The sequence below is a fragment of the Hippopotamus amphibius genome, chromosome 1 (genome assembly GCF_030028045.1).
Source record: "Hippopotamus amphibius kiboko isolate mHipAmp2 chromosome 1, mHipAmp2.hap2, whole genome shotgun sequence".
Taxonomy (NCBI): Eukaryota; Metazoa; Chordata; class Mammalia; order Artiodactyla; family Hippopotamidae; genus Hippopotamus; species Hippopotamus amphibius.
The window spans coordinates 21,056,949-21,127,007 of record NC_080186.1 but is presented as its reverse complement, the minus strand read 5'-3'; the positions used below and the strand labels follow the sequence as shown (position 1 = coordinate 21,127,007).

General features: G+C 51.0%; 1 protein-coding gene and 1 non-coding gene across 2 annotated transcripts; both read left to right on the top strand.

The window, feature by feature from the left end:
• Positions 1-15,703: 15,703 nt before the first annotated feature.
• Positions 15,704-15,807, top strand: LOC130842660 (U6 spliceosomal RNA). The gene has a single exon (XR_009050503.1). It is a non-coding gene; the product is annotated as a U6 spliceosomal RNA (small nuclear RNA).
• Positions 15,808-16,911: 1,104 nt separating this feature from the next.
• On the top strand, positions 16,912-66,765 carry SLC9A1 (solute carrier family 9 member A1). Its single transcript, XM_057701610.1, has 12 exons — positions 16,912-18,049; positions 53,850-54,310; positions 57,411-57,661; positions 58,563-58,780; positions 59,764-59,966; positions 61,543-61,632; positions 62,104-62,174; positions 62,293-62,466; positions 62,686-62,800; positions 62,920-63,021; positions 64,314-64,386; positions 64,927-66,765. The coding sequence occupies exons 1-12, from the start codon at positions 17,698-17,700 to the stop codon at positions 65,268-65,270; spliced, it is 2,454 nt and encodes an 817-aa protein (XP_057557593.1). The 5' UTR covers positions 16,912-17,697; the 3' UTR covers positions 65,271-66,765.
• Positions 66,766-70,059: the final 3,294 nt, after the last annotated feature.

Here is a 70,059-nt window from a genome sequence, read left to right as displayed (position 1 = left end):
AGAGAGAGAGCAGAGAGGGTATGGTAGAAATGACACCACCTAGAGCTTGTGGGATTTTTACATAAGGATCCACCCTGCACATCCCTGCCCAGGGGTCTCTCTTGGGTGGGTTGAAAGGTGGCTCTGGCCCTTACCAGGTGTGGCAGTGTTGAACTTCTGAAGACCACTGAACCAGGATAGGATGGGGGTGGGAGGGTGGGCAGTGGAGGTGATCATCTCTGTGCTAGTGGCTTACATTCCTGCCAGAGCTTGGCCTCTGCAGGCAAAGAATAACGAGCACATGAAAGGAAGCGACCTTGGGTAGCGGAGGGTAGAAAGGGCCCTGGGGAAGCTGAACAGTGTGACTCTGGCTGAGTCACTCTGTAATCAGTCACACCCTTTCTCAGTAGCCTTCAGTGGTTCCCCATGGCCACAGGATAAAGTCCCAAAGGTTTAACCCTGACCCATCTTATAGTATATCCTGGGCCTGCTACCGTACCCCACCTCTTTCCCATGCTCCCTGCAGTGCAACCTCATCTGAGGTTTCTGCTTTGAGTAAGCAAGACCTTTCTTTTCTTCCCTTTCTTTCCTTTCTTTCTTTCTTCCTGTCTTCCTTCCTTCCTTCCTTTCCTTCTTTCTTTCTTTTCTTTCTTTCTTTTCTTTCTTTCTTTTTCTTTCTTTCCTTCTTTCTTTCTTTCTTTCTTTCTTTCTTTCTTTCTTTCTTTCTTTCTTTCTTTCTTTTTCTTTCTTTCTTTCTTTCTTTCTTTCTTTCTTTTCCTTCCTTCCTTCCTTCCTTCTTTCCTTCCTTCCTTCCTTCCTTCCTTTTTATGCCTTTCTCCCCTAGGTTTCATTATGATATAGATACATACGTATTATATGTGATATATTTTAAAAATTAAACTTTTACTTTAGAATAATTTTAGATTTACAGAAAAGTTGCAAAGATGATCAAAAGGGTTCCCATATGGGACTTCTCTGGTGGCCCAGTGGTTAAGAATCCACCTGCCAATGCAGGGGAAACAGGTTCCATCCCTGGTCCGGGAAGATCCCACATGCCACGGAGCAACTAAGCCCGTGCTCTACAATTACTGAGCCTGTGCTCTAGAGCCCACAAGCCACAACTCCTGAGCCTGCGTGCCACAACTACTGAAGTCCGAGTGCCTAGAGCCTGTGCTCTTCAACAAGAGAAGGCACCACAATGAGAAGCCTGCGCACCGCAATGAAGAGCAGCCCCCACTTGCTGCAACTAGAGAAAAGCCTGTGCACAGCAATGAAGACCTAATGAAGCCAATTAATTAATTAATTAATTAATTTTTTAAAAAGGGTTTCCATTTACCCATCATCCAGTTTCTCCTAATACTGATGTTGCAGGAAGGGGGACTCCTTCCAGGGCCCAAGGGTGGGCTCTTGTCTAACACTCATGAAATGAATTGTCCAAGGAGACACACGTGCTGACAAAGCAAGAGACTTTATTGAGAAGGGGTGCCTGGGCAGAGAGCAGCAGGTAGGGGAACCCAAGAGAACTGCTCTGCTATGTGGCTCACAGTCTTGGGTCTTATGGTGATGGGGTTCGTTTATGTGTTGTTTCTGGCCACTCATCTTGTTTGGCCCATATCTGGTGACTCAAGGTCCTTCCTGGTGGCTCATGCATCTCTCAGCCAAGATGGATTCCACCTTGAGGGCTCCTGGGATGTTAGGGCAGGACATATTGTCCCCTCTCTCCTTTCGGACCCTCTCAAATTCTCCTGTTAGTTTTCAGGGGCAGCACCGTGTTCCTTATTGGGACCTCTTGTTGTGAGACAGCTCAGACAAGCAGGCCTGGCCAAGGCAAGTGGTTTCAGTCAATAGTTCCCTAACACTAGCATCTTATGTTACCAAGGTGCATTTGTCAAAACTAAGGAGTCAACATCAATACATGTATTATCATTAGCTAAATTCCAGACTTTAATCAGATTTCACCAATGTCCTTTTTCTATTCCAGGATCCCACCCAAGATACTATACCGCATTTAGTCCTCCTGTCTCCTTAGTCAGCTCTGCGTCTGTAACAACTTACCAGTCTTTCTTTGTTCCTATGACCTTGAAAGTCTTGAGGAACACTGATTAGGTATTTTGCAGAATGTCCCTTAATTTGGACTTACTTGATGTTTTCCTCATGACTAGGCTGAGGTTATGGGTTTTGGGGGAAAAATAGCCCAGAGATGAAGTGCCCTTCTCATCACACCCTGTCCTGGGTCCCCTGCTACCTACATGACTTATTACTGGTGATGTTAACTTCCATCACTTGGTGATATTTGCCAGGTTTCTCCACTGTAAAGTTACTCCATCCTCTCCCACTCCCTAATCACCCCACCCCCACCTTTCCACACTCTATTCTTTAGCAAATCACTAAATCCAGCTGACACTCAGGGGGTAGGGAGTGGGATTAAGTTCCACCTCCTGGAAGGGGAAGTATCTACATAAATTATTTGGAATTCTTCTTTAAAGAAGATTTGTCTTTTCTCCCCCATTTATTTATTTACTCAATTACTTATTTTTATCAGTAGGGACCCATGTAATATTTATTTTACACTTTGGGTTATATCCAATATTGTGTTATTTCTTTTGTTGCTCAAATTGTCCCAGCGTTGCCCATTGGGAGCTCTTTCTGGATGTCAGGTTGACTCTGGAGCCTTTGCCATGCCCCATCCTTTGGTTTTTGGACGCTTCCTTACTTTCTGGCACTGCAAGATGCTCTGAGCTCATCTTATCTTTTCTCTACCCCATCCCTAAAATCACCTACTTCTCCAAACATCCCTGGTTCCTTCTATTGGAGAATGGTTTTTAGAAGCCAAATTTGGACTCTGGATCATTGCTCATTGCTACTAGGGAGTAGACCTATGTTTTAAAATTGTGAAATATGTCATATACAGAAGAGTACACCAAAAAACAAACAAACAAACAGAAGAGTACATCAAACATATAAGTATGGTTTAAAGCATAACTATAAGCTGAACATAATCAAATCTGTTTTTAGCATTAACTGTGTCCATTCTTGTGTATCTTGCTCCTGAAACCTTCCCCTCATCTACAAGGCCAGGATGGGGTGCCCCTCACATGAGCAACCATAACATCTAGTACTTATTCCTATCCTAATTCTATATTAATATATGTTTATGGTAAACAAGTTGAAGATGTAGATGTTTAAAGAAGAAACCAAGCCAGCATTATTCTACCATCCAAGGGAAAATTTCTAACTACCAAGAGTGGTGCAAGGATATAATGGGTTCCCTCTAGATCTGTGCTTCATTCACTAGCCACATGGGGCTGCTAAGCACAGGAAATGTGGCTGGTCTCAATTGGGATGATTTAGTACGAAAAAGAACGTAAAATATCTCATTAACTGTTTTTTATATTGATTGCTTCTTGAAAGAATAATATTTTGGATGTGTTGAGTTAAATAAAACATTATTAAAATTAATTTCAACAGTACATATGACAAAACTTATACATTTAAAATTGGTTAATTTGGACTTCCCTGGTGGCCCAGTGGTTAAGAATCCACCTGCCAATGCAGGGGACAGTTTCCATCCCTGGTCCAGGAAGATCCCACATGCCTTGGAGCAACTAAGCCCATCTGCCACAACTACTGAGCCAGTGTTCTAGAGCCTGCAAGCCACAACTACTGAGCCCATGTGCTGCAACTACTGGAGGTTGTGCCTAGAGCCCATGCACCACAACAAAGAGTAGCCCCCTCTTGCCACAAGTAGAGAAAGCCCATGCTCAGCAACAAAGACCCCATGCAACCAAAAAAAAAAATTGGTTAATTTTATTGTATGTAAATTAATAATGGGGATTTAAAAATTCTGAGAAAACAAAAAAGTTTAATTTCATCTGTTTCTTTTTTTTTCCCCTTGGTAGTTACCAGAAGAATTTAAATTATATACGTGGCTCACTTTACATTTCCATCGGATGGGGTACTCTACAGAGTGAGCTCCTGGTGACTAGATGTTTTTGAGCACTGAGTGGATTTTGGTGGAGTACTGGTGGTAATGAAACCGTGCACCTCAGATTGGGACTTGAACCCACATGCCAGAACTCAAACCATCCAAAACCCAAGATCTTCCAATGGAGATCACACACCTGGTTTCAGGACTTAATGAAGCTCAGGTTCTTGATGTCTCATCACAGAAAGGATTCAGTGAGAGACAAAGTGATACGTAAGAAGTTTATTGAAAGATTTATTTAGAGAGAAACACACTCTGCAGACAGAGTGTGGGCCATCTCAGAAGGTGAGAAAGGCACCAGGGTATGCGGTTGTCAGTTTTTGTAAGGGTGGGTAATTTCATAGGCTAATGAGTGGGCAGAGTATTCCAGCTATTTCAGGAAGGGGCGGGGAGTTCCAGGAATTGGGCCACCGCCCACTTTCTGATCCTTACGGTCAGCTTTGGAACTGTCATGGTGCCTGGAAGTCAACTTGTCTGCCGTCTTGGACCCATTTGGTTCTAATAAGTTTATGTTATATCTTCAGGCTACGTCATTCTTTCAAAAGTTGTGCCCTGCTCCCTTCCCTCCTGTTTCAGTAATAGTGGAGGTTGGATTAGGTGGTTCTGAAGATTTTAGCCTTGCAAGTTTATGATTCTTTGTCTCTGCCTTTTCTCTCATTCTTTGTCTCTGTCTACACTCTGCTTATTCCCTAAACATGTCCTATGGCTTCTTTTTTCCCCCCTATGGCTTCTTGCCTCTGAGCCTATGTTTATCCAGTATGCTCCATCTGGAATGTCCTCTCCACTACCTCTTCTTTCAAAATCCTACTCAACCTGAAAAGCAGCTGACATGCTCCCTCATTCATGAAGCCTTTTCTGGCCCCCCACAGCAGGAAGTGAACTCCCTGAACACCTCCATTACTCCTCACCAACCCTCAGTGCATTTTGTACTTTAGCAATTTGCTGACTTCTCTTGCCTACTAGATGGGAAGTGCCTTGAGGGCAAGAGTGTGTGGCACAGATACTTCCAAGAACTGAATTCCAAATTCTCAAACCCTATTCACACTCTTTCCTAAGACATATCCTCTGGAGAAGATTCTCTGAAGTCCAAATCCATCTTTTCCTTTCCCACCCACCCTGCTCACACTTTACAAATGGCTCCCCTTCCTTGTTTTCACCCACAGCCTTGCCCCGGGGGTAAACACCTTCAGGGCACCAACCAAAGGTGAAGAACACTGATAACTGGATAATAAGGCATTTTGCAAGTAGGGCAGTTGTCAGTTCTTCGCTTTCAACAGAGTTGAAGGAGGTTCTGATTTTGTTGTCACTAAAAATAACTTTTGATGATAGGTCACTATATAATTTTTTTGGCTTGTAACTCCAAGAATTCAAATAATTAAGTGACATTATTGTAACAAAATTCCCTCTGTTTTCATCTACTTATTTATTTGAACATGGTTTCTCAGAGTTTCTATTTATAAAAGTTAAAAATAGACATAAAATTGATGCTGAACCCAGCTTCATTCCAGCAATAAGTAACATTTATCCATAAATATTTGAACTAATTGAAAAAAATCTATTTCAGTAAGAGATGCATTTCCAATGATATTTTACTCTTTGTGTTATTTTTAATAAATTTATTTATTTTTTATTGATTGGCTGCATTGGGTCTTCGTTGCTGTGCATGGGCTTTCTGTAGTTGTGGAGAGCGGGGGCTACTCTTCATTGTAGTGCACAGGCTTCTTATTGTAGTGGCTTCTCTTGTTGTGGAGCATAGGCTCTAGGCGCGTGGGCTTCAGTAGTTGCAGCACATGGACTCAGTATTTGTGGCTCACGAGCTCTAGAGTGCAGGCTCAGTGGTTGTGGTGCACTGACTTAGTTGCTCTGCGGCATGTGGGATCTTCCTGGACCAAGGCTCTAACCCATGTCCCCTACATTGGTAGGCAGACTCTTACCCACTGTGCCACCAGGGAAGCCTTTACTCTTTGTTTAATAATCATTTTCCAAAGATATACGTTATGTTGCTTGGATCAATTGTGTACTAGTATCACAATAAGTGATATTTCAATCCAGAAGAAATTTTAAAGCATAGAGCCTTAGAGTCAAAGGAAATTTTAAATTATTTAAATTTCAAAATTTCTTAAATTGCAATTATATATATAAATATCTGTTGGAATATGAATAAGGTATTCAATAACAGACTTTCCGGCATGAAATATATTACCCTAGGATAACATTCTGTGGGAGGAAACAAAATGTAACTATACATTCAAGAAAAAATAATAATGATGTAGCATTTCTGCCTGTTAAAGTAGAGCTTGTTCTGGTATTTTCCCTGTAAGACTCTGTGCTTCCACTGCAGGGGGTGCAGGTTTGATCCCTGGTTGGGGAACTAAGATCCCACATGCTGTGCAGTGTGCCAAAAAAAGAAAAAAAAAAAGTGGACAAGTTGTGAGAGCACTGTGGAGAGAGCAACCAACTAATTCTACCTGGGGGAATTGGGAGGGGCTTCCCACAGAAGGTTTTATTTAGTTTATGGCATTGAAGATAAGTAGGAGCTTGCTTGGCAGAGAAAAGGAGGAAGGGCATTTGAGGCAAAGGGGGCTACGTGAATCAAGTGAGGAGAACCAAGGATTGATTGTTAGGGGATTGCTGAGTCACGGCTGGGTGATCAAAAGGTAGTTCAGAAAGCACAAAAAATAAAGGAAACCATCTGTAAATATGATTAAATTAAAATTAAAAACTTATAAATGGCAAAAGACATTATGAACAACATCAAAATACTAAATGACTCCCTGGGAGAAAGTAATTGCAATTTGTGTATAAATAACACCTAGAAGTCAGTAAGAACTAAAGACAAGAGAACAAGTTGAAACATAGGCAAAGGATGGAGAGGCAATTCTCAGAAGAACTCCCAACTGCAGAGGGAAATGCAAATTACAATGATTAGATATCACTTCCGAAGAAGAGAGTATGCAAAGGGGGAAAGTAGTAACTTTACAGTGAAGAAACATGGAAATGCCACCTTAACCAAGTGATGAAAGGTAATAACATCACCAGTAATAAGTCATTTGGGTAGCATGGGACCTCCAATAGAGTGTGATGAGAAAGGTACTTCATCTCTTCTCCAAAACCCGTAACCTCTGTCTAGCCATGAGAAAAACATCAGATCAGATAAGTCCAAATTGAAGGACATTCTGCAAAATACAGGCTCCTCAAGACTATCAAGTTCATAGGAATAAGGAAAGACTGAGAAACTGTCACAGACCAGAAGAAGCTAAAGAGACATAAGGACTAAATGCAGTGTAGTATTGAAACGGAAGGGAAGGGGGCAGGGCACAACCTTTGAAAGAATGACATAGCCCGAGGACATACCATAAACTGATTAAAACCAAATGAGTCCAAGATGGCGGACAAGTCAACTTCCAGGCACCATGACAGTTCCAAGGGTGACATGAGGATCAAAAACTGGGCGGTGGCCCAGTTCTGGAATACTCCACCCACCAATTAGCCTGTGAAATTACCCACCCTTACAAAAAATTGATAACCCGCATATGGTGGTGCTTTTCTCACCTTCTGAGATGGCCCACACTCTGTCTGCAGAGTGTGTTTCTCTCTAAATAAATCTCTCAATAAACTTCTTACGTATCACTTTGTCTCTCACTGAATCCTTTCTGTGATGAGACATCAAGAACCTGAGCTTCATTAAGTCCTGAAACCAGGTGTGTGATCTCCATTGGAAGATCTTGGGTTTTGATTGGGTTTGAGTCCTGACCGTGTGGATTCAAGTCCCAATCTGAGGTACACAGTTTCAGTATCCTGGATGGGATCCTGGAACAGAAAGAGGACATTCGTGACATCTGAATAAAGTCTGGATTTTAATTAATAGTAATAAGCCAATGTTGGCTTCTAAGATTTGACAAGTCTGCCATAGTAACATAAAATGCTAACATTAGGGGAAATTGAGTGAGGGGATATATGGGAACTCTCTTGACTATCTTTGTAACCTTCCTGCAGATCTAAAGATATTCCAAAGTAAAGTTTATTTTTTAAAAAATTGATGAGATACTATTTTCTACCCATGAAACTAACAAAGAATAAAAAGTCTGACTGAAACAAGTATTGAGGAGAATATGGGAAAAACGGTTCTCTCATACCTGCAGGTAGAAGGGCCAATGGTACTTTAGGAAAATAATTTAGTCTAGGAAAGCAGAGAATGTTCAAACCCTGCAAACCAGAATTCTATTTGGACACCAAGAGATATTTATATTTGATACAAACTGTCCACAATTACATAAAATTGGAACAACTTGAACATCTATCAATAGGGGAACAGATACAAAAATTGAGATATATACATATGATGGAATATTTACTATATAGCAGCTAAAAGGAAAAAATGAGATCTGTGTATATCAATATGGTTAGATGTTAAAAATACAACATTGAATGAAAAAGTAAAGATGAAGAAGGATATATATGATATGATATCATTGATATACATTTAAAAGACACATAAAAATACTATATATCCTAATTCATTTATCTAACAGGTTTTTTGGTTTTTTTTTTTTTGTCCAGGCTGCATGGCTTGTGGAATCTTAGTTCCCTGACCAGGGATGGAACCTGGGGCCCTGGCAGTGATAGCACTGAGTCCTAACTACTGGACCACCAGGGAATTCCCTAACAGATCTTTCTTGACTGCCTTATTATGTGCCAAGTGCTATTCTCAGTTCTAGGGATACAGCAGTGAACAATAGCTAACAACTAGATAGGACTTACTAAGCATTCTATAATAACAGCAATTATAATAATAGCAAACACTTATGTAGCATTACTATATAGAGGTATACTTCTAAGCACTTCGCATGCATTAACTCATTTAATTCTCATAGTAACCTTATGAAGACACTGAGGGGCAGTGAAGTTAAGTAACTTGCTTAGGGTCACACAGCTGGACAGTAGTAGAGGCAGCATTCACATCCTGGCAGCCTGGCTCCAAGTCTGTCCTACCAACCATTATACTCTCTGCCTCAAATCCCCTGATGTCATGGAGCTTACATTCTAGTGAAGGCAAGACTGGCCTTAAAAAGGTATAGTAAGTCAGACAGTGAAAGAGCTGTGGAGAAAAATAAAGGAGGGAATTCCCTGGCAGTCCAGTGGTTAGGACTCCCTGCTTTCACTGCCTAGGGCCCAGGTTCAATCTGGTCAGGGAACTAAGATCTGCAAGCAGTGTGGCATGGCCAAAAAGAAAAAAGAAGGGAAGGAAAGAGGGAGCATGGCATGGGGTTATTACCTTTCAAAGAGGGGGCGTGGGGGGTTGTGGATGGCCTCACGGAATGATAACACCTGAGCAAAGACCCCCCCAAGGAAGTGAAGGAGGAAACCATGCCAGTATCTGGGAGTAACTGCATTCCAGCCTTGATGACCAGGTCAAAGGCTCTGGGAAGCAGTAAACCTGGAGTGTTTGAAAAATAAATAGCAAGGAAGCCAGGGTTGTTAAAGCAGAGGGAATAAGCGGAAATAAGGGGAAAAGAGATGAGGCTAGAGAGAGGTGGGGGCTCGATTGGGTGGGTCCTTATAAGTCATGTGGACCTTGGAGGGGTCTGAGCAGGGTGTGACAGTATCTGACTTAGGCTTTAGAAGGATCCCTCTTTGTTGAAGCAAGATTGCTCAGAGGCTATTGTAATATTCTGGGCAAGAAATGGGTGGTGGCTTGGACTGGAGTGGTAGCAGTGGAGGTGGTTAAGAAGTGATTGGATTCTGGATACACCTTAAAAGATCAAATTGACAGTATTTGGTGGAGGGAGGGGTAAAAAATTAACAGTACTTGCTGAGGATTGACATCAGAGGCACAGAGAGGAAGGAGTCAAGGATGACTCAGGTTTTTGGCCTGTGTAAGTCGGAAGACAGAGTGATTGTTTCCTGGATGGGGAAGATGGTGGGAGAAGCAGGTTTAGGGAGGGTGTGGGAAAGCCTGGAGTTTCTTTTTGGACATGCCGAGTTTGAGTTTCTGTTGGAAAAGCAGGTGGACAGGTTAAGTGTTCAGCTGGACGTGATAGTCTAGAGTTTTGAGCAGAGGAGATAAAAATCTATGCATTATCTGCATATAGATGTTATTTGAAACCACAAGAAAGGATGAGATCACCAGAGAAATGAATACAGATATAAAAAAGTGAAAATGTGAGAACTGAACCCCGGGGCCCCAACATTCAGAGTTTGCAGCTGAGGAGGAGGAAAGGGAGAAGGGGGAGAATTCAGCAACAGGAAACTGAGAAGGAACAGCCAGTAAAGCAGGAGGAAAACCAGGAGAAAAGCCAGGAGAGAGAGCCAGCTAATTGAAGAAAGTGTTTCAAGAAGGATCTCGTGATCAAATGTGTTGAAGGATGCTGATAGGCAAAGAAAGATGAGGACTGAGAAATGACCATTAGATCAAGGTGGTACAGAGTGGCAGAATGTACCATCCCAAAATATGCCACTTTGGCATAAGAATTATTTTGAGCTAAAGGCAACTGAGAAGAAGCAGACACAAGAAAGGCTCTCTACACTACCCTTATTTGCATAAAAGCAGGACTCACATTTATAAAGGTGTCCCTCCTCCTATCTCTGCTAGGAAGGACAGAAGTCAATACCAGCCTAGAGACAGCTCTGGAGGAATCTATACACAAACTTTACTAACGAGCCTTTATCTACCATCATTTCCCTTGATTTGCCTTCCCACAATTTGCTGCCCCTAGAATCAGGTCTTTTTCCTTTCTCTTGCCACTTCTTTAAAAGTTTATCATTCCTTTGCTAAGATGCTATATCAGCCCAAATTCTAACTAAATCTTTGCGTCACTCATCTCTGGGTATATGATGCACATGTTTATGAACTTCTGTTTGTCCTTCTCTTATTAATCTGTCTTTGGTCAGTATAATTTACACAGCCCCAGCAGAAGAAGCTAAGATGGGCAGATGGGCAAAGGAAGAGATTTTTCTTCTCTTGCAGAAGTCATTAGTGACATTGACAAGAGCGGTTTTAGGTATAGCATATGGGGGTGAAAACCTAACTGGATCAGATTTGAGAGTCTGGGAGGAGAGAAATGATGCAGGCAGTACAGACATCTCTCTCAAATTTTTGGCAGTAGCTAGAAGGGAGTGTGGGGTGAAGAGAGATGTGTGTTATAGTGTCAAAAGAATGCATTACACTCATAATAAAGGTCGCCCGTCATTGGTAGAGGTTGGTGCACATTACTTTTTTTTTTTTCTTTTTCCATGCAGCATGTGGTATCTTAGTTCCCCAACCAGGGATTGAACCCACACCCCCTGTGTTGGAAGGGCAAAGTCTTAACCACTGGACCACCAGGGAAGTCCTGCATTACATTCTTGATAGAGGTTGATGTCAGTGAAGGTTCAAAGAGACTTTAAAATTTGATAAAATAGTGCAGATATCTGTTAAAAAAAATTGAAGGCAAATAGAACAAACAGTAACAGCCGATAATTCAGAAAGGTGAAAATTTTGATGTGTGTTATGTTATCTCTATACTTTCAAATTTCTTTGTAAATAATTAGAGGGCAGAAAAAGTTTGTAGGGCTGAATGTGTGGAAGGCCCTTGAGTGCGTTGTCAGGAACGGGGTCTGCAGCTGTTTAAATGGGGAGACCACGGCTCAGAAAGTTTTCCCTGAAAGATGTGTGTAGTGCAGACTGGATGTGAGAACAATAAAAAGTTTACTTTGATAGTCAAGGCCAGAGTTTTCCAAAGTGTGGACAGGACCATCTGCATCAAAATCTCCCAAGGGCCCTCAATAAAATTCAAACCCTGGGCCTTTCCCCTCCAGCCTACTAAATCCTACAGTTTCCAGCAGGGACAAGCAATCTGTACCTGAGAAGGTGGAGTGGTAACAAGTTCAGGGGAAGGTGGCAGGCTGTGTTTAGCACCTGTGGCGATGGAGGTGTCCATAGGACTTCCAGTCTGCGAGTGGATATGAGTTTCAAGTTCACTGATGAGTGTTTACCAGATTCATCCGTTAAGTCTCTCAAGGCAGGAAGCACAGGGACTTTAGCACACAGTAGGTGCTAAATGTTTATTGAGTGAATTATGAATTTAGCTTAAAAGCCATTCACTGAATCACAAATTCTACCTCCTTATCAACTCTCTCTTAGTTGCCCAGGGTGTGCATATTTTTTCCTGGGGGTTATCAGCCCAAAGAAGTGGGGAAAGCTTGGATTTCAGAGTCAGACAGACTTGGATTCTCACCTGGCTCCCCTTCTTCCCAGCTCTGTGGCCACAACTGACACTCCCCTTGGAACCTCAGTTTTCTCATGTGCAAATAATGAACGCTGTCCATTCATTCATTCATTCAGCCTCTCTTGCCCTCCTGGAGCTCGCATCCTAAGTGGGGAATGGCAGTAAACAAATATAGTAAATAGGTTTATTATAGCATATGGGAGAAAGTGAAAATTGTTATGGAAAAAAGAAAAAAGGAGCAGAGGGCTGGGCCTGAGTGGTCGTGGTAGTAGTGGTCAGCCAGGGGAGGCATATTATTAGCTAGAGTTACCACATAGTAGGCCACGTTGAGAAGGGAGATTTGTGGAAGGGCTTGAGGGATGTGATGGAGTAGCCTGAGTGGATATCTGGAGAAGAGTGGTCCAGACAGAAGGAACAGCAAGTGCTAAGGCCCTGAGGCAGAAGTGTGGCTGGCAGTGTCTGAGAAATAGCAAGGAGGCAGTGTGGTGGGAGTGGAGTGAGTGAAAGGAAGATTGAAAGAAGACGGCCCTGCAGGGCTGTGATGTTACATAACAAAGGAAATAAGGAAATGAACTCAGTTATGGAGTGCCAACAATGTGAAAGGAACTGAGCCATTTAATCCTTGCACTAACCTTAAAGGCAGGTGTTCTGACCTCACCCACCTTTTATACACATGAATAAACGGAGTGAAATAAATGAAATATGACTTGCTCATGACTTGTGGCAAGTGGCCCAGAAGATCGTTTCCAAGTATCACATATTGTTTGTGACATATCTGTCACAGCTATAGCAATTCCATAAAATTCCCCTCACTTTTAACAAAAGGATTCAATGAGGGGCACAAAGGATCAGATATGGCCTAAGCAGGGGGAGATGCCAACCAGGCCCAGGCATCCTGAGATTGTTCTGGATCTGCAGGAGGAAGAGTCTGCAGAGACATGGTCCTCTGAGTCAAGAGCCATGTGGGCCTGCAAAGGTTAAAATATGAGGACTTGCAGGACTTCCCTGGTGGTCCAGTGGTTAAGACTCCGTGCTTCTACTGCAGGGAGCACAGGTGGATCCCTGGTCCACCCCTGATTGGGGAAGCTCTGCATGCTGCAAGGGGTAGCCAAAAAAAAAAAAAAGGACTTGCCAAAACAGGTTACAAATATTGCAGCATATTTTAACTGATTACCTTTAACAAGATCATGCTTTTTTTTTTCTTTAAGAAATTTTATTGAGATACAATTGACATACAATAAACTGCATATATTCAAAGTGTACAGTTTGATTTTTTTTCTTATTAGTAATGTATATATGGCAATCCCAATCTCCCAATTCATTGCCCCCCAAACCCCACCCCCTGCTTTCCCCACTTGGTGTCCATATGTTTGTGCTCTACATCTGTGTCTCTATTTCTGCCTTGCAAACTGGTTGATTTGTACCATTTTTCTATATTCCGCATATATGTGTTAATATACAATATTTGTTTTTCTCTTTCTGACTCACTTCACTCTGTACGACAGTCTCTAGGTCCATCCACATCTCTACAATTCCGTTCCTTTTTACAGCTGAGTAATATTCCATTGTATATATGTACCACAACTTCTTTATCCATTCATAACAAGATCATGCTTTTAACATGCAGAATACCCAGCAATAGAATTTATCTAAAATTATTAAATTCATAGCAGACCATAGGATGTGTGGTCTGATCATGGGACAGACCAGTTTCACAGATGTGAGAGACTTCTTTCTAACCTAGTTTCTGGATCTGAATGTGTAACTTCATGCAGCCCTAACACCAAAAGTCTCCATTTGAGGCCCTTAGTACACGTAAATAAAGATAAAGATGGTAAATATCTGTGGTACTTGCTGCCTGCTGCCCTGCGTTCTATATGTACATTGACTAAGACCCTTAGAACAGCCCCATGAAATTGGCATTATTGTTGCCCCCACGTGATGGAGGAATAAACTGTGAATCAGGAAGCTTGACTGATTTACCCAAGGTCTTGTAACTAGTGAGTGGTGATGTGGGAATTTGAACCTAGACAATCTGGCTAGATTCTTAATCTTAACTCTTATGCTATACTGCCTAGCTCAGGCTGGGCCTTGGCCATGGGCTGTCCCAGGTGGTGTTTCCCAAGGGCTCTTTCCTGGCACTGTCATGTTGGTATAACCTTCTCCAGGCTGTGGAGGATCTCAGGGCTGGTATTTCCTGGAGCTCATGGGATCTGCTACCTCCCAGGCGGGCACCCAAGGACTGACCAAGGACGGGAGTGAGGGAAAGTCAGAGAGCGAGGAGGACCAGAGTGCACTGGTGAAGTTGCCCTCAAGACTGGAAATGACTGGCAGTTCCCTGATGGTCTAGTGGTTAGGATTCAGCACTTTCACTGCCGTGAACCAGTCGGGGAACTGAGATCCTACAAGCCATGTGGCGTGGCCCCAAAACAAAAAAGACCAGAAAGGACTATAGGTCTCAGGGTCCTGGCCCCATGTCACCTGCATAAAGTACCTCCCCTAGCCCCACCTTTGCCCTCCTTTTTTTCTACACTAAACCTGTGGTGTTTTGAAAGAGCTCTTGGTCAAGATGTTAGAACACTGACTTAAATCCTGGATCTGCTACCTAATAGCTATATGACCTTGGCAAATGGCTTTATGTCTCTGAGTCTTTGTTTTTTTTCATCTGTAAAATGGAAATGAGAATAATAGCTACTATTTATTGAGCACCGGGACTTGGATCATTGATAAACCTGGGGCACTTGGTTGTAAACTATAAAGGACTGAACCATTGTGAGGCATATTGTTATTGCTCTGATCCTTGCCATAAATGCTTTTCCTCTCTTTGGTCATTTCTGTTATAGCTGATGTTCTCCTTTCATCTGCTCCCAGGCCCTTGGCTTTCTCTAAAGGCTCCTCTAGGCTCTTCTGTCATCTCCCAAGTGGCTGGACCTGTGCCAGGAGAATAAGTACAGAGAATTCGGTTTAATGTCAGCATCTTCAGTCACAATCACATCACTCTAGTATCACTTGAATATACCTTTTTGTGAAAGGAGAGCATATCTCATGAAAAGTGCACAGATCTTGAGTGGCTCAATGAGTTGTCACAGAACAACTACATCTGTGTAACCTTTGTAATCACCACCCAGTAAAGAAAGATAATATTATCAGCCCCTAGAAGCCCTTATGGTACCCGTTTTGTGCCCCGTCCCAATCACTGCCACCTCCTTCCTCCCCATGTCTATGTCTGTGTTGCCAAAGCCCAGCACAAAGCCTAGTCAAGAGGCCCATAAATAGTTGCTAAACTGAACTGAGCCCTTTGAAATCATTTTGTGATCTCAAGCTAGTCATTTTGATTTCCTCTGCCTTGATTCACTCTTCCGCAAAACAAGGGTGGCATTTCAGTAATTTCAATAATTCTCAACCCTAGGTGTACATTAGAATCACATGAAGAAGCTTTTGAAAAACTACATTGTGCTTGGGCACTATTCTGGAGCAAGTGGATGCAAACCTTTGAAGGTTGCAGGTAATGGTAGTTTTTAAAAGCTTTCCAATGCTCGCTTCGGCAGCACGTATGCTAAAATTGGAATGATACAGAGATTAGCATGGCCCCTGCGCAAGGGTGACACGCAAATTCATGAAGTGTTCCATGTTTAAAAATAAATAAATAAATAAATAAATAAATAAAAGCTTTCTAAGGATTCCAGTGTACAGCCATGATCTCTTGAATCTTACCAATTCCAACCAACACTATATGTTCAAATCTCAGTTCCACTACTGCTGTGGGTTGAAGTGTGTCCTCCACAAAGATATTGACATTCTAACCCCCAGTACCTGTGAATGTGGACTTACTTGGAAACAGGGTTATTGAAGATGATCAAGTTAAGATGAGGTCATTAAGGTGGGCCCCTAATCCAGTGTGACTGGAGACCCTATAGACAGGGGAAATCTGGACCCAGAGACAGAGACACAGGGAGATCACCACGTGAAGACTGGAGTTATCAAGGAGCACCAAAGATGGTTGGCAAACTACCAGAAGCTAGGAGAGACGCATGGAACAGATTCTCCCTCACGGCCCTCAGAAGGAACCAACTCTGCTGACACCTTGACTTCAGACCTCTAGCCTTCAGGATATGAGACAATAAATTTCTGTTCTTTAAGACACCCAGTTTGTGGTACTTTGTTACAGTAATCCTAGCAAACCAATATAACTATGTACATACTAGCAAAGGAATTCTTTTACCTGTTTCCTCATCTACAAAAGTGGAACCATAATAATGGTTCTATGTGCTGGGCTCCATTCCAAACACTTCACCTAGATATTCTCATTTAATCATCACATATACTATAACAGCAGATTAGCAGAAATAGGTACTCCTGTTACCTCCACTTTTTCAGATGAGAAAGCTGTGGAACAGAGAAAGTAATTTGCTCAAGGTCACATGGTAACTAAATGTAAATAATACATCCATCACAAGATAACTGGGGAGTCTCCATAAGACTGCGGATGTGGCTATGAAAGCGCTTTGTAAATAGTAGAGCATTTTACCCGTGTTAGAATCTCTGTAGATTCAGGACTTTTTTCCTTTTTTTTTTTTTTTTTTTTTGCCATCTCTGACTCTCCCTCCTCTTTCGACGCGATACTTCCTTTCCTTGGCGACAGGGGTCGCTGCGTCGCGCGGGCGCTGACAGGTCCTTCTAGCCCGCCATGCTGGCTGCTCGCTGGTGCCTATAAGTGGCAGCGCCCGGCTCAGCGAAGCATCAGTCAGCCGCTGCCGGTGCTGGGGCTGGGGCTGCAACTGGAAGTGGAGCTGGACGCGGAGGAACTGAAGCTGGGCCAGGGCGCAGCGCAGCACCGCGCCGGGGCCGCAAGGAGGGGCTTTTCGCTGCTGGCCCACCACGAGCCGCCCCCAGCCCGGGCCGAGGCGCCCTCTCGCCAGGCCGCCTGCCTCCGCCTTCCGCCTCCCTCCATTTCCCCGGAATCTCAGCCCGGCGCGCCTGCACCCGGTCCTTCTTTGGGTGGGGAAGCTCCCAGCCGCTCTCTGGCTTCACTCCTTCCTCGCAGCGTGGGCTCTCAGCCCCCTCTCTTCTTTTCCTGGACTGGGTTCCACCCCCTTCGATCCTCTTCCTTTAGCTCATGCTCCCTGCCCCTTTCCTTAGCCGAGTCCCAGCTCCTCAGTCACTTTCCTCAGCCGAGGGTCCCCTCTGCCCTTTTCCTTTTCCTGGGGTCAAACCCATCCTGTCCCTTCCTCTGTCCCTAGGGTGCAGTCTCTCCCCTCCCCCACCCTCTCTCCCAGGCCTGGAGTTGCAGACCTTTTGGTCTCTTATGGTTCTAACTGGGTCCTTGTCCCTCTTCCCCTGTTTGGAGTTCTAGATAGCGAACCCAGCCTTCCTCCACCTCCAGAGGACTGCTTCCACAAAAACACATCTCTCAAACATGAACTTTGCCTAGAGACTCCCCCAGTCTCTCTTCCCTGCTGCTGGCCCCTTGCTGCCTATGTCCCAGGTCTTACTCTCACCTTGCCAAGGGTCAAGGGTAGCAGCAGGATGCTTCTGTGGTCTGGTGTCTGTGGCCTCTCTCCGCCTCGAATCTTCCCTTCGTTGCTCGTGGTGGTAGCCTTGGTGGGGCTGCTACCTGTTCTTAGAAGCCATGGCCTCCAGCCCAGCCCTACTGCCAGCACCATCAGAGGCTCAGAGCCGCCACGGGAACGCTCCATTGGGGATGTCACCACCGCCCCACCGGAGCTCACCCCTGAGAGCCGCCCTGTTAACCATTCCTTCACTGAACACAGCCCGAAAGCTCGAAAGGCCTTTCCAGTCCTGGGCATCGACTATACACACGTGCGCACACCCTTCGAAATCTCCCTCTGGATCCTGCTGGCCTGCCTTATGAAGATAGGTAAGTCCAGTTCACCCTAGTGCTTCTGCCGCTATCAAACTGATGAGCTTCTTGCCCCATCCTTACCACTTGAGGCTGCACAGGAATAAAGGTCTGGACTACTCCTGTAAAGTAGGCAGCCTCTATCCTGCCATCTTGGTCCTTCTTAGACTTGAGCTCTGTGGTCTGAGGTCTCCTAAGATTGGAGCCAGCATTGTTCATGGGAGAGAGCAGGACCGTAAGATGGGATGCTTCTGGTACTAGGAAGCTTCGGCGAGGCTTCCAGGCCTGGCAGGTCTCCTCTTGCTGGGCCAGACCCCGAGGAGAGCCGGGAAGCCAGGCACCCAGCTGTGTGAGACAGGAGTGTCTTCAGCAAGTGGCACAGTCTGCTCTGTCAACAGTGACTAGTGTAATTACATGCTTCATGGGAGTGTGTTCTAGGATGGAGGACATTTCTACTTGGTTTGTCTAAGGAGTTTGAGTATAGTGGGGGACCTGTGTGCTGGAGACTTACAGGTGTGGTGGAAGATGAGGCATCTCCATATTCTCACCTTCCTTCATCCCCAGAGCGTTATCTGTCAGCTTTGCCTGCCCAGGCTGGTCAGGAGACCCTGAGTCAGTTTCCTGTCTGGGAATGCCATTGCTTATACAGTTTATGGGACAGGGGGACCTTGGGAATTCTTGAAGTCTGGTTTGGGGGTGGAGGGAGAATAGAGGAGGGTCAAGCTTAGTCTGGCCCCAGCTCACCTCCAGGTTGCATCCAGCTGTGTCTCAAGGTGCTGTCATGTTGGCCTGCCTGCTGTTCAGCCATGTGGGAGAGGGACAGGTGGAGGAGCTCAGGATGTTCTGATCTGAAGAGACTCTGAAACGTTCTTTTTGGGAGAAGGAAACAGAAAAGTTGTTTCCTTCCAGAGGATGATCTCCCTGCTGGGCCTGAGCACTCTGGTCTGCTGGGTGATCGATGGAGCTCACCAGAGCCTGCACAGCCCAGAAGTCCCTGGAAGTGGGGTCGGGGGGCTTTGAAAGCTGCCTTTGCTTTTTTAGCCCCTAGCTAGCTGTAGAAGGCATGAGGGCCTGGAACTCTGCTGGTTTGGGGTTGGAGAGTTTATGACTCTTGGCAGGAAGCCTTGCAGCTTTCCCAAGGACGTGCAGGAGCTGAGTGGCGATACCAGGCTGGTATGAGGCAGGCTCTGGGACTGGTGCACTGGTGCTTCTGTTTTGACAGATCCCGGAGCTGGCTTCCTGATACAGGGCTTTGGTGCTGTGACAGTAACAGGCCTGTCCATGGAGCTGGGCCACCAACACCTATCCCCTGATGGCAGCCAGCTTCCTGGAAAAAATCAAAGCCTGGGCGAGGGGAGCCATGTGTCCTGATTGTGACAAATACATGACCTTGAACAAGCTGGGGCCTTTTTCTGCAGGTCTTGCCCACCGGTGAAACTGGCATGACTCTCTAAATTCGACCATATCAACTGAATCATGAAACCCTTTGTCTTAATTTGTTGTGAGAAGCTGAAGTGACTGATGTGTCATTTGCCTGTGTGAGACCAGGAAGAGGCCTCACAAGCACTATTTATAAATTGCTCTCCTCTTTCCAAACCCCTCACCTGACATTGTGTTAGGGCATTGGACGCTAGTGCACACATTGTGGGTCTCAGTGCCTCCTGGTAGGTTGACAGCGTGACCACAAAGATCCTGCTCTAGATAGTCAGAAGTTTGTCTCTTCAGGCCTGATTACCTCTAATCCCGGTGGGGTCAGGCTTGGCCTGCTTTGTCCCTGCCAACACTGTGCCTGGGACCCTGGGCAGCTGGCGGAGGCAGTGCCGTGACAGGGTACCAGTCTAGAAGTTAGGAAACTTGGCTTCTTCTCCCACCTCCCTCTGTGACCTTGGGCCAGTCATGCCTCTTCACATGTCAGTTGATCTTTGTTGCCTCTTCCAGGTCTGACATTTCTGCCATTCCACTGACGTGGGTAACCCTGGCAAGTCACTCAGCCTTAGGCCACAGTTTTCCCATCATAAAGTGAGGAGGCTGGGTATGATCTCTGAGGGCCTTTGCAGTTCCCAGAGACTGGGTTTCAGGCTTGATAGGGAATTTTCTGCTTCTGAAAACAGAGGTGCCCTAGCATCTGGCCATCCTGGGGAAGAGAGTAGAGAGAAAAGTGGCCAAAAGATCTTAAAAGTCCCTGTTAAGGTGGCAAAAAGCAAAAGCCCATTTTTCCTTTTACCTTGTTGTGTTTTCTTTTTTTTGTTTTCTGTTTCTTGGGGGTTTTTTGGCTGCAGCTGGCAGGATCTCAGTTTCCCAACCAGGGATGGAACCCGGGCTGCATCACTTGAAAGCCCGGAATCCTCACCACTAGGCAACCAGGGAGCTCCCCCTTTGCGGTGTTGAATTGAGGTTGGCACTATTCTGCCACTTACCCTCTCTGAGCCTCAGTTTCCTCGGGTATAAAAAGGAGGAAATAATAGTATCTAGCTATAATGCTGCTGACCTGATGATGACATGAATTAATGCACGTAAAGCTGACTTTACCTACAGGAAGCACTCAGTGAGTTGCAGCTACCCCTGTTGGTATTTTAACCACCTAAGGGAAATGCATCCCTACCTCAGCCTCCTACAGTCTTCCTCTGAGGCTGGAGGATTACAAATCTCTCAACCTAGGCTGCTACTGGGAGTTCTTCCTTAAGATTTCAGGAAGGACTGAAAGTCCTACTGGCTTTGTTCATCCTTTCACTTAAGCTGCCTCCAGAGCAGGTCCTGTGGGGAGGGGACTTGGCACCAACTGACTTGGGGGAGGGGGGGTGTGCTGAGGCCATGCTCTCTCTGTACTAGACACCCAGGAGCCTAGGAGTTCATTTTGGGGTCTTGCCTATTCTTTCAGCGCCCCAGCGTGGGTAGGAGCTGTGTTGGAGGCCTCATTCTGTCATCTGTGGCAGCTGCTTCCTTTGCACAGTACTCCTCCTTTAAGAATAGAAGGTATTGTTTGCAGTTCTCACTTCTGTCCTAATCGTTGAGCAGCCTCAGGTAGACACTCTTGGAAATGGGTGTAGGACAGATGGGGTTAGAGCTGAAGTTCTAGAGTAGCTGCTTCTGGGTTCTTTTCTAAGTGACTCAGTGGGTGACATTAGGCAAGTCATTTCCCTTCCCTGGGCCTTTTTTCTCTCTCTCTGACAGTCAGGGATGCTTGCCCTTTCCTTGGTGAGGAGGGGCCAGTGATGTGAGTGGGGGTTAGACCGTTGGGAGAACTGAGAATGACTCCAAGCCCTACGTAGGCCCATTCCCCTCCCCCCACCCACCCCCACCTCACATTGTGGTTTGGACCCTGCATCAATTCCGCTTTGTCCTTGTTTACCTGGCTCCCAGTCTGGTGCTTGTTTCAAGGGAGAGCCTCACTGTAGGCCAATTCGCCACTGGCACCCCCTGCATTTGTTTACCCATATCCCTGACCCGGAACTCCTGACAGCCCATGAAGCAGGTATTCATCTTGTCTCCTGACCAGAGACAAGAAAGCCAGCCTTTGTCCCTTCACATTTTATAGCTTTTTTTGGTTTTGGTCTTTGCAAAGTGTGTTCTGCCATTTCCTCCTTAGAACAAGTCTGTGAGGAGGGGAGATGGGGATCATTACTGCCCACTTCACCTGTGTGGATATCAGACCCAGCAACTGGTTTCCTGCGTAAAACTAGAACTCGCCTCTCTCACTTCTCAGAAGGAGGGAGGAACAACTTAGAGGTCACCTTGAAACTATCTCTAGAAGCCCAAATGGAACCTTTCAAAAAGAAGAAGGACTGGAGAACTCGAGGTTTGGGAGGGGGCGGGGGGTGAAGGGGAAGCTGAGACGAAGCGAGAGAGTAGCACAGACATATATATACTACCAACTGTAGAATAGATAGTCAGTGGGAAGTTGCTGTATAACAAAGGGAGTCCAACTCGAGGATGGAAGATGCCTTAGAGGACTGGGGCGGGGAGGGTGGGGGGACTCGAGGCGGGGGGAGTCAAGGAAGGGAGGAAATACGGGGATATGTGTATAAAAACAGATGATTGAACTTGGTGTACCCCCCAAAAATAATAAATAAATAAATAAAATTAAAAAAAAAAAAAAGAAGAAGGTGACCTTTTTCTCTTTAGGAAAACAGCTGAGTGACTGCAGGACAGTGAGAGGAGAGGTCATCTGGGGACTGGGAGGAAGCTTCAGGTAGGACATGTGTGTCCTGAGGCGCCAGGGCACTTAGAGGGCCTCTGTTGGTCATATTGCCTGGACTTCATTTAGTTGAACACCCATGAGGCATACCTTTCCTCTCCTTCCCACCCCATCCAGCCCCTCCAGCTCTGGTGGGAAGGACAGGTGTGGTCACAAAGCCTGGGCTCTGCCCCTGCCCTTCGGTCCCCGTGCAACCAGGCACGTGTTTCTCTGAACCTGACTTGCCTCGTCAGGAAGGTAAGGATGCCATCTCCACCTTCTAGGGTCCACGTGGAGGCCGAACGTGGGAATGCCAGCACAGAGCCCAGCGCACTGTGGCAGCTTGCAGGGCCTGTTCAGATTCCTCCACTCTGGGCGGTCTTCCCAGGCCGCTCCAGCCCACAGCCTTGCTTTCATTTCTCCCCCAAAGCCGTATCCCTTATTGTTTACCCACAACTTTGGCATTAGGCCTAGCCTGCCCTGTGACATCTCTTCTGTTGGGGCGGGGCGGGGGGGGGGTGTATTTTTAGTAAGAATTACCATTTATTGAGTATCTGCAGAGTAGTGTCAGGCACTTTATAAAAGTAATCTCATTTAATTCCTACTGAAATCATATGAGATAAAGGCTATCTCTGTCTCACAGATGAGGAAACGGCTCAAAGGGGTTATCTGCTGTGATGTTGAATTGCCATTTATTTTCCGTTTGAGTCTTGGCACAGCCTTCTCTCGGGGTACAGCTGCATCTCCTGCCTCTCACATTCTCCTCAGCAGATGCACGGGGCCCTGCATGGAGTAGGTACCCAGCTCACCGCACCTGCATTCGGGGATTTTAGGACTCCCTCTAGGGGCTGGCACCTGGTGATGGTGGGAGCCCTCTCCCTGCCTTGAGAAAGCTGTAGGGATTCTGTGCCGGCTTTGGGCCCATCCTCTGTCCCTGCGAGTCCACATGTGTGCACTTGAATCCCAAAGCTAGGCTGGACCTATCCCTTGTCCTTTGCTAGTGACCCTGCCTGCCGTCTCTTTGCTCTTTCAGTGGTCTATCTTAGCTTACTTCTTCCCTGCTTGGGCAGGGGAATGCCAGTTAAAGGGTAGTTTCCTTTTGCCAGCAGGGGATGGCTAACCTTGGGATTACCACCTCCTGCTTCTGGGCTGGAAGGGTACTGGGCTACTTTTGGTTACCCTTGGGGCCCAGCAGGATCCCCTGAGAGGCAGCCTCTGTGCTCGGAGCAGATGGCACAGCTCTCTTTAGCCCTATAAGGCGGGTGGAGTTTAGTAGTAATTCTCATTAGTACTGTAACTTGTTTCCAAAGCACTTGCATATACAGTATTTAATTCTGATCTTCTCAATGGTCCTGTGGTTTGGAATAGCAGGTGGTATTGATGTAACCATTTTACATCTGAGGAAACTGAGCCTGAGGTTGTGACCTCCCTGAGGTTACTTAGCAAGTAAGCGATAAAGGACACAATCCCTGGACTTCTAACCCAAGTCCATATCCTCTTTCCTGGCTGGTCGGGTCACTGTGAAGATCAAGGGGAACCGGAGGTCCCAAGGGCTTTAACTAGAGTAAATGACCAGGCACATCCGTGTTGGTAACCTGAGTGGTTAACAGGAGGGACACTGTTTCCTCTTGGAGGAGGGAAGTGCTAAAGGAGCATGGTGGTTTGGAGTGGTCTGGAGTTGCAGCAAGCTTTTGAAATGGAGGGCTTTTCCTTTCCCTTGATGTGTTGTAGGCCCTCTGGGAGGAGAAAGGAGAGGCAGAGAAGTGAATTACAATAGGAAACATGCTAGATGGGGCAGGAGAGGGAAGGTCAAGAAACCTGAGATATGGTGCTAGCTTTTTGCTGCCTAGCTGTGTGACCTTAGGCAAGGCACTACTTCTCTGAGCCCTTATTTCCTAGTTTGTAATATTTATGTTAAACATTTGTGCATTGTGTTAGCCGTCACTTATTAAGCTCGCGTTTCAGAGGCTGTGTCAGGTGCTTGCACAGCTAGAAAACATTGGGGTTGAAGCCTAGATCTGTCTGACTTTGGAGCTCTTGTTCTCTGCATCATCGTGCCCTGATTCCTTTTCCATTTGAAAGTTTTATTTTTCCTATGATTATTTAGAATAGGGAAGGATTAAAGGCATTTCAAGTCTTGGCTGCTCTCTGTGGATCATTTACTTGGTTGTGGGAGGTGGGGAACTGTGACTCCCCCTCCAAGTCTTATCGTGAAGCACATAGCCCTCCTCCGAGGTGGTGGCATTCAGAAACACAGGAGGGACAGGGAACTGGAGCTCAGCAGCCCCGGGCTCCCTTGGAAATGCCAGTCTGTACACAGCTGGCGGGCTTGCCTGCTCCCTCCGTCCCTCCTCCTTCACCCTCCCCCACCTGCCCCCCTTTCCTTCTGTGGCGGGGAGAGAAGGCTCACTCAGCAAACCCAGGACCTGGGTTACTCCTGAGTCATCCATCGCCTGTGTGGGCCTCCTTCTGCAGCACGTACTCCCCCTGCAAATGTCTGAGTCAGACATGTCTCCCCAAGGTTGTCTGCACACACCTCGCTGGGCCAAACTATCTTTTTAGATGCCGACAAACATCAACTGATACTTTAAGGCAGCCCGTGATTATACATGGATATTTTTAATCTTACAGGCTAATCTAATTTTAACTGAACTAAGTTTTGAGTTGGGCCAGGAGCAGTGGGCTCTCCCCCTTCCCTGGGATCGTGCTGACTTCATTTCCTTCCCCCTAAAGCTCTTTCAACATATGGGGCCAGTTTTGGGGTCTGTTAGCTCACACATGACCCCTGAGTTCTGACACTGACTTGCTGAGAACCTGGAGTTTCCCCAAATTACCCAGGCAAGCTCTTTCCTGAAAACAGATGTCCTTAAGCAGCTCTGAGTGAGATTCAGGATAAGTCCTATTCCTTCCCAAGTTCCCTTCCCCGTCCCTTGGGGGACACTTACCCCTAAGCCCAGAATGGCCCTTCCACAGTGCTGGGCCTATTTGAGGCCAGGCCACTGAAAGCGGAGAGGTGACATCACAGCTCTGTCAGGCAGAATCTATAAGCTCGCCAAAATAATAAGTAGCTAACACTTACGTAGCACTTGCTGTGTGCCAGGCAGACTCACAGAGGCTCTGGCTTTGGGCTGGCCAGCCAGGACTGAGAGCAGCTAATTAATTCGTCTTTTCAAGCTGGGGTTGTAGAGGCAGGTCAGCTGAAACCACCCAGCAGGCTCTGAGCTTGTGGCGCATCAGGGAACCAAGAGGAGTGAGACCCAGGCCCGGCTCACCAGGAGCTTCCAGTCTGCTTGTAGCAAATGGTCCATCTGTGCTGAGGTCTGGGCGGACTTCTGGCAGAGGCAAAGTTCAGAGGGAACAAGCAGGTGGTTAGGGAAGGCTTCTCAGAGGAGGTGGAATTTGAGCCAGTCTTGAAGATGGAGAGGAATTAGACAAGCAGGCAGGACAGAGAGCTATTCTTAGTACATGAGCCCTGCAGGAATGTCAGCCCCTTGAGGGCAGCAGCTTTGTTTGCTTTCTTCTCTGCGCCTGGTACAGAGGAAGGGCTCCTAAATACCTGGGGGACAAATGAGTGCATGACTGACATCTGTGTGGAGATAGTGTCCACATGAAGCCTTTGAGGAAAACGAGAAACCAGCTTGACACAGAGTGATGCTCTAGGCGTCAGCTGCCTTCCTCCCCCTCTGCTTTCCTCAGCTCGGCTCTAATGGAGGGTCTGCAAGGGCGTCCTCCCTGGGGTGGATGGGGTCTCTTTGGGAAAGTCTGGGTCTATTTGGTTTGCCCTCAATTTGTGTAAGTAAAAGCAAGATACCAGAGCTTCCTCAGGGACCTGCCAAGAGCCCTAATTGAATTAAGCTTTTCCCGGGAAGATTCCTCAAGTCATCAACCGCACTGTGACTGTGAATTAATGAGACCAGTGCCATAAACCATGCAAAAAGGCAGTCTTGCTAATTTATAATTGTACCTGGACAGGTTGACTCATGGCTTCTCTTTGTTTTTATGTGTGTGTTGGGAGTGGGCTGGGGCCAAAATCTCCTTTCTGTGGCAGATTTATTTTTTTAAAAATTTATTTATTTATTTATTTATTTATTTATTTATTTATTGGCTGCGTTGAATCTTCGTTGCTGCTCTCGGGCTTTCTTTAGTTGCGTCAAGTGGGGGTTACTGTTTGTTGCGGTGTGCAGGCTTCTCAGTGCAGTGGCTTCTCATGTTGAGGAGCAGGGGTTCTAAGTGTGTGGGCTTCAGTAGTTGCAGCACGTTGGCTCAGTAGTTGTGGTGCACAGGCTTAGTTGCGCTGCGGCATGTGGGATCTTCCCAGCCCAGGGGTAGAACCTGTGTCCCCTGTATTGGCTGATTCTTAACCACTGTGCCACCAAGGAAGCCCCCAGATTTATTTTTATAATATGAATAAATTAAACATGTTCATGGCAAAACAAAACAAACAAAAATAAAACCTAATGGTAGAGAAGGGTATTAAGGTAAAAAGTAAAAAGTTTTCCTCCTTACTTCTCTGACCACCTCCACTGTCATACTCCCCAGAGGTTACCACTGTTAACTTTCTCATTCATCTTTTCAGAAATTCTCTGTGCATATATGAGTGTGGGAGTGTGTGGGCAGATTTAGTTTTTAATCTCTCTCTAGCTCTTTTTTTTTTTTTTTTTTTTTTTTGTGGCCACGAGGCTTGCAGGATCTTAGTTCCCTGACCAGGGAATGAACCCAAGCCCTCATCAGTGAAAGTGCGAAGTCCTAACCACTGGACTGCCAAGGAATTCCGGGATTTAGTTTTTTTGTTTGTTTGTTTGTTTTATAAATTTGTTTATTTATTTATTGGCTGCATTGAGTCTTCGTTGCTGCACACGGGCTTTCTCTAGTTGCTGCGAGTGGGGGCTACTCTTCATTGTGGTGCACAGGCTCCTCATTGTAGTGGCTTCTCTTGTTGTGGAGCACGGGCCCTAGGCGCGTGGGCTTCAATAGTTGCAGCACAGAGGCTCAGTAGTTGTGGCTCATGGGCTCTAGAGCACAGGCTCAATAGTTGTGGCGCACGGGTTTAGTTGCTCCATGGCATGTGGAATCTTACCAGGGCGGGGCTCGAACCCGTGTCCCCTGCATTGGCAGGTGGATTCTTTACCACTGCGCCACCTAGGAAGTCCCCCAGATTTAGTTTTTATAAAGCCACTTGTGTAAGGAAAAAGCTCTAGGCTGGGAATCAAGGACCTGGGTCCTAGTCCTAGCTTTGCCTCTTTCTTTCTTTTTTTTTTTAAAGCTCTTTATTGGAATATAATTGCTTTACACTGTTGTGCCAGTTTTTGAGGTACATCAAAGTGAATCAGCTGTATTTGTACATATATCCCCATATCCCCTTCCTCCCACAACTCCCTCCCACCCTCCCTATCCTGGCCCTCTAAGTCATCACCCACCATCGAGTTTATCTCCCTGTGTTATGCAGGAACTTCCCACTAGCTATCTATTTTACATTTGGTAGTGTATATATGTCTGCCTCTTTCTTGAATATTGTCATTTTGCCTCCTGGGCCTTAGTTTCCCTGTCTGTCGATTTCAGTTGTTGAAAGGCTCTCTGGGACTTTCCATCAGGAAGGGCATTTGTCCCAGGGGAGCTTCTGCTCTGGTGAGGCCTGAGCAGACTGAGGCCCTTGGAGGGAGATCTCCACAGCCCCACCCTTTGGGGGAATGGGCCACTGCTGTCATGAGCACTGGCTTCAAAGTACAGAATTCTCAAGTTTATGATCACGGGCATCTCGAGCTTTAGCTCAGGGTTATGAGGTTAAATGAATGGGTCTGCAGAGAGCCAGCTCTCTTGGTAGGGAAGTAAGACAACACACAGGGGAGAAAGCACAGGTGGAAAGCATTGTGTGGCTCTGGCTGGAATGAAGAAGCGCTCAGAGGGAAAGGGGAGAGAGGAGGGAAGGCTCCCTGAAGGAGGTGATTTTGAGCAGCAGGCAGCTGGAGAAGAGGAACATCACTCGGGGTGGAGCTTGCTGTTAGAAGGGATCTTGGCTTAGGTGGGAGAAGGTACCGGGTGACCTGCTGCTCTTCTAGGATCTAGGTTTCTAAGATTCTTTCTGAGTCCTTGATGGAGTTCAGGGGACCCATGGACCCCCCAAAATAGTCTGCAGGCATTTGTGTGTTTTTATCAGAGGAAGAAAGCCCACAGTAGCCACAGATTCTCAGCGGGATACGTGCCCCCCACCCCTACCCTCCCACCACTCCTGCCAGAGATTAAACGCTTTGGCCCTTTGTCCTGTGGGACTCTAAAGAAGGGTAAAGGACTCTCCTTGGATGAAGGGGTTCTTAACTCTGGGATGAGTGGGGTTTGCCTGGGGGACTGCAGAACTCCTTCTAGGCAAGGGGAGTGAACCCTGTCAGAATGAGCAAGCTGTGTCCTGGGAGAAGAGAAGGGAAAATGACTCTGTAGAAAAAAACTTTTCTGGATTAGGGATCAAAGCAGACGAAGCAGGCTCCCCCTGCCCAGAGTAGGCAGGGAAGGTACTGGGTTCATTCTGCCCCTGGGTCTGGGTTTCCAAGGTGAGCTCAGCTTATACCCTGGGAGGTAACTCAGGCCTCCTGCCCTTTTCCCTAAAGTGGCCAGGGCCCAGAGAGTCCTCTGCGACTCTGTTAGGGGAAGCAGCTACCTTGGAGGCAGCAGAAACAAGCAAGGCATAGCCTCTGAAGGAGACACGCTTTGAGGGCACAATATTAGGCAGCCCCGATTGGCCTCTGCTCTTTCTTACATTGACGACCCCCGTCTCCTGCTCTGACCCTACTTCCGGGAGTGAACTAGAGAATGTTATTCTGCCTGTAGAATATTAGAGATGGAAAGAACCTTATCGTAGCTTGTGGCCCCAGGGCCCAAAGGAGAGATGGAGATGTTTTGACCGAATCCTTTCATCTCCCCATTAAGGCCCAGAGGGGATGTGCCCAGAGCCACACATGGATTAATGGCAGAGCAGGGAGGGCTTTCCCTGCTCTGTTTACTAACTCTAGGCAATAGGAGCTGGGCCAAGAGGAGGGGCTATGGTCTTTGGCCTGGTTGTTGGTATCTAAGCATTAGTACTTCTCTAGTGGGCCCTAAAAGTCTAAGGAAGGGCAGCTTCCCGCTGGACTATCCATCCTGGCAGAGAAGCCATTTGGCTTTGGCCATACAGGTCCTTGCAGGAGAATTAAGTGCAAAGCTTGGGACCCAGAAGCTTCTCCCCTCACCCATCAAATTCCTCAGGCCTTTGTACTCCTTCTCAAGCCAGTATGGAGCCTAGGTGCTCTGCTTTTTATAGCATCTTTGCCATCAAACCAGGGAATGAGATCTTATCTCCTGGGGCCAGTGCACACAGGAATCTGGATGCTATACCAGGTAGGCAGGATGCCAGCGTGGAGGCAGGGCCAGCTCACCTCACTGAGCCCAGCCCAAGACTCAGATTACAGCTTAGTGGGGGAGGGGAATAGGCACCCTACCCACACCCTTCTGGGCCTGCCTGGCTGGTGGAACAAACGAAGATGCACAAGAACTGCTTCTCTCCAGGAGCTCAAGGACTGGTCTGAGAAATTCAGTATAGATGCAGAAGAGTCAGGCAGTAGAAAGTGGGTGTGAGGGGACTTCCTCGGTGGCACAGTGGTTAAGAATCTGCCTGCCAATGCAGGAGACACAGGTTCGATCCCTGGTCCAGGGAGATCCCACATGCTGCAGAACAGCTAAGCCCAGGCGCTACAACTACTGAGCCTGCGCTCTAGAGCCTGTGAGTCACAGGGAAGTCCCCATCATTCTCCTTTATACAGATGAGAAACTGAGGCCCAGAGAGGTTAGGTAACTTACCTAGGGTCACATAGCCTGACTGTAGCACAGCTGAAGCCAGACCCAGGGTTTCCCATTCCAAGCCCTGTACTGTTTCTCCTACATAACAGTCCTTTCACCACCCAGCTGGAGTAGCAAGACTTATCACTTGAAACATTTAATGAGCAAAGCACGATTTTGTATGATAATTTGATATGTAGCTATAAAAGCACTGTATTTTGCAGAACAGATGATGGTTTTTAAAATAGGCCCAGCTAGGACTTCCATGGTGCCAAAGTGGTTCGAATCCGCCTGCCAATGCAGGGGACACAGGTTCGAGCCCTGGTTCAGGAAGATCCCACATACCGCAGAGCAACTAAGCCCATGTGCCACAGCTACTGAGCCTGCACTCTAGAGCCTGTGAGTCACAACTGCTAAGCCCATGTGCCGCAACTACTGAAGCCCACATGCCTAGAACCCATGCTCCACAAGAGAAGCTACCACACTGAGAAGCCTGCACACCCGCAATGAAGAGTATCCCCCACTCACCACAACTAGAGAAAGCCCGCACGCAGCAACGAAGACCCAATGCAGCCAAAAATAAATAAATAAAATAATAAAATAAATCTTTAAAAAAAATAAATAAAATAAAATAGGCCCAGCTACGATGAGGTACCAGGTGATCAGTGCCAGCGTTAAGGGCAGAAGATTCTGCTGCTTCGTAACTGCGTCACCCTGTCTTAGTCTCCCCAGTCAAATGGGGTAATGTCTGTAAAGCCCCGAGCACATTGTAAGCGCTCAGAAATGGGAGTCACCACTGTCCTGTAGCGTTAAAGGAAGAGGAGGGAATTCCTTGGCAGTCCAGTGGTTAGGACTCCACACTCCCACTGCTGAGGGTGCGGGTTCAGTACCTGGTTGGGGGAGCTAAGATCCCACAAGCGATGCAGCACAGCCAAAAAAAAGAAAAAAATTTAAGAACTTAAAAAATAATGATAAATAAATAAAGGAACAGAAGATGAGAGTAAATTCTAGCAGTGGAGGATGATTTTAGGTAAGGGGGCCAGAGGACACTGGGGTAAGGCTGAATGTCTACCATGAGCTGCAATGTCTTGAAATTGGTCTTCAGTTGGAAGAGGGGGAGATACACACTCAGTAAACACTGATTCGTGCCTGATAAATGCTGTGCTGAAGATGGAAAGATGAATAAATATAATCGCAGCCTCCTGGGAGAGGCCACCATGTAAACAGGCACTTGCCGTGTGCTGTGAAGTACATCAGCAGGGGCCCACAGAACTGTGGGTGCCCGGGGGACGGTGGGGGGCGGAGCGGAGCAGGAAGGCTTCCCAGAGCTTGAAGGTGAAGCGGGAGTTTGCTCATCTTACGTGGAGGGAGGAGCTGGGGGAGGACGGGATGTGGATCGTGCAGAGCATGGATGATGCAGAGGCCCGTGGGGCATCCTGCATCCCCTTGCACCTGCCCCCAAATGTGCTTAACCTTCCTGCCTGGCTGCACAGAGAAGCTGAGCCTCCCTGTGGAACAGTGAGCACCAGGGATGGGTGTCCTCACATACAGGCCATAAGGAGGAAGCTACCATTGAGACCTGCCGAGTGCCTGGCCCTGTACTGCGGGTTCCAAATAGCACATCATTGTCTGAGTGTCACAACAACCCCGAAGGGTGCGAGTCATGGTATCTGCCTTTTCCCAGCTTACAGCTACCTCCGGAAAGTGGAAGAGGGAATAATTAAGTGCTTGCTGATTGCTGTGCCACTGCCGCAAAGCCCAGAAAGACTTCAGCGAGGGGAGAAATGTGGCTGGAATGAGCAGGGAGCAGGGGCCTTGTGCATGTACCTTCACCAGACCCTCACAAGGGGAGGGGAGGTGGCAGGTCAGACGAAGGTTGCAGCACCTGCTGCAGCTGTGACTGGGCAGCTGAGAAGAGGCTCAGCCAGCTAGGGGCAAAGTCTGGGCTGGGGGTCACTGAGAAATAAGATTGGGTAGGTGGGCTGTGCTGGATTCCTGAGCATTTAGAACTCCAGCCAGAGGGATATAGGCTCTGCCAGGCTTCTCAGGCTGGTGGACGGATGGCTCCACGAATTGAATGTTTGCCCCTTCCCTCTATTTCCACTTCTGCTCTCCCTGTCTAAGCCACGAGCATCTCTAACCCGGATGAATCCAGTGGGCTTCTGGCCCCATTCCCCTCTGCCTATAATCAGCTCTCCACAGAACAGCCAGTGGGGTCGTTTAGAAATGTAATCGGCAACGTGGTACTCCCTTGCTAAAACCTTTCAATTGCTTCCTGATGAACTTGGGATAAAATCCAGGAGAGGTGTGGCCTATACCTCTCCTTCACTCCCTGCTGCTCTTGCCCTACTCCATTCACACCAACCTTCTTGGGTTCTTCATATACATCAGGTCTTGCCAGACCTCTTCCTCTGTAGGGCCCGGGCGCTTGCTTTCCCCAGCCTGGAAAACTGCCTGGGGACGGCTACAGGCCGGCTGCCTCATTCAGCCTCTGGGTCAGATGCCATCTCTCCAGAGAGGCCTCCCTGGCCCCCTCGTCTAATGTGTGGTACACCCCTCACCACCCCCCACCCCAGCCTATGTCAGACCCTCTTCTGGGTACTGAGGACACAGCTGGGAGCAAGATAAAGAGCCTCCTGACGTCAGGGGGCTCACAGGCACCGTGGATAGAACGTCAGGCAGCGATAAATGTCCTGAAGAAAATAAATATGAGAAAGATGTGCTGCTTTGGATGGTCAGCGAAGGCCTCTCTAAGGAGCTGGCTTTTGAGCTGAGCACATGACAAGAAGGAGCCTGCCTTTCAAAGATCAGGGCCCCTGAGGAGAGTGTGTTTGAGGAACCTGGGGGTGGAGTAAGAGGGAGGCGTGGTGTGAGGACAGAGAGGAAGGCGGGAGCCAGAGCCTGCTTGGCCCCTGGGCCTTGGGGGGATTCTAAGTGTGTGCAGTGCCACTGAGCTGGGGAGGGATGTGCAGAGCAGCCTAGGGGGCAGAGATGGCTCCCGGATTCATGCTCTGGCTTTGGGCTGGCCACAGCAAGCCAAGCAAAGCAGGACCCTGGCCCAGGGCTACTCAGCCAAGGCTATGCGAGGAGTAAGAGCAAAGCTTCCAAACCTCTGGCCAGGCCAGGAGTGGGATGGAGAGTAGTGCCCAGGGAGGAGTAGACAGGGAGCGGGAGCAGAGCAGGATTGGGGGAGAGCGTGTGGGGAGGGGAGGGGCTGAGCGAGGTGCCAGGACTCCTGCCCCTCCCCTGCCCAGCCCCAGCACCCCTAGGCAGGATGTCGCCAGATCTGTCATGTGAGAGGCATGGCACTGCCCTGACATGCCTGTTACTGGCTGAATCTTATGGTCGTGCGTGGCCTGGGGAGTTATCAGGCCCGGAAAGGGCAGGCCTGGAATTAGAAAATTAGACTTTATTGTTGGGAGGGATCCTAGAGACGGAATTAGGAGTCCAGGAGGTGTCATGGGAAAAGATAAGAGGGTCGGAGATTAAAAGGCCTGCACTGGAATCCTGGACTGCAGCTGTGTGGTGGCTGCTGGGCAGAGCTGTGGAGGTCCGGTGACAGTGCTGTGGAGAGCACCTAGCACCAAGGGCTCGTCACTGTCTGCCCAGCCCTCTCGTCTCACAGAGGAGGAAGCAGAAGGCCGGAGAGGAAATGACTTGCCCACAGGCCACAGTGGGCGGTGGTGGAGCTGGGTTATTTCAGGTTTTCGACTCCTGGTCCAGAGCGCTTCTGTGATGGAGTGAGTGGCCCTACTCTCCTACGCTGTTGCCTCTGGCACAGTCCTCTGCTCCTCCTGCAGGGGTGGGGCGGCTGCCCTGGCGTCCCGCTTTCTCCGCAGCTTGCCTCTGAGCACCTACTATGCAACGGCAGGGCTGTGTGGGAGGTGGCTGATGTTTTGTGTGGGAGATAGACACATAAACAGCTTAAATGCAAGGCAGGCTGAAGTGACACAGGGAGGCGGCACAATGCAGCGTGGGCCCTGGTGGCAGACGGTCTCCGTTCTGGCGCCGTCACTTAGAATGTGGTGGTGATAAGGCCCAGACCGAAATTGGGCCAGATCAGGGAGGCCTCTGATTCACTGCAGAGCAGCGAGGACTGTAGTGTAGTGGTGGGAACTGCGGAGGTTTAGGAAGGAGGCGTGACCGTGACTGACTGGCCTGTGTTTAGGACGAAGTCTTTCCTGGCAGGGGGAGAATGAACTCGATGAAGTTTTCCCCAGTGTTCTTGGCTCTGGGAATCTTCCGCCTCCTCCCTCCATGGATAATTATTCTTCCTAAGAAACTGATCAGATGGGAAGCTGCAGGAAATGGTTTGGGACAAGGATTGTGTAGGAGTTGGGGGGAGAGTGGGGAGGATGTAGCAGGAGAGGGGGATCCACTGCCAAGCTGCAGGAGGCGGCTCCCTTTGGAGGGGGAGGGGGAGCCTGGGCAGGCTGGAAATTTAAAGCAGAATGTGGTGGCTCTGGGGAAGCCGAGTTCCTCAAAGCTCCTCTGCTTCTGGTCCCTGCTGGGGAAGAAGGGTAAGATTGACCAGCAGGGTCTGGCTTTTCCAAGTCAACAGGAGCTGGGGTCTGAATGGGAGAATGTGAGGCAGCAAAGCCTAACGGCTGGAGCACTGGGCTGGGTATCAGAGCCAAACCCAGACCCAGCTCTGCTGCTTAGCTATCCTTCCACGTCTGAAATTCCATCACTGTGGGCCAGGACCTGTTATGGCAAGTGGGTGTGTACCAGGCACCCTCTCCTGACACAGAGCTCTCCTCCCATCCCAGCTCCCATTGGGCCCAAGACTTTCGTTGTGGTCCTGGCCTCTGCTCCTTTTTGGCCTCTCCTGTTAAGCCGCGGCCCTCAGTGTGCTGAGCCTTCTGGGGAGCCAGGCTCCATCCACTTGGTGTGAGCAGGTGACTGAACCACAGTGATAACAGTGAGGAGGAAGCCAGTCTTGAACCCAGGGGCAAGGCTGCCTGTGCAGTGACACAGGGGCCCATTGGGAGATTCAGGGCATCCTTCGGGGCAGTCAGGGGTCAGTACAGCCTGGAGGCTTAAGGTCTTCAGAATCTAACAAACCTGGCTTTGAATCCCAGCCCTACCACCTGCCAGCTGTATAACCTTAGGCTGAGTACCTGATCTGTCAGCATCATTTTTTTCTGGAAATAATTCCCACCTGCATGTAAAACTTTTTTCCCTGTGTTTAATTGAGGAATAACATACATACATACACGCAGTAGAGTCCACTGATCTTAGAGTGTACCTATGGCTCACTGACTGTTTACAAATGTTCACGTCCAGATGGAGATAGAGGACATCTGTATACCCCCCTGAGTCCCCTCCGCCCTTCCCAGTCTGTACCCCACACTCCTCTGAGGGAACCACCCTTTTTACTTCCGTCATTGTCACTTGGTTGTACCTGTTATTCAACTCCATATACCTGCAGTCAGACATAGGTACACAAAAAAGTTTTTGTGTCTGGCTTCTTTTGCTCAGCATTTCCAGGAGGTTCCCCTTTATCTTTGCATATCATGTCCCAGAGGTTTGGTCTTTCTGTAGCTGTGTGGCATTGCCTTGTGTGGAAGCCACAGTTGGTTCGTTCTCCTGTTGATGGGCATTTAGATTGGTTCCCTTTTTTGACAACTATGAATAAGGCTGCTATGAATATTCTTTTCCTCAATAGGTTTTTTTTTTAAATAAATTTATTTATTTATTTTATTGGCTGTGTTGGGTCTTTTTTTTGCTGTGCGCGGGCTTTCTTTAGTTGCGGTGAGTGGGGGCTACTCTTCGTTGTGGTGCGTGGGCTCCTCATTGCCGTGGCTTCTCTTGTTGAGGAGCATGGGCTCTAGGCGTGTGGGCTTCAGTAGTTGCAGCACATAAGCTCAATAGTCGTGGCTCACGGGCTCTAAAGCACAGGCTCAATACTTGTGGTGCATGGGTTTAGTTGCTCCGTGGCATGTGGGATCTTCCTGGAGCAGGGCTCGAACCCATGTCCCCTGCATTGGCAGGCGGATTCTTAACCTCCGCGCCACCTAGGAAGCCCCTCAATAGGGTTTTTGTGAATATTAAGTGAGATAATCAATTACCAGCAGTATGTTTAATACTGAGTTTTGACTTGGAGCCAGTGCTCAGAAAATTCCCCCCAGGTTTTTGTTGTTGTCCTCTGTAAAAAGGAAAAAAAATTTAAAAACCAACAAACACTACATAAGTACTTAAAGAAAAAAATGCAAGTCATATCCCTTTCACCCGACCCGCTCCGCAGAGTTGATCACTTCTCACAGTGCGGTGTGTCTGCCTGGACTTTTCCCTATAGTTGTGTGAAGTTCTTTTTAATAAAAATAGTTTCACAATAATAATCATGCTGTCCATAATCTTTTGCAACTTACCTTTGTCATTAAGTCTGATCTTTTAAAAGAGTCCCCTTATTTGTGTCAGCGGAGCAGCTTGGAGAGAAACAGGCTGGGTGAGCTCCTGAACCAGTCTCTTAGGCCTTTCACCCTGGCCTGGCCAGACTGTGCTCAGCTTTCCTTTATGCGGAGCCCAGGGTGCAAGTTCTAGCTCTGTTGCGCCCTGTCTGGATGTGTTTTGGGGCTTCAGTGCCCTGAGCTTTGGTTTTTTCATCCTTAACCTAGGAGAACCCATACTTGCCTCGGAAGTATGCCATGAGGTTTATTTATTATTATTTAAAATTAATTAATTGGCTGTGTTGGTTCTTCGTTGCTGCACATGGGCTTTCTCTAGTTGTGGCGAGCAGAGGCTACTCTTCATGTGGTGCGCAGGCTTCTCAGTGTGTTGGCTTCTCTTGTTGTGGAGCATGGGCTGGGCGCATGGGCTTCAGTAGTTGTGGCATGCAGCCTCAATAGTTGTGGCTTGAAGGCTTTAGAGCGCAGGCTCAGTAGTTGTGGTGCATGGGCTTAGTTGCTCCGTGGCATGTGGGATCTTCATGGACCAAGGAAAAAACCCGTATCCCCTGCATTGGCAGGCAGATTCTTAACCACTGCGCCACCAGGGAGTCCTACCATGAGGTTTAAATGAGACAAAGTATGGGAAAATACAAAGCAAATGGAAAATGATGCATGTGTGCTGGTTATTATGTAAAATCAGGGGCTGTCAGAGCTAGAGGAGGCCTCTGAGAAGCTAACTCAGCCTGTCCTCTTACACGTGAGGAAACAGTGGCCTGGGGAAGGTCACAGAGCCAGCAAGTGATGGAGCCAGACCTGAACCAAGGGGAGTTGGAGCTACAGCTTCACAGAGCACCCCGCTCCCCACCCCCTAGTCCCCCCCCTCCCCCGCACTGTTCCCACTCTCTCTGGACCAGAGCTTGGCTCTAACCTTCTAACCAGTCCACTTCCTATCTGTGGGGACTCCCTGCTAGGGAGGAAGGGTACTCTCCCCCTGGTTGCTGGCTAAGGCCACTGGGGACAAGAACTTCCAGGCAGTGATCTGTCCCCACCCTCCCCTGGTCCAAGAGAGCAAAGAAGCAGGAAGGTGGGGCAGAGGAGCAGGGACTTGGAAGGGAAGGAGATGCAACCCTGGTCTAGGACCCCCAACCTGGGGCTGTGTGGATCCCTCAGCCCCATGGAGCGCACTTCCTCTCCTTAAGAAGCCTCCTTAGCACCCCTGCCCTTGTCCTCTTAGGCCGACGAAGGCCTGGATCTGAGTAGTCACTCGGACAGCTTCCAGCTCAGTGTTCAGGTCTCCTGAGCCTTCGCCCTCACAGCTTCTGCGGGAGGGTAGAGGAGGGTTTCCCAGGCCTGTGAGATTACAGCCTAGGCCAAGGTCAAGAACCCAGAAACAAAACCCTGACCAGCATGGGCTGGGCCTTTGCCTCACTACCCTGCTCCTTCCCGGGAAGAATTTGGCGTGATAAGATGTGCATGGTACCAGCCCAGGTGGGCCCCACTTTCCTCGGTGTTTAGCCACTGCATGTGGTGCCAGGCACACAGCGGCGGAAATGGCTCCCGTGCTCTGGCTTGGAGCCGCAGCTCGTTGTGAAAGTACCTGGGGTCAGTGATATCAGGGAGCCAGAAAGGCCTCACCTGGGAGTGCTCTGTTGGTCCAGGGTGGGGCTTGGGGAGGGGCTCTGAGCCCTGGTATCTGCTTTCAGGGTGAGGTTGTGGAGTGACACGTGTGCTAGTGGCAGTGAATGGTGATGTCATAGGACTCCTGCACAAAGAATAGGAGGCCCCACCACCTGGTGCTCCATCGAGCCTTGTCTCACAGGCCCTCTGCCTTCATCAACTCAGTGGGTCTCTCCTGACCCTGTGAGGTGGGTGGAAGTGTCCCCATTTATAAATGAGGACCCTGTGGTCTGGAGAGGTTAACTAGCTTACCCAGGGTCACATGCACCAGAAAGTGGAGGAATTGGGTGACCTTGAATCCTAGGATGCCAGAGTGAAAGAGCCATTTGAGGTTCCCTGGTTCTCTCCCCTCACAATGGGGAGAAAACCTGAGGCCCATAGTTAGGGCAGTGTGGGGACTGGCATTCAGGGACAGTGTTCTTTCCTTTCCACTGACAATAACTATAATTCCTCCATACTGAGGCCCCCAGCCTGCTCCTTTGAACATTCTGAGACAGTTCTAGTTAGGTCCATCCTTCAGAGAATTGAGAAAATAGTATCCAGATCATTTTCTCTGTGGCTCAGATGAGGAACCTGGCTGAGAAACACCCTGGAGGATGAGCACCTGTCAGCTCTGGAGTCAGCCTTCTGGGCTGGAGTCCTGTTTGGTCCTGACACTTACGGGCTACGAGGCCTTAGGCAGGTAACCTGGCCTCTCTGAGCCTCAGGGTCCGCATCTGTGATGTGGGTGTGGTAGGGCCTCCGTCACTGGGTGGCCGTGAGGACTAAGGAGCCCTCAGTGACGCTGTCGTCGTTAACATCCCTGTCTCAAGGCGAAGCTGGGCCATCGGGCTGATTAGAAGTGGGGATCCAGCCGGAGTTCCAGGCCCTCCACGTCCTGCCCTGCAGGGGCTGCTTCCCCAGCTTCTGCTGCCACAGGCATCCCTACTTCTGTGCCAAGTGAAGGATCATATGATGGGCCCTGCCCAGGGAGAAGCAAGTGCTCATGGAGACCTTCTTTACTCCTCGCTGGGCACAGGGCACTGCCTTCTCTGGGGTGGGCTGGCAGCAGGCAAGTAGGCAGGTGGGCAGCCTCTCAGCCTCCCTGGGACCTTTCCCCTCCATGCCTGGCTCATCACTGATTGGCTCCCGGCCTCCAGCTAGGCTCTCCACATCTGAGCCGGACTCCGGAACCTGTGCCCTGAAAACGAGAGTGATAGCAGGAAGCTGTTACAGGTTTCCTGTTGAGCAGCCTGGCTTGAGGGCAGAGCTTGTCTTCTGCGATCAGGCAGTCCTGGGATCAAATACCAGTTGTGTTGCTTGCTGGCTGTGTGCCGTCTGGGCAAGTTCTTTAGGCTCTGAGCCTCAGTTTCTCCTCAAACAAACGGAGACAGTACCCATCTCATGGCATTGCTAAGGCAACATGAGAAAGCACAGGGTGTGGTGTGATTCTCCTTTCCTGTGCTGGTGGGCAGCTGGAGGGCTGCATTGTGCCCCCCCGAGGCCATGCGCACAGGCCGGACCCAGGCCCGGGAGGTACCTCTGCAAGAGTTCCGTTCCTTTTTACTAGCCTAGGGGACAGCTCCTGGTTCTCCTGCAAGCAGAGCACACACAGAACCAGGGCACATGGGTTACTGCTGGGAGTCCTAGAGGGAATCAGAGGTGTAAAGTGGGTGGGTGGCTTACCTCCAAGGTCACACAGCAAGGGAGTGACAGAGCTGGAAGTGAACTGACGCTTCTGCTCCCGCCTAGCAGGACGGAAAGCCGGGGCTCACACATGGAGGCAGCCTGGTTGAGCCGTGGCTCTGGAGTCAAAAAGACCAGCTGTAGGGCCTGGGTTAAGTCCCTTCCCCTCTCTGCCTCTGTTGCCTCAGCTGCAGAATGAGGATGGCAGTATCTAACTTTCAGGAGAATCATGCAGTGTGTTTTAATGTGTACAGAGCAGCACAGTGAAGTGCTGGAAAAAAGGTTTGTTTGTTTGTTTTTTAAAAAAAGGTGAGAGTAGTGTGAGAGGTGGTACCGTGTTCCAAGTGAGGACTGGCTTTGGAACAGTGAGTCCTGGGTATGTATCCTGGCCCTGCCACCACTTTGCAGTGTGACCTTGGCCAAGTCCCTGCCTATCTCTGGGCTTCATTCTTTGCATCTGTGAAATGGAGGGGTCAGATTGAAATGGTCTAGGGAGGCCCTGCCTCTTCTAACCTCCTGTGGCATTTTGCTGCCTGTCTTCTCCCCCAGGAGAGGCCCGACTTCCCTTTGCTGTTTCTGGAGCTCCAGGCCTTCCTGGCACCGGGACCAAGGCCTGCAGCCGGCCGTGTCCTCATCTCTGCAGTGTCCTCTAAAGGGCAGCCTCCTCTGAGCATGCTCAGCTCTCCCATCCACTTCACATATCTCCTGGCTCCTGGAGGCCTGAGGTGTCCTCCCCATGGACAGGGAGAGGAGGCAGGGAGAGGCCCACCCACGCGCCCTCTGTGTCCCCCTCCTTCATGATGCTCAGCCAACTGGGCTGTTTTCAGAAGTGGTGTGTGGAGACTTTCAGGGCAGACCCGAGATGGTTGCCTCCCTCGGGCACCTGCTTAGGGGGAAACTCTGGCCTCCCCACCCCAGCAGCTTGCCTCAGGGCCTCTGCTGCCAAGGTTTCATGGACCCGGCATCTGCGTGGCCCAGCCACATCCACAGCTCTCGAGATCTGTATTCAGGTACCCTGGGGGGGGAGGTTTTACAGTGGACGAGAAGCAGGTTCAGTGGGGCTCCAGAGGGCTCCTGCCTCTCTTCAGCCTCCCCTCCGCCTCCCCTCAGCACCTCTAGAAACTCCTGCCAGCCAGGCTCAGCCTGGAACCAGTGATGACAGGGACGGGCACCAAGCTCTGCTTCGGAGGGGCTGCCTCAGAATGTGGCCTGGTCGCCTGACAGCTGCTTCCCCGGCAGCCGTGCTCTGGTGCCAGCGGGCCCTCTCTGGCCTGGGACTGGGGGGACAGCGATGGGACCGTGCCCTTTGCTGAGCACTTTCTTTGGCAGCCCTTTGCCCCAGATACATCCTCTCATCGAACCCTCACAACAGGCCTTTGACATAGAAATGATTATGAGATGATCCCTGCTTTTCAGATGAAGAAATGGAGACTCAGAGCTTGAGTGCCTGCTGGTAGGTGGCAGAGCCAGGACACCAGGCTGCTGGGTTCTCAAGGCTAGGCTCCCTGCCTCCCCTGACTGGTAGCTGAGTTTGAGTTAAAACTTGGGACAGAACGCTGAGGTGACACCCCTGTTTGTTTTTCCGATGTCTCCCTTCCCAGCCACCTCGCTCCCAGCCTGCACCTGGACTGCCTCCCCTGGCCCAGCCCTCCTTTGAGCCCAGGACCAGTCCCTCTGCCTCAGTCTCCCAGGGAGCTGGCTCCCGGGCCTCCAAGAGAAGCTGCCTTTAGTGCAGACTGCCACCTAACCGGGAGTCCTCCTCTCACTGGGGCCTGGCTGCCGGGCTGGGCCAAGGCTCTAGGGTAAACCTCTGCTCCAGTGGAGGGCCCAGCACCTCTGGTGTCACCATATTCCTGCTGTGCTCTTGTGAAACCCAAGTCAGGTGGCAGTCACACTGGGCCACACTGTAGGCTGAGCCCTGGAGGGCAGACATGCCCTGCTCCCCTGGAGCAGAGAGGCCTCTTGCCATCCCAGCCCTCCATCCAAGATGTGTCCTCTTCCCTCCATGTCTTCCTTGAAAACGGAGTTGTCACGCAATTGCTGCAGCTCTCTGGGTGTTTGTTTTATTTTCCTCTCAGTCTTTTTACCTCCTATCCCTCCTGTTTCTCACAGCCACCCTGTGCCACGATAGTGCTTTATCCTCATGCTAGGGAGGAAGGAAGTGGGGTTCAGGGCAGTACCGTGATTTGTCAGAGATATCAGAGAAGTTCAAGTTTAGGACTGGGACAGAAGCCAGCTCCTTTGTTGGCAGACCAGGGCTCTTTACACTGCCCTGTGCTGCCTTGTGCAGTCTTGCTCTGCATGAAGACTGTTCTGGGCCCAGACATCATGCTTGTTGGCATAGACAGAGATGATGGTGAGTATTACAGAGCCCTGGCTTTGTCCATCACCAGGGCTCATTGGTCAGATGTCAGAGCTGGAAAGGCTCTCAACATGTCCCTGAGGATGGGGAAACTGAGGCCAGAGAAAGGCAAGGGCTTGCTCAAAACATCTAGTGGGTTGGTGGCAGGGTCTAGACTGGAATCCAGGTCTCCTGATCCCCAGCCTGGGCTTGGCTCAGGCCCTTTTCCTCTCCCAGTGTTGCTTTCTAGTCTCTACAGGCATTTGGAGGTGAGATGGGAGACTGGGCTTGTCCACCTGCTAGAATCTGCAAGAAGCAGTGCCGGCTGCCCCTGGAGCCTAGGCTCGATGGCTGGGCAGTTGAAGAGCTCTGCTGCACCCCAGGGTGCTGGGCTTGGGGGCAGCACCATTTCCCTGACTCCCTCCCTGAGGGGCTTGCAGCCAGGACTTTTTTGCCATGTCTGTCAATGCCCTCCAGCAGCTCTGCCTGGTTCATCAGGTTGACCCAGAATTCCCCAGGCCTATTTAAGACCTTTCACAAGCAGTCTCGGCTTTGTAACCTGGCTCTGCTGCCACCCATGTGATCCTGGGTGAATGTCTGGATTTCTCTGAATTTCTGTTTCCTCATCTGTTGTCTACTGGCCTGGGTTTTAGTGAGGACCAGAGGAAAGGCTGCTCTATGACCATCTGAGTAATTATTTCCTCTTCAGCCTTCACTGTCATTTGTGCCCAGTAGAAGTCCTCTGCCTACACCACACTCTGCCTGTCGTGCCTCTCTGGACTCCAGGGCTTTGCCTGGAAGGCCTTACCTCCCTAACCCCAGCCCTTCCTTCAGGCTCAGGCCAGCTCAGCTAGTGTTTAGTGCACACGAGCTTAGTGCTAAACACTGGAGATTAGGTTAAATTACGACAGGAATTCTGCCCTCGAATAGTCATGCAGACTCAACAAACAGGTTTTGTCTTTGCCTTGTGCCAGGCTCTGTAGTAAGTGCTGGAGAGTCAACGGTGAGTAGGACAGGATCCCTGCCCTTAAGGAGCAATTTGGAGGGAAGACAGCCAACCAGCCACACGATGTGAGCACACTCTTGCAGTCTGCTTAGTGCTCCCCTGTCTGGGTCTCGTGTGGTCCACACACCAACCTTGTTAGGTCACTGAGGCAGGAGACAATCATCCGTTGAGCAAATACTGATTGCGAGCCTACGGTGTGCCAGGCACAACTGTAGGCGCTAATCTGCCTGGATGGAGCTCACATCCTGGGTCAGGAGAACCATCAGTGAGCACATACAGATGGTCAGGAAGTGGTAAGTGCTCTACAGAATGATAAAGCAGGGGAAACAGATAGGGAGGGTATTAGAAGGCCTCCCTGAGGATGGACCTGTAAGAAGGGAGGGAATCTGTACTGCACATATTCAGTGCAGAATATTTCAGGCAGAGGAGCCAATAAATGCAAAGGCCCTGGGGTGGAATCATATTTGCGTTCAGGGAAAAGCAAGGAGGCCAGTAGAGCCAGAAGGGAGTGAGTGGAGCCAAATCTAGGGTTTACCACTGGATTGGTTATGGGTTGTGAGAGAAAGGAGTGAAAGGAGGGAAAGAAAGGCATCAACCCCAGGATGATTCCAGGATTTGGGGCCCGAGTGATGCTGGGAAGATGGGGACCATGGGAGGAGGAGCAGGTTTGGGGGTAGGGAAATGAGAGTTCAGCTCCTGAGGCCTTGCCACTCTGCAGGTCTACCCTGTGCACACCCAGACACACTGGCCTAAGCATCACCCCACGCCCATCCCACTGGAAGCCTCCCCACCTTCTCAGGCCCACTCCAAGCTCTGTCCTCTGAGAGTCATTTTCTTTCATCGCTGTCTTTCTGGACTTCCTGAGAGGTCACCAAAACGCTCTAGCTGCGGGGTGCCTGGCATCCCTTCTTTATCACCACCCCCAGATGCTGTGAAGCACATAGTAGACTCTGTAGCCAATGGAGTGGGACCCGGCTGCCTCCCCTGGCCGCTGTTTTCCTCCTCTCCCCCCACCCAGCCAGCACCACCTAAGTCCCCTTCTCCCTTTGCAGCTCCCCTGCCCCTCCCCCACCCCCCCATCACAGCAGCTGAAAATGGGGCACCAGGACTTGCTTTCTGCATGGCTGTTGTCCTGGAAATGGTAGAATTTCTCTTTGTGTTGCTTTCCTACCGCCACCTCTCTGTACTCCACCTCTCTATCTGAGTGTGATGATGTCGTGAGCAAGTTCAAGTTACAGGTAATGAATTTAGTTCATTGTTATGCTTCTAAGCTAGGTGACTTTCAACTGGGACACTAAGAACAACAGGTATTTGGTATACTCAATTTAAGTTTTCTCCTAAATTTGCATTTTGCAAGCTACACCCTACCCCCACCAAGAGGAATAGAAAAGAAAAATCTAGCCTTCCAGGGCTCTAAAGTTTCTAGAAATAGAACCTCTCCTATGGAGCCTCTTGCTTCTTCCCCACCCCAGGTGTGGGGCAGACTGGTGCTTGGAGCTCCTGCTGCCGACTGCAAGTTCTGAGAGCAGTCTGGCAGGAGTCACGACAGGGCCAGGATTGGGAATGGGCGGGGAGGGCAGAGCCCGAGCTGGAGAGCCGCATACCTGGGGCACCAGGAAAGGAGGGGGATGGTGGCTTGAAACCAGATGAATCCCAGGTTATTTTTCCAGCTCAAGCATTCTGTGCTTTCCTCTCCTCCACACTTTGTGCTTGAAATCTGGGGAGCCCAGAAGGGCCTCCTTTGCAAGGGATGTGATTTGGAATTTTCTGATGCCAATGGTACCACAGGGTCAGGAGAAAGCAGAAGCTGAGGCCCTCCAGTCTCACTGCCAGCCACAGAGGCCAGCCCTCTCTGGAGCTCTTAGTGGAGGATCTCAGAGTATAAGAAAGCAGCCTTCAGCCTCATGCCATCGTGGAGGGAGTGTCCAGTACGTAATGGCACAGGCAAGGCCACATACACAGTGAGGTTCCTGCACGGGGAGCAAGGATGGGGGTTGGGGGGTGGGGTCAGCCTGGGGCTGAAACACTGCTCTGTAGCCCTGGCTCTCTGACCTTGGGGCATGTAAGTGGTCATCCCTTGACCTTCTCTTTACTTACCTTAAAATGGCTACAATAATAGTACCTACTGCAGTAGGGTTCTTGAGAGAATTAAACAAGATGCTGCAGTGAAGTGCTTAGCGTGGTCTCCATCCCATAGAAGCAGTTACAGCACAGAGTGCAGAATTACCATTTACACAGAATAGATGTAGGGGGTAATAGAGTGGGTGTAGGAAAAGGAGACTCACTGGTGGCTTATTCTCCTTTGACGTAATGCACTTATATACTTTTGGAAGAAAGTTTTAAATGACCATGATTTCATTTATCACCAAAGTAATATGTTTCCATTTTGAAAAAAATCTAAAGAAACCAGCGTGTATCACATGATCCCCTGCCAGGCCCAAACCAGCCATGGAAGTTTTTGGAGCCTGAGGTCCTACCCCACCCCCTTGAGCTGCCACCCCAACGGGCTGCCTGGAGACCTCTCCCGTGCCAGGCCCTGCCGTTGCCTGCTGGAGCTCTGTATCAACACACACAGGCCGTTTACTGCCAGTCCCTTGTCCTCCGTATCCCTACATCCCCTCCCCTGTGTGAGTCATCCTCCACCTCACTGCATGGGGACTCTCCACCCTGTGGCGGGTGGGGAGAATCTGCCGGAGTGAAATTCATTCAACAAATGTTTGTGGAGAGCTTAGGTGACTGGGGAGGCTGGACTAGGTACCTAGAGGTGCTGCCCAGCCTAGGGTGAGGTGAGGGGGGTAGGGGGTACTGAAATGGGTCTTGAGACCTGGGGAGAAGTCTGGTGGGAGTGAAAGGCAGGGCAGGAATAGAACCTGCCTCAAGGCCAGGTCAGAGGCATGTAGGGCCAGGCCTGAAGGTCAGGGGTCCCTCTGAGGCCTGCGACATGAGCTCGGGCCCCTCGACTCAGGTCCTTGCATGCCTGCCTCTTCCAGCTTGTGCCAGCGCCTCCCTCACTTCCAGTCTCATTTCCAGGCTGGCTGGAGGCCGCAGGGTCCTCGGAAGGCTTTTAAGGTGCCCTCTCTGTTCATTTGTTCACTCTTCCCCCATGAGCCCCCTGCCCTCCAGACCCAACTTCAATCCCACATCCTTTAGGAAGCTTCCATCATTCCCCTAACCCACTTATACTGAGCGTTATTTTTGTGGGGCCCAGGGCCATGGGCTGGGCTGCCAGGTCGACTAGAGAACACCAGCTGCAGAGTTCTCACTCCTTAGTTTGCAAGGAGCACCTGACTAAGCCTGGGGGTTCAGGGAAGGCTTCCCAGAGGAGGTGATACCTGCACTGGGTTTTGAAAGGTGGGTAGAAGTTCAAGGTGAAGGATTTCCCTCTGTTTGCACAGAGATGGTGTTTGGGGACTTCTAGCACCTGGAGGACAGGGGTTGTTAGGGATGGGAGGTTAAGTGCTAAGGGTTAACCAACCCAGAATCCTGATCACAGCCTCTCCTGCCAGGTCTCCAAGAGGGCCCGGCAGTCACAGCATCACACTGCTTATTGCTTTCAAGTCTCCTCGGCCCCCTGCCCCCTCCAGTCCGTGTGACATTTCTGTCCTTACCTCTCCTTCATCAATCATTTCTGAAGTTTGTCTGCCACATCACAAGGTACAAGGTGCTTCTGTGTCCAGTCCCTTGATTCTCACTTGTCTACACATGAGGAAACTGAGGCCTGTCTATGGTGTAATGATTCACCCAAGGCTCCTGGTTACTAAAGGGCAGAGCTAGGCCTCAAACCCAGGTTTTGACCTCTTGGTCTAGTCCTCTTTTCCCCATGCCTCAGGTAACCCAGTGAATGCTGCTGTGTTCTCAGCTAGCTTAGCAGCTAATTTCCCACACAGACTTGATGTTCCCAGAGGGTGGAACCCTGTCTCCCTGAGATGTGGATTGAAACAGGCTAGAGATAGAGGTGCTGTTTGGAAGAATGGTGGGAAAAGGCACAGAAAGAGACTGACTCCCCAGCACGGGGAACAGTTCTTCTCCAGGTACTTGGAACAGATTTATTTTTGGCTGTGTTGCAGGGGAGGCAGATTGCAGACTTGAATTCTCTTCCTGTTGAGGCTCACAGGCTTAGTTTTCATTGATGCAGCCTAGCACAAGGAACTGGCAATTGGGAGACCTGGGTTCTAATTCTGACTCTGCCACTTCCCAGCTAGGTAGCCTTGGGCAAGTCACTTCACCTCTCTGAGCCTCCTTTTCTTCATCTGTCAAATGGGGGTTAGGATATAAGATGAAATGAGAGGAGATATGTAAAAGCCTTACGACAGACCCTCTAAGTGTCCAGTAAATGTTCTTCTCCTTCTCTGTGCTGGAGATTGTATCCTAAAGTGAATTATGATTAAATATAGTCTTACCGACAGGGCACTGTTGGTTTACATTTTTCAAAAACTGTCATTCATTGGGTGACTCCTGTGGGTCAGGAGCTCTAAATAAATGATCTCAGTGATACAGCCACCCTGGTCACTGGGTGACCAGGTCACTCATCATCATCATGACAGAGAAGGGACCAAGACTCAAAGACGTGTAACAGGTATTGTGCTAAGTGTTTTACATACACCATCTCATTTAATCTTCTCAGCATCGCTCACATTTGGATATTGGCAGAGGCTTGGTGAAGTCAGCCTTCCTATTTGTCTTTTTCTTTCCTTGTTTTTCACTCGTTGCTTCATTACTCATACATCCATTTGCTATGTGCAGCGTACTTGTCCTGGAATCTAAAGAATACAGACCCTAGGAAGGCTTTTTTCCTGCTTCTCTCTCTCTGGCAAACTTCAGAGCCCAATTCAGATGGTCCCTGCTCTGGGAGTATCACCAACTCTGGAAATTTTAGAGCCCCCTACCTCCTTCCTCTTTCCCACGCTCCACATCTGAAAGTCAGTTTTATCTCAATCCACAAATAGTTAATGCTTATACTCTGTGCTGGCAGCTGGAGACCCAGATGACTCTAGAAAGTTCCAACCTTTAGGGAGCTTAAAGCCTAAGTGATGGACAAGTGCGCACCAATAGGTCATGGTAACGTAGAGTGATTCGTGTTATACTTGGGTTTTGAAGATTATATTAATAATAGTCATCGCTTTTTGCTAACACTGAATGCCAGCATTGTTTGGCATTCTTTGCCCTCATTATGTCCTCTTGTGCTCCAGAAACCTTCTGAAATAGGCTTTTACACAGACGGGGAAACCAAGGGTAGGAGACATAACTTGCTAAAGGCCACCAAGCTAGTCAGTGAGTACACCCTGATTGGATCCCAGGGCAGAGTGGCAGGTGCCACATGTCTTTGTCTCTGCTGGTCTGGCTGCGAACCTACTGAGGCTGCGACTGTGTCTGGTTTATCTTTCTCCCTGGGCCTCAGAGCTGACGTTGATGGTGGGAAGAATCAACGCTGAGAGGAATCTGACTCAAGAAGAATCAGAGCCCTTCCTACCCCAAAGAACCCTCCAGCCCCAGTGGAGACCCAAGCTGAATACAGACCAGGCCGGCAAGGGCTGAGCAGTCTGACAGTTCCCCTCCTACCCTCAGAGTTTAGGAGAGGACTGACCCGTTCTGGCTGAGTTAACTGGGGAGTGAGGGGGCAGGCTTAAAAGATGGGAAGGACTCCCCCAGGTCTTGAGTGGACCAGGAGCAGAGGCAAGACTTCCCTGGAGAAGAGCTTATGGAAAGAAATACTGCTTCTGGCCCCCTGGGAACCAGTTTGGGGCTCTTCAGTCCTGGGTTCTGATGCTCCCCTGAGAAACAAAATGAGAATAAAACCAGGGATAACATGGTGGGTGAGTGGCTAAGAACACAGACTGGAGCCAGACTGCCTGGATTTGAATCAATTACCAGCCGCTTGACTTTGAGCAAGTTGCTCATCTTTCCTGCCTCAGTTTCCTCCTCTCTAGAGTGGGGGGATGGTAATTGTGACTTCCCAGAGCTTGGTGAGGTGCAAGTGAGTTAGACGTATCAGAGCACACTGCTATAAACTGTAGCGTGCCAGGCTTTCCTTGGGAGGTATTACCTTTCATTACTGTAGTTGAGACTGGTTGCTGGGGCAGTTGAAGAGGGAGTTAAAGAAATGGAATCGTTGTGCAACCAGGAATCCCTTGGGACCTGGCCGAGTTGCAGCCCCAGAGCAGTCCTCAGGCATGGAACTAGGGCGGCAGAGCCCCTCGCGTGCCCCTGGGTCCCTGGTGACCCCGGCACTGGTGGGCCAAGGTGGCCCCTCTTCCCGGCACTCCCCTCTGGCCACCAGGCCAGGGGAGAGATGCAGGAAGTGGGATTGGGGTGTCTGGTCACCCTGGCAACCAAGGGTGACGTGGGACAGCCTCGCCTGCCTGCTCCACCGTGCCAGTCTCAGCAGATGGGGACTCAGTCTGAGGAGATGTAAATAAAATGTTCTCATGGTGAAGAGCGGAGAAGCTGCGGAGGACCAGGAGCCCCTCATCAGTCTGAAGTTTAGTCCAGTGCCTGTTCAGTGTACGTGTGTGTCAGAGAGAGAGGATGTGTGTGTCTGTGTAAGAAAGAGTAAGGGGGTGGCTGAGTGCGTGTGTTTGTCAGAGTGTGCGTGTCAGAGACAGCAAGCGTGTGAGTGTGTGCGTGTGTGTCAGAGAGAGTGTGCGTGTGAGAGAGAGTGAGTGTGGGTGTGTGTGTGTGTCAGAGTATGTGTATGAGAGAGTGAGAGCGTGAGTGTGTGTGTGTGTCAGAGTGTGTGTGTGAGAGAATGAGTGTGGGTGTGAGTGTGTGTCAGAGAGAGTACGTGTGTGAGAGAGTGAGAGCGTGGGTGTGAGAGTGAGTGTGTGTCAGAGCGAGAGTGTGTGGGAGTGTGTATACATGTGTATGTGTGTTCCCCCAGGGCCCCCAGTTGCCCAACTGCCACCTACACTGGGCAAAGTGAGAAACACCTCTTCCCTCCCCCATCCTCTTCATACAAAAGGGAGGCCAGCCCCAAGCTGTGTCAGCGGGTTTGCCCTATGGCAAGATGTTGAATTCCACAGCGCCTCCTGTCCTTGCTCTGGGAGGCCTGGGTGCTCCCTAGGAGGCCGTGTGGCTTGAGTGATCACTGGACTTGGAGCTTCACGGGTTCTCATGGTGGGACTGGTCATGACCATTGACAGGTCACCGCTTCTCTTTGAGTCTCAGTTTCCCCAACCATGTAATAGAGGATGTGGATGCTCTCCAAGGTCTGTTTCAGCTCTCATAGCTCTGGGTCTGATTCTAACTGCCTCTACCCCACCCGATTCCATCCTGGTGACATCACCACTGCCACAAGTTCGAGTCCTGGAAGTTTTGCCTCATTTCTTGGCAACTTGGGGTCTTTCCTCAATGCTGGGCCTTTGTCAGGGGCCCAGGGGCGCAGCTGTCCCCCTTTCACCTCACTCAGTGTCAGCAAGCTTCATGTGCTTTTAGGGGACTCTTCATGGAGGCAGGGTGGGGACGACCGGTGGAGTCAGGGCCTTGGGAGAGGGACAGGCCAGAACAGGCCCTCAGGCCCCCTTCCGCTGCACTGATGACACAATCCACCCCCTCCCCCGAAGCTGCTTTCCAGTAATGTGCCGCCTACCCACAGGCCAGGGGCCAGAATGGATCCCAGACCTTCCTCCCCAGCCTGGGCCCGCCCTCCCCTTCCTTTGCCTGTCAGGGCCCAGTTCCTTCTGCTCCCCAAGAGGCAGGGCCAACACAGGAAGACCTGTAGGAATCTGCTCCGGAAGCAGGGCTCTAGCCCTAGGTACTCTTGGGGCTGGCTTATTTGAAGAAAGTGAGATGCTCTGAGCTAGAGTCGAACTCCTCCTTTAGACTCGGGGAGGCTGCTGAATTTTGCCGAGCCCCAGCTTTCTCTTCTGCAAAATGGGGACAGTACCTATCCCACAGGACTGTTGTGAGGACTAAAGAGGTGACATGTGCCAGGCTCCCTGCTCAGGGCCTGGCTCCTGACACACCTTTAGGAGTAATGAACATTCTTCACATTATTGCTCTTGGCTCTTTACACACACACACACACACCCCATCCCCCCCCCCCCCAAAGGGCTGTGGCTTACTTGTCTCTAGGTCTCTGGTACACTGCCTGGCACTTCCTGGGACCAGGAAAGCTCTATGGATTGGATGATGGCAGTGAGGACGGTGAGGCAATTTCAAAGCCTAAGGTGCTAGGTGGAGGTGGAAGCTGTCCTTCACCTGCCCTGGGCTGTCTCTTTAGACTCTGCCTTCTCCTGAGGCAGCCGTTGGTGCTCAGCTCCCAGGGGTGGGGGTGGGGGGGTAGGGCGTTGAGGTCAGCTGCCTGGGTTTGGCTCCCCCAAACTCCCATGCTGTCCTGTCTCTTCTCCAGGGCAGTGCAGGTCTCAGGTGTGATGCCATTGTCCTGCCCCCACTGCTTCTGCCTGGGTTGTCTGACCTCGCTAGGTGTCAAGGAGACAAAGGAATCTGGGTCATGATTGTGGATCAAAGTTTATGATGGGGAAGACACCAGAGAAGGACTCCTGCCCTGATCTGGGCAGACAGGGGTGGTCAGGGAATGCTTCCTGGAGGAGGCAGGCAGAGGGATATGGTGTCAGCCACACACAGTGGGGGTAGAGGTACAGGAATGGTGTTCTGGAGAGGCAAACTAGACTACTCAAAGTTCTCCAGGCAAAAGAGGTTGTAGCTCATTTGGGCAAATTGCACGGAATTTGTCAATGTTGAAACATAAGACGAGACAGTGGGGGGACTTCCTGGCTGTCCAGTGGTTAGGACTCGGTATTTTCACTGGCGTGGGCCCAGCTTCAATCCCTGGTCAGGGAACTAAGATCCTGCAAGCCACATGATGCGACCAAAAAAAAAAAAGTTGACAGTGGGGAGCATGAGACATGAGCAAGACCAGATGATGGAGGCAGTGCTGACAGTTTGGACTTTAACTTTTAGAGCAAGGGAGACTTGGACTCAACCTGACCCAGCCCTTCCCAGTATACCAGCCAGGTGAACACTGAGGGTCACTGAAGGACATTCAGAGATGGGAGGGGGCACTTTTCAGCAAGAGGTGACTTTTGGTCAGGTCTGTTTTGAGGTCCCCTGGCCTAAGATGGAGATGCGTTTTTGGTTTTGTTTTTGCTTTTTTTGGAGTTAGACAGGCCTGGATTGGGACCGTGGCTTTACACCTTATTTTTATTTATTTATTTATTCATACATTTTTTATCTTGCATTGAATCTTCGTTGCTGTGCAAGGGCTTTCTCTAGTTGTGGCGAGTGGGTGGGGGCTACTCTTAGTTGTGGTGTGTGAGCTTTTCCATGTGGTGGCCTCTCTTACAGAGCATGGGCTCTAGGTTCTCGGGCTTCAGTAGTTGTGGTGCATGGGCTCAGTAGTTGTGGCTCGAGGGCTCTAGAGCACAGGCTCAGTAGTTGTGGTGCACGGGCTTAGTTGCTCCATGGCATGTGGGATCTTCCCAGACCAGGGCTCTAACCCGTGTCCCCAGTGTTGCCAGGCAGATTCTTAACCACTGTGCCACCAGGGAAGTCCCTGGAGATGTGTTTTTCCAATATATTTTGAGTAGCTCCTGGATGCTTGGTGCTATGACAAGGTTCTGGGCCGAGAGAGTATATTGAGTCTTGACTCGTAGCTATACTGGCACCACCCAGATCAGTACCTGAGAGCAGGAGGGCTTCGGGCATAGGGAGGGATGTTCTTTCTTCCCACCCAAGACAAACCAAAAACCCACAGGGAGCTTGGGGCCAAACCTGGCATTGAGAGGGGCCCTCTCTGAAAGGGACCCTCTCTGAAAGGGATTTCTGTTACCTCCCGTCTCTGGGTTTAGAACCAAGGGGGCCCGCTGCAGACAGTGGCCTGCTGCTGGTCAGGACCTGGCTTGGGGAGGTAGTTGGTGGTTCTCAGGCAAAGGGGCATTTTATGCCTTAATGGGGAAAGTAGGAGGAATTGGGCTAGAAACAGGGTGGCAAACAGGTTTTATCTCACATGCAAAACTGACGTATTGCTGTCAGCTTCCTGAGCAGCTCTCTGGGTTCAGCAGGAAAGCACATGAGCCTGGGGTTGGAAGTTGCTGCGTGCGTTCTGCATGTTTGCAGGCCCCAGGCACTGTGACTCCCCAGATTCCTTCCTGCACTGATATTCTTTGATTCCTCTGTGCTTCTTCCTGTCTCCTGTGTCACTTCCCCACCAACCATTGTCTGCCTTTTGCTTAAATACCTCCGTGATGGGGAACTTGCTGTCTTCCCTCAGATGGATTTGTTAGATTGTTAGGCCTGGTCTTGAGCTCACATCTGTCTCCCTGAACTTGTGCCTGGAAAGTGACTTGGGTTCAGGCATAGGTAATGCCCTTAGGATTGTGGATTAAAGTTGTGGGATGGGAAGGCATCAGAGAAGGACTCCTGCCCGCACCTGGGCAGACAGAGTGGTCAGGGAACTTGGAGGTACTTGGAGCCTCAGTAATCAATGTATAATTTCTGCCTTCTGGAGGCATACAGAGCTGCTTCTCTCTACTGCTGTATGACAGTGACAGAGATGGCACCTGTATATCCTTTGAAAAAAGCCACTTTAACAACATTGTCACTTAGTTTATACAGCAACCCGGTGAGGCTGGTATTATCAGCTCTTTTACAGACAAGGAAGCTGAGGCTCAGAGAATTAACAGAGCAGCCCTCTGAGACCAAGCCCGTACCCCCCTCACCAGCTGCCCTCCCCAGGCCCCATCCCCAGCCTTCTGTCCTCCTGGCTCCCCGCAAGCCCGTGCCTCCTGTTCTTTCACCCTCTGCAGGTTTCCATGTGATCCCCACCATCTCGAGCATTGTCCCGGAGAGCTGCCTGCTGATTGTGGTGGGGCTGCTGGTGGGAGGCCTGATCAAGGGCGTGGGGGAGACGCCCCCCTTCCTGCAGTCGGATGTCTTCTTCCTCTTCCTGCTGCCGCCCATCATCCTGGATGCGGGCTACTTCCTGCCGCTGCGGCAGTTCACAGAGAACCTGGGCACCATCCTGATCTTCGCCGTGGTGGGCACACTGTGGAACGCCTTCTTCCTCGGTGGCCTCATGTACGCCGTGTGCCTGGTGGGCGGTGAGCAGATCAACAACATCGGCCTTCTGGAAAACCTGCTCTTCGGCAGCATCATCTCGGCCGTGGACCCCGTGGCCGTGCTGGCTGTCTTCGAGGAAATTCATATCAACGAGCTGCTACACATCCTTGTCTTCGGGGAGTCCCTGCTCAATGACGCCGTCACTGTGGTGAGAGGGCAGGGACCACACCTACGTGCACACAAGACGCAGACCCGAATCCAGGTCCAGAGTGAATCCCACACCCACCCGCTAATGATAGTAATAAGATAGCACATGTCCACTCCTGCTTGCTGTGTGCGGACGCCATGCTGGGCACGGGACGTGGATGATCTCATTTCATCCCCATGACCACCTTAGGAGGTGCTTATTATTCTCACTTTTACAGAGGAAGAACCAGGCTCAAAGAAGTTAAATACCTTGCTCGAATATGATAGAACCAAAATTAGAAGCCAGGTCTGTCTGACTCCGGGGCCTGAGCTCTTGGCCTTACCAGGTCATATGCTCTGTCCCTGATGGGTTGTGGTGTGATCTTGGTTAAATTTCTTATCCTCTTTGTACCTCAGTTTACCCTTTATAGTCCATTTAGTCTCTGAGGGGCATTTCAGCTTTCATGTTAGCTGCGTCTTAAGATAGAGTTGAATTTGTGCAGAGTTTGGGGGCAGCAATCGTGGAAGGGGAGCTTGCCTCCAAAACCTCCAGAAAGTGACAAGTAAGGTGGGTTGGTTTGGGTTGGCCATTTGCTTATTACTGTGTGACCTTAGGCAAGTGACTATACCCCTCTGGGCCTCACCTTTGACAGCTGCAAAGTGGCAGAGCAGTTAGTGCTTTCCTGCCAGGGGTAGCGAGGACAGAGACCCCCACTGCAGGGTCTGCACGTGGCAAGGCTGTATGTATTTGCACATACCCTTCCTCCCAGCCGGCTTCCTCAGGAAACAGATACGTGTATGTGCACACTCACATTGTGTTGTGAAAAACACCTACACCCCCCACCCCAGCTGGACCCCTCAGAGAGCAGCTGCCCACACAGGAAGACACAAGCACACGTGTGCACGCCCTGTGCATGCTCACACACGCACTCCCACTTCATCCCCAGCCCCTCAGGAAGCCGCACTCAAAGAAGCGACAGACAGTGGTGGTCGGCTGCCGACAGCCTCGGCTTCCTCTCCCTCTTCCTACCCTGCCACCCTCGTCCGCTCCTCTCGAGGCTGGTGGAGCAGCGGCCTGGCCTGAGCAGGCCGGCGTCTGTCCTGTCTCTTCTGGCACCTGCTCTCACCCATGGTTACCACACCAGCTTGTTGCCCCATCTGTAACAGGGATTGCAGTACTTCGCCTGTCGTCCCCCTGGGGTTCTGATGGGAGTCACACTCACTGATGTCTGCAAAATCGGTGGGTGCCAGAGACAAAGCCCTACCTAGAGGGTGTGGGTGTTGGGTTTCAGGTTAGCACTACTGGGGAGCAGTGGGGCGTGGTTGCAAGAGTAGGTGCCTCAGTCTGGCCACCTTGGGCCTGCGGCCATGCCTCTCCAAGATGGTGGCAGTGGTGGTGGTAATTACTGGTGTTCAATGAGTACTTCCTGTCTGAATATATATTGTCTCATCTAATCTGCACAGAAGCTCTATAACATTAGCATGGTAATTTTTTCCAGTTTTCCAGGCAAGGAAACTGAGGCACCAAGAGGTTAAGGAACTTGTTCAAGGTCATATTAGTGGTAAATGATGTAGCTGGGGTTCATATCTACACAGTCTGAGGCCAGAGTCCAAACGCTTACCACTATGCTCCTCTGCCTCTTTAGTCAGAGTGACAGTGGTACCAGACCAGAAAGGAGGACCTTGACCTCTATACCAGCCCCATTGGCCCAAGCGGTGCACTTTAGGACCTGTGAATTTCCTCAGTCCGGGAGTAAGTAAGTTTAGGTAGCCTGGACTAAGAACACACTGCTGTCCTCTGCCGGAGACCTGCCCTGTCTCCCAGATGGCTGTGTCCTGGCAGCACTGGGGACTGGCCAGTGCTTGGCATCTCCCCTTCCTGCCTGGCCCACGTCGGGCCATTTCTAGAGTTTTGGGCGTGGGTGTGAGTGCCCCATTTCCCAGACAGTAGAGCTGAAGGCTGCCTCGAGCTGCGTGGCCTCAGGCCTTTGCCCTGGAGCAAAGGTGCCCCGCTTCCAGGTGTGGCCAAGGTACTGGGGGCTTTGGAGGGTTCTGTCTCAGGCATCCTCAGGTCCTCTTCCTCACTCCCTCCACACCCCCCGGGCCTGGACATTTCCCAGCTGGTTTCCTGGCAGAGCTGTCTGGGAGCAGTCCAGGTAGCCAGCACCTAAGAGGGGGCAGAACCTCAAAGCTGAATCCCCAGGGAGGCCCCATCCACTGCTGTCAGGAAACAAGTTCTAGGCCCAGTTCTGCTGCTCCAGGGTGGGGGGCCCTCTGACAAGTCACTTCACCACTCTGAGCCTCAGTTTAGCAAGGGAACAGGCACCCTTAGCCCGCCTACCTCATGAGGCTGCTGTGTATCGAGCAGGGTGACCATAATCAAAGGGCTTTACAGTGTATGAAGTGCCACTTAAAGTCTGATGGTGGTGTTACAATGACTGTTTATTTCCCCAGCCCGGAGGTGGGGAAGCTGTAGAGGGCCTCTAGTTCCATAGTGTCTGAACTTGGAGGTTCATTGCAACCACCTGGGGGGCTTGTTGAGCACAGATTTCTGGACCCCACTTCCAGACAGTCCAAGTGGGGTGTGGCCTGGCTGTGTATATTTTCAGAAAGCTTTAGCGGCTAAGAAGTCCTGTTCTAGTTCATCATCTGAACTTCCCCTGCTTTCTGCTGAAGGAAAGACCGAAATCCAGGCAGGGACATGAGAGGTGAACTTGGTGCAGTGGCAGCTAATGCTGTGATAGGCACTGTGCCTTCATTAACTAATTTAATCTCACAATAGCCCTGTAAAGTCAGTACTGTTATCCCCATTTTCTAGACAGGAAAACTGAAGCACAGGGAGATTGAGTCATTTGCCCCATGTATACAGCTGGGGAGCACCAGAGCCAGAATTTCAACCCACGGGGGTTTGGCTGTAGCGCTGCCCTCTTAACCGGCACGGCACGCTGCAGGCTCCCAAGACCCTCTGGCCCCTAGGCTGGTGGTTTTGGCGCCTGCTGGGCGCTAGGGTTTCTCTGCTAGCACATGGCTGTGGTCAACAGAGGGGACAAGATCACCCTGAGTGGACCCCAGGGAGCCGTGGGGAGGGTCCTCCTGCCGACCAGCCTGCACACCCTTCCCAGGTCCTGTATCACCTCTTTGAGGAGTTTGCCAACTACGACCGTGTGGGCATCGTGGACATTGTCCTCGGCTTCCTGAGCTTCTTCGTGGTGTCCCTGGGCGGGGTGTTTGTGGGCGTGGTCTACGGGATCATCGCAGCCTTCACCTCCCGGTTCACCTCCCACATCCGCGTCATCGAGCCGCTCTTCGTCTTCCTCTACAGCTACATGGCCTACCTGTCCGCCGAGCTCTTCCACCTGTCAGGCATCATGGCGTGAGTCTGGGCGTGGCATGCGGAGGGGGACACCAACTCGGATTCCCCAGCTTGTAGGGTCAAGGGGAGCTCCCCAGGGCCCAGCTCCCAGGTCCAGGCTCCAGGTCCTGGGGCTGCCCCTGGAAGCACTGAGTTTTAGGGTTCTGAGACGTCTCAGCCCTGCTGTTTCTCTTCAGTTGTCGCAAAGAGAGCCCTTTGGTGGGAGCCGGAGGCAACACGCGCGCTCGCTGCTCCTCTCAGCAGCCCCAGCAAGGAGGCTTGAGGCTTCCCTTGAAGTGAGGGTCCTGGAGGTCCTGAGGCCCCAGCTGGGTCTTGGGGGGCGGGAGGGGGGGACGTGGAGAGGCAGTGAGGTGCAAAGGTTCTCCCACTAGGGGAGGCCATTGGAAGTGCGGGGGCGGGGCTGGATCCGGGGGCTGGCCGGGACAGTGAGGGGGCTGGGCCAGCAGGAGTGGGGCTCACGTGTGGGCGCCAGGCTGGGAGGGCATGGGCTGCTGCTCGGAAGAGAGCTCCCTGTGGGGACCCCCACACGTTAAAGGGACACCACACTTGGGCAGATAAACCCAAGGCTACAGACTTGACTCCTGCTGGGTGGAGGGGCAGCGTGGCCTCAGGGGAAAGGCACAGGCTGAGGAGGTGGGCCACTCTCTGGCAGTGTGACACTGGGCAGGCAGCTATTTCTACACGTCTCAGATCTCTCATCTGGAAAATGCAAGAATATGCCCACATCTGCAGGGTTGGGTGAGAGGATTGAGTGAGAACAGGTGTGCAAAGCCTGCAAGGCAGTCAGGCCCATAAAAGGAGCTCAGGAGATGGGCACTTGTCCGCCTCCCGGGCAGTGGAGGTGCTCTGGGAGGGTGCGGCTCGACTCTGAATCCCAAACCCCACTCTTCCCTGATCCCAGACTCATTGCCTCGGGAGTGGTGATGCGCCCCTACGTGGAGGCCAACATCTCCCACAAATCCCACACGACCATCAAGTATTTCCTGAAGATGTGGAGCAGTGTCAGCGAGACCCTCATCTTCATCTTCCTTGGCGTCTCCACCGTGGCCGGCTCCCACCACTGGAACTGGACCTTTGTCATCAGCACCCTGCTCTTCTGCCTCGTTGCCCGAGTTCTGGGTGAGGTCCTGGGCCCGAGCCGGGGTGGGTGTGTGTGCGTGGTGGGGATAGGTTCTGTGTGTGTGTGGAGGGGCCGGGGTTGGCTCCTGGCTGCCCCCAGCACAGCAGGACAGGGGCTTCTCCACTCCTGCTCTCCTCAGGGTGGAGGCCACGATGGGCCCTTGAGGGGAGAGAGGGCCGTGCTCACAGTGAGTCCGTGATCTCTGGGGAGACAGTCGTGGTGTGCGAGGGGAGGGGCCTCAGGAGCCCTGTGATATCTGAGGAGGGGACTGAGGCCCACAGAGCCAGGTTTGTGAGTGTCTCTGCACTGCCTCATGACACACGTGACTTTAACACTTGCAAAGCTGCCTGCAGCTCCTCCCAAACTCTGCTCCCAGCCCAGGGTGCACACAGGGACCAGGCTTCGGGCCGTTGGGTGCTGCTTCACCTTCCAGACACACATTACCTCAGTGACTATGTGGCTTCCCCCCTCTGGATCGCACCTTCTTTCTGAGCTTAGGTCTGGGCGTTGCATTTACTTGCTTCACTGTCTTAAAACCCCTTTGATCCTGGGCCTCGTCCTCTAGAGATTCTGGTCCTGTGGGTTGATATTGGACTCTGAACTCTGCATTTTTAAATAACTTTTTTATTACAGAAAATTTCAAACACATAGAAAAGTAGACCCATGTACCCATCATGTCTGATAGGTATCAACTTGTGGCCAGTCTTGTCTCATCTCTTTTCCCCTCCCGCTCCTGACCTCCAGCCACTGGAGGGCTCTATAATGTCTTTAAAGTATATCCAGGTTGAGGGACCCCCTTAAATTAAAGATCCACCCAGCTCTTGGATTGAGGGATTTGGAGCAACTTGGGCTGAGGGACCCGAGAAATGAGTGAGCTGGGTGGGTTGCTAGTGGAGGCTTCCTCCAGACAGAGAAGTCTCTCCGCTGCAGAAGCCAGGAGGGGCTGGGACAGCCTGACCCCTCTCTTCCCCCTCCCCGGCAGGCGTGCTGGGCCTGACCTGGTTCATCAACAAGTTCCGCATCGTGAAGCTGACCCCCAAGGACCAGTTCATCATTGCCTACGGGGGCCTGCGAGGGGCCATCGCCTTCTCCCTGGGCTACCTCCTGGACAAGAAACACTTCCCCATGTGTGACCTGTTCCTCACAGCCATCATCACCGTCATCTTCTTCACCGTCTTTGTGCAGGTGCTGGAGAGGGCAGAGCAGCCCTTCCTGGGGGCCCTGACTCTGCCAGAAAAGAGGAAGCCCATGACTTGAGAGGGGGGCCATGGGTTCTAGTCCCAGCTCCGCTGATAACTTGTGCAGCCTTGGACAAGCCACTCCCCCTTCTGGGCCTCGGTGTCCCCAACTGTAAAAGGAGAGTTGTGGTCATGTGTCATCGGGAAGTGGCCGATCAGAATGTGAAGTCACCAGAATGCTGCCTGGTTTAGTTAGGAGCCCAGGTAGCATTAAGAGGAGCGGGTCTAGCCAGCAGGCCCGTGATGCTCGTTATTGGGATTTAAGGAAGTGATTTAATATCTTAGGATCTTAGTTTCTGCATCTAGAATGGGAACAATAGCACAACATGGGGAACTGGAAAGGTCCCTGAGCTGGGCCACAGGAGATCTGGATTTAGCCAGAGCTCTGCTGTTATCAGTGTGACCCCGGGAAAGTCTCTCCTCCCATCTCTGAGTCTCAGATCCCCATCTGTGAAGTGAGGGGACTGGATTGGATGATCCTGAAGAATCCTTTCAGCCTGCTGGCTGTGATTTCTGTGCATGTAAACAACCCAGGCTTAGCTGAGGGCCTCACCCCCCTCAGAGTCCCCAAGGAAACCCATGCTGAGATGATGTAAATTGCTTCTCCTTATCTGACTGAGAAACACCCTATCTGGGCCTCTGTTTCTCTACCATCCCCTCCATCTTTCCTGGACACTAATCTTGGCTAAGCCCTTGGTGGGAAACATTATTGCCTTCTCGGGAGAACAGTGTAGAGGAAACTTCCTGGGGCTGGACTTGTTTTCTGTCCTTTAAAAGGAGAGGAAACTGCCTCTTTTGTCATCTTGCCCTGCTTCCATCTTTAAAAATATTTTAATCACCTTGACTTTGCAGTTGTATATGCTAACGGTTTACCAAGCCCATTTTTAATGAAAGCAGCATTGAGGTAGGGACCTCCCTGCTTGAGTTTGAATCCAGCTTTACTACTTCTGTGAGACCTTAGGAAATTACTTAACATCTTGGAGTCTCAGTTTCCTCATCTGTAAAATGGGGACAATGAATGGGCTTACCTCTTAGGGTCATTGTGGGTATTAAAGTGCTAATCCCAGTAAAACACAACTGGCCCTGGCACATGGCAAGTGTTTAGTTAAATTAGCTGCTGCTGTTCTTACTAGGTCCTCCTCAGTCACAGTCCTGCAAGGGGGGCAGAGAAGAGGTGGTTCTCCCCGTTAGCCAGGCCTGACTTCCCTGGGGTGACAGAACATGTCTATGATGTAGCTCACACTTGAACCCAGGCGCTCCGACCCCTGGCCTGGACTCGATGCCTGTGTGTGAGTCACTGGGCTGGATGGGCTGTGAAACCACTGGCAGTGTCTTGGAGAAGAAGTGGGCCTTAAGGACCTGCCTTTATATAAGTGCTGCCTGGGGGTTGGGAGATTGGGGATCTCAGAGCAGAGGGCATCCCAGACTCAGGGACCCTGGGGTGGGGGACTTCTGTGACCTCCCTGCAGAACTGCCCTGCATAGTAGCAGAACTAGAGTGCCTGACACCCACCTGCCCCTCAGGGCATGACCATTCGGCCGCTGGTAGACCTGCTGGCTGTGAAGAAAAAGCAAGAAACGAAGCGCTCTATCAATGAGGAGATCCACACGCAGGTACTGGAAGCTGGGCCTGGGCCCTGTGTTGCAGGAGGAGCTCCAGGAGCTGGGGAGCAGCTAGGCCTCGTGTCCATGCCCTCAGTCAGCCCCTCCTCCCTCATCCCAGTGCTGGGGGGTCCTTCAGCCTCCTGAGGTCACCAGGTCACACCACAGGGAGTGGTTATATGAACATCTGAGAACCTGAGGAGGGGGCGTCATGCCATCTCTGCCTCTGCAGGAACCTATCAGGCATCGGGCACAAGTGGGTTCAGAGAAGGGGTCTCCGCCGGGCCCCAGTGGCCAGAGGGCTTGAGCTTCCCCTGGGGTTCAGGATGCGTGAGGTGTAGGCACCACCTTCTGGCTGCTCCTGGAACTACAGGGCTGGGCTGAGCAGAGCTGCGCCAGGGTGGAAGGTGGGGGCCCATTCAGAAGTCTTGGTAAGGGAGGAGCCCAGTAGTGAGGCTTGACCTGGCGCTGGGCCCGTTTCAGTTCCTGGACCACCTTCTGACAGGCATCGAGGACATCTGTGGCCACTACGGCCACCACCACTGGAAGGACAAGTAGGTGGCAGGCCTGGTGGGCAGGAGGGTGGGGAGGGGCAGGTAAGGGTCTCCCGGGGCCTGGGCATCTCCCCATCCCGGGAGCTGGCTTCATCTATCTCCTCCCTTCTCCCACCAGGCTCAACCGGTTTAATAAGAAGTATGTGAAGAAGTGTCTGATAGCTGGCGAGCGCTCCAAGGAGCCCCAGCTCATCGCTTTCTACCACAAGATGGAGATGAAGCAGGCTATCGAGCTGGTGGAAAGTGGGGGCATGGGCAAGATCCCCTCTGCTGTCTCCACCGTCTCCATGCAGTAAGTGCTGGCGGCCAACCCCAGCAGCTGCTGCAGCCACACACCGACCCCTTGACACCCACCTGGAGCAGGCCCCCTGGGTCACCCTACCGGGGCGGGCCACACTGAGGACCTGAGGCTTGGCCCACCCCCCTGGGCCATCCCTGGGGGACCCTTCTGGCCCAGCCCGGCAGGCCCCAGGGTCCCAGGAGTTTTCTAATCTGCGCCCCGTTACCCCAGGAACATCCACCCCAAGTCCCTGCCTGCCGAGCGCATCCTGCCAGCACTGTCCAAGGACAAGGAAGAGGAGATCCGCAAAATCCTGAGAAATAACTTGCAGAAGACCAGGCAGCGGGTGAGGAGCTGCTCGACCCCCTCACTGCTCCAGCCCCGTCCCACGTGCCCAGAGCCGCCCCACTCCCTCCAGGTCCAGCTTCCAGGGCCTGCCCTGCCTGACAGCTGTTCCTCCCACAGCTGCGGTCCTACAACAGACACACGCTGGTGGCAGACCCCTACGAGGAGGCCTGGAACCAGATGCTGCTCCGGAGACAGAAGGCCCGGCAACTGGAGCAGAAGGTGTGTCCGGGACTGGAGCCGGCTCCCACCTTTCCCCGGACACCTGGGTCCTTCCTCTTCCTGCATCACCACCCACCAAGCCCTTTTGGAGACAGAGCCACTCCGATCTGGTGTTTTGGCCTCCTCCACTTCTTTCAGAGGCTGAGCCCCAGGGCAGTTTCCAGAAAGCTGCCTTCTCCACCTCCTCCCTACTCAGAGCAGCAAAGAGGCCCCCTTTCCCCATGGTATCCTCAGGCATCAGAGCTGGAGGAGTCTATTCAAGTGCTCTAACTCCTCATTTTCTAGTGAGAAAACGGAGGCCTGGGGGAGAGGGACCTGTCCCAAATCACAAAGCAAGGCACACACGCATTCATTCATTTGTCCGGGAAACCTGTGTGGAGCGGTTCCTAAGTGTCAAGCCGCAGAGCAGCCTCTGTGAATCCGGCGGTGAATTGGCCCAGACCCTCCCTTACAGAGCTTCTCATGCAGTGGCCTGTGCAGGACAGGAATTGCAGGAGGCCCTGAGCACCTTGAACAAGGAAGTTGTCAGTGTACACTTCAGAAAAAAAGCCACAGGGGAGGGAGTGTGGGCAGAGGAAGGTCCAGGCAGAAAGAAGAAGCTGTGCCTATGTTCCTGACCACAGACTGAGTGGTCTTAGCTTTCAGGGAAGCTTGTTAATGGTGTAAGGGTTTGGGTTTTATTCCAAGGGCATGGAAAGTCATGGAGGGTTCTAGGCAAGGGAATGACATGGGAAGTGTTGGGGGTGGCTTGGATTAGGGTGGTGGCAGGGGGAGGGAAGGAGCAGGTAGATTCAAGGGACATTCAGGAGGTGGAAACAGCAAGACTTGGTCACCAGTTTGAGGTGGGACTGAGGGAAGAGGAAAAGGAGGCTGGGGTCACAGCTGGCCTTTGATTGGGGTAGTCGGGAGTGGTGGCCGAGAGAGGGGACACCGAGGAAGGAACAGGTTTTGAAGGAAGACAAGAAGCAGAGTTCAGTTTCACCGTGTTGCATTGAGATATCTGGGGGCCACCCAGGGCCCAGGTGACACTCCTGAGTTGACTCTGTGGGTCTGGACCTCAGGGGCAGGTGTGCGCTGGAGCTAGAGGCTGTGCAAGCGTCACGGGGTTGTTCAAGGCCTCCCGGAGGTTGTAGAGCTTGCCACTGGGCTGGGCCAAGCCCTCAGGACCCAGCACTGGCACAGGCAGAGAGGGAGCGGGCACCCCGCCACGCCAGAGGAGGGCGTGGCCACTGGCCTCGGGCCCCCTCCAGAGGGGCCACCTGTGCTCACCCCGTCTGCTCTTCCTCTGTCAGATCAACAACTACCTGACGGTGCCGGCTCACAAGCTGGACTCGCCCACCATGTCGCGGGCCCGCATCGGCTCAGGTGAGGTGGGGCACAGGGTGTCTGGCGAGGGCCTCAGAGAGCCCCGGGGAGGAGGCGCGTCTCCTTCCCTGACCGCCTCCCAAGCCGTCGGGCTTCTCCCCCGCGGGGTGGAGTTGGGGGTTCACCAGCGGAGGCAGAGGAGTGGCCCTGCTGACCTCCCCAGGGACAGAGCGCCCAGGTGGGGCTCACGCTGAGGAGCTGGGTGCCCGGCTGGGAGGCTGGAGGCAGCTTTCAGCGTTGGGATCGCCAACGTGCAGGAGGAACAAGGGCAGGCCTTCCCGGCCCGGGGGACGCAGGGGGGAGCCTGGATTCTTGGGCTGAGGAGGGACTCCGGTGGGAGCCCCCAGGCTGAGGGGGGGACCCCAGCCCAAGGGGAAGAGAAGCTGCCTGCCGTGTGACGCGGAGCGGCCCGTGTGGAGCGACTGGAAGCGTGCCGGGGTTGCCGGGGTTCTGCCGGAGTCGCTGGCACGGGCCGAGCTGGGCACACGCCGGGCAGGGCTCCGGGCGGAAGCCAGCTCGCGCCTTGCTCTCGGTCCCCAGACCCGCTGGCCTATGAGCCGAAGGCCGACTTGCCTGTGATCACCATCGACCCAGCCTCCCCGCAGTCGCCCGAGTCTGTGGACCTGGTGAACGAGGAGCTGAAGGGCAAGGTCCTGGGGCTGAGCCGGGACCCAGGGAGGGTGGCCGCGGAGGACGACGACGAGGACGACGACGGGGGCATCGTGATGCGGACCAAGGAGCCCCCGTCCCCAGGCACCGACGACGTCTTCACCCCCGCTCCAAGCGACAGCCCCAGCTCCCAGAGGATGCAGCGCTGCCTCAGCGACCCGGGCCCCCACCCTGAGCCTGGGGAGGGAGAGCCTTTCATCCCCAAGGGCCAGTAGCACCGGGGCCAGCGGGCGATGCCCGTCCCACCACAGACTCTCCCACCAGAGCAGGGGTCTGCTTGCGGGGCTCCCCTCGTCCTTCCCGACCTGGATTGGCCCTGCCCCTCCCCCCACCGCATGGCAGCTGGGCCCACAGCCCCCACGCAGCACAGCTTCCCCCTGCCTCCTGGGAAGCGCCCTCCCTCCCACCAGAACTGCCTTCCCAATCCACTGGCAGACCTGCCGTGCCCCTCCCCGATCCAGGCTCTCTCCCACACCCAGACGAGGGCCTCTGAGCTTCCCAGACCTCAGAGGGCCCCCTCCCAATCTGTCATCCTCCTCATTCAAATCAGTCTCAGTTTCTAACCAAAGAGCCTCTGGCTCAGCCTTGGTCCCTCCTGGGAAGGGAAGGAGCCGAGGCCTCTCTTGGCCTAGGCCAGGCACTCCATAAACAGAGTTAAGGCCGGGGGACCAGGCATCCGACTGGCGGAGGGATCGGTGACCCATGGCCGTCCCACCCTCCTCCTGCCAACTCTGTCACCTTGGCCAGCCACCTGACCCGTCCTTACTCAGAGCTGCAGGCTGAGGGCATCTCTGAGCTGTGTCTGGAGCTGGGGCGCTTTGGACGATGATATGACTCAGCTCTCCAAACTGTGCTCCAGCGGGGACCATTGGGCCCTTCAGGGGCTGCTGTCAGGGGCTCCAGAAAGTGCTGCCTTTTTATCTGTTTTGTTTGTTCACATTTCCATGTATGATTCTATTTGCACAGAGGGCATTCCTGTTTTTAAAACATTTTTGAAAACCCCTGGCTGAACAGAGCTCCAGCCAGCCTACTGCAGAGCATCACCCATCCTCATTTGTGCCTGTCTGCCCCACACTCTCCCTCAGATCAGTCCTCTGTCCCCAGGGCTCTGATTTTAGAAATGACCTCACCCCCTCACACACACCCCCTAATCATGATTTTCTCTAATTCACAGACACTGGGCCTCCTGGAACCTTCTTTCTCTTGGGCCTGACCCTCATTTCCCACTGGCCTGTTCTTTCTCTCATCCCCCTCCCCTCCCTCTTGGCCCCTGGAATCTCTCTTATTAGCACTGCACCCAGCTTGCTGTGGAGCCCCGTCCCCGGGGGAGGGGGCCTCCCCTGAGCGTCTCCCACCCGCCAGCGCTGGTGGGTAGGCAGAGTCCTGGGCCCCAGAGGCCATTGCCCACAGGCACACACTCCTAGTCCCACTGCCACCATGGGCCAGGCCTGTTGGTGCCTGTCCTTCTCCCAAGGGTACTCCCTTCCCCAGGATCGTGCAATAGTCAGAGTGTCCCCCTTCCCAGTGGACTGGGCAGTGGGTGCTCGTCTGTCCCCCTCCTCTCCGTGTACGTGCTGTTCTGGGCAGGAGTCACCATGCAAGGGTGATGTTGACAACCGTGTTCAGAGCCACCGCAGCTGCTGCCGCTCTGCCACCTGTACAGAAGAAACCGAATCTTTTTCATATTCTAATAAATCCATGTGAGTTTTTGATAGACTCGAGGGCTGCTCCCTGTGGACCAGGGACTTGGGGGAGGAGAGTGGCCCAGGGGCCTGAAGGACTGGGCTCAGTGGCCGGCACAGAGAAACAATCCATGTCAGTGGCTGGTGTGGTTATTACTGTGGGCCCAGCACCAGGGATACAGCCGTGAGCAAACCAAGATGTCCCCTGCCCTCAGGCTCCTTCAGCCGCTGGGGAGGAGCAGCATCAATCAGTCCTACCAGGAAAACCGGGGTGGGTGTGTGTGTGTGTGTGTGTGTGTGTGTGTGTGTGTGTGTGAGACAGGGGAGGGAGGGGTGGTGAGGAGGACTTTCCTAAGTAATGGAGAGAACTACAGGATGAGCTGAGGTTAACCAGGTGATAGAGGTTTCAGAGAGTTCCCAAATATTCTGATTAGGAGCTGCATGTGGGAACACCCTAGGATCTGAGGAAAGGCTGGTGTGGCTGGGTCAGAGCGTGACAGGAGGGGAGGCAAAGAAGGGAACTTGCAGCCCACGGTGAAGATTTTGGTTTATTCTAAGGGCAATAGAGAGGCTCTCCGCTGTAAGGTGGGGACAATAACCCCTGGGTGAAACGTGCTTAGGAGTGAAATGGGTTCAGCACAGTGCCCAGTGGGCTTAGTTCAGCTGAGGTTGGATCCCTGAGGTGCATTCTCAGGAGCTGACCACCAGAGGGCAGTGCCGCCTTGGCACACACCCCAGGCACTCTTGGGACCTGCTTTGTGGAGGAAGGCATCTCCTTTGTCCAGACTGGGACCTGTGAATGGAGCTGGTTTAAGCCATAAAATCTGAAGTGGTCCGTGCCAGAAAGACCATAGGGAGGGTGCTGTATCCATGCCTGTATCAGTGTCCCAGCAAGAAATGGATGGTACACTCGGAGGGTTACCGAAGAGCCTTCAACTAAGGGATTCTTGACAGAGGTATGGGCAGGGTTAAGGGAACCTACCAGGGATGTGACCCTGCAGGTTCACACTACAGGAAGCCGTTAACAACCCCTAGACCTGAAGGGCAAGAGGAGCGAGTTTCTCCTATGGGCGCGGGGCTGCCCTGCTGGAGCTGCAGCCACAGGGAGCAGAACACAGCCCCTGCCAGACAGGGAGCCAGGGCATAAACTGACTTTGATCCTGCTGGTGCCTCCCTTTGGGGAGACCCACCTGAAAGCCAAAAGGGGAGGCCCCTGCGTGACGTCACAGCCCACGCAGGTCAGCCTTCTAGTGATGGAACAAGGGGAGAGTGGATTTAGAGGGGAGACAGGGTATCCGAGGAGAGCCATTCCTGACCCCCTTCCTCCTCCACCATTCACTCTTGTCTTTCAGACGAAAAACTCATGTCCCTGTTGCTTGATGGTTACAGAATTTCTGTTTGGGGTAATGAAAGAGTTTTGAAAATAGATCATGGTGATGGTTGCACAAATGCCACTGACTGTTGACTTTAAAATGATTCATTTTGTGTTATGTGAATTTCACCTCAACTCTCAAAAAATTAAGGGGTAAAGAAAGCTCCTCCCCTAACAGGGAAAAAACAGTCTCATCAGCCACCATGTCCTTGTCATCCTTCAGTCACACTCACCTGGAGCCTAACTTAGTCATCATCAAGGCTCTTTCAACAAGACAGCAGAGGGGGGATAACAGCAGAAACGTGCTCCAGCCCCCATTCTGTAGCTGGTCACGACTTAGCAGTCACACTTTCCTCCTCCCATCCCTTCCATGCGCCTCTCACCAGCTGCCAGCACTTTGGCCTTTGGCTGATCCGGTTCTTTACTCTGTGTGTGTGTGTGTGTGTGTGTGTGTGTGTGTGTGTTAAGTCTTTGTTCCTTTGTCATTCAGGTTCGTACTGGTCTTTGGCTTGTTGGGTTGCCGTTCCCCACTGTTATTATGAGACGTGGCAGATCTGAGAGGCACCCAGTGAGTCCTCGGGATTCCAGGTGTGGCCTTCCTGCCCACCCTCCCTTTTCCAGTTTCATCACCCTATCTGGTACAGTGGATCCCCTCTCTGCCTTTTAGTTAAGCAACATACAGGGCTCAAAATGACCAGAAGGAAGACTACTTCCAACTGCAAGGAACCACATCTGTTCCCTGGAGAAAGTATTCCTCTCTTGGGCACTAAGGACTCCAGACCCACTGAACACAAAGTTGAGAGCTGGAAAGCAAAACTTCCTCCAGGAGGTTAGCTGGAATAACAGTGAGAGGAGCCACCCCCATTTCCACCCCTTGGTCCCTGGGCCTCTGCGTTCTGGCTGTGAGAGAGGCGGAGCCACTGATTTTAAACTTATACTGCATCCTACACGTCAATGACTTAACCTTGCAGGTTGGTGTCTGAAGGTTTCTCTATCGAGTCAGCTGCATCTGAGCGATGGAGCACATTGTACGTCCAGTGCGTTCCGTGGGCGAGACCACTGCTGTGTGCCCTTCACTGTAAAATGAAAATAGGCAACGTGTGGGATAGCATAGTGATGAATAAGCAACCCCAGAATGACGAGGCGGAAGAGGCGCTGCAGGCAGAGAAGCCAAGTCCAGAGCAGGAATACATGTTTATTACCATGAGGTCATAGATAACTGATCCTTTATGAAGGAAGGGGACAGTGCATTCAACCTGCCAATAGGTAGCTGGCTGGTCCCCCTAGCGCAGTGGTTCTCAGAGTTTTTGGTCTCAGGATCCCTTTACACTCTTTAAAATTATTGAAAAATTACACTCTTAAAAGTTGCAAAGGGTTTTTAAACTATTTAAAACTAATAAACCCATTACATAGTAACATAAATATAACATTTTAATGAAAAATCACTTTTTCAAAACAAATTGTGAGAAGAGTGGCATTATTTGACATGTTTGCAAATCTCTTTAGAGTCTGGCTTAATAAAAGACAGATTCTCAGATCTGCTTCAGCATTCAGTCTGTTGCATACACGTCTGTTGTATACAGTCTGTTGTATATATACCTCTGGAAAATTCCACTAGACACTCATGAAAGAATGACTGAAAAAGGCAAATATTGTCTTAGTATTGATAAAGTAGATTTGACCTCATAGAACCCCTGGAAGAGTCTTGGGGACCCCCAGGGGTTCCTGGTCCACACTTTGAGAACCATTGACCCAGGGAATGGTGCCACACAGGGAACTCAGCTTGGTCTTCGCTGCTGGCAGCTTGGGCGCTCAGCAGTGCCAGTTCCCCAATCAGATTTGGTGAGGGAAATCTGTTGCGTCTAGGTATACTAGTTTTATGTGGCTGTTGTAATAAATTACCACAAACGTAGTGGCTCAAAACAACACAAATTTATTATCTTACACTTT

What these genes read in the sequence shown, in the direction of transcription:
- SLC9A1 (XM_057701610.1), top strand. Translation starts at nt 17,698, where the DNA reads ATGCTTCTGTGGTCTGGTGTCTGTGGCCTCTCTCCGCCTCGAATCTTC. An exon ending in CCTCGTTGCCCGAGTTCTGG is followed by an intron (nt 58,781 to 59,763) that starts GTGAGGTCCTGG and finishes CCTCCCCGGCAG; the next exon opens with GCGTGCTGGGCCTGACCTGG. An exon ending in GCGGGCCCGCATCGGCTCAG is followed by an intron (nt 64,387 to 64,926) that starts GTGAGGTGGGGC and finishes CTCGGTCCCCAG; the next exon opens with ACCCGCTGGCCTATGAGCCG.